Source organism: Pan paniscus, chromosome 23, assembly GCF_029289425.2.
Source record: "Pan paniscus chromosome 23, NHGRI_mPanPan1-v2.0_pri, whole genome shotgun sequence".
NCBI classification, from domain to species: Eukaryota; Metazoa; Chordata; class Mammalia; order Primates; family Hominidae; genus Pan; species Pan paniscus.
Genome location: NC_085927.1, coordinates 30907476 through 30975566, shown reverse-complemented (window position 1 = coordinate 30975566; position 68091 = coordinate 30907476). Strand labels below are relative to the sequence as shown.

The window sequence follows — 68091 nt, the reverse complement described above, 5'->3', positions numbered from 1 at the left end:
ATCTCTACTAAAAATGCAAAAATTAGCTGGGCATGGAGGCGCATGCCTGTAATCCCAGCTACTCGGGAGGCTGAGGCAGGAGAATCGCTTGAACCCAGGAGGCGGAGGTTGCAGTGAGCGAGATCGCACCACTGCACTCCAGCCTGGGCGACAGGGCAAGACTCCGTCTCAAAAAAAAAAAAAAAGAAAGAAAAAATTAAGCAGGCGTGGTGGCAGGCGCCTGTAATCCCAGCTACTCGGGGGGAGGCTGGGGTAGGAGAATCACTTGAACCCAGGAGGCAGAGGTTGCAGTGAGCGAGATCGCACCACTGCACTCCAGCCTGGGCGACAGGGAAAGACTCCGTCTCAAAAAAAAAAAAAAAAAAGAAAAAATTAACCAGGCGTGGTGGCGGGTGCCTGTAATCCCAGCTACTCGGGAGGCTGAGGCACGAGAAGGACTTGAACCCAGGAGGTAGAGGTTGCAGTGAACTGAGATTGCGCCACTGCACTCCAGCCTAGGCAACAGCGAGACTCCATCTCAAAAAAAAGCCTCATGCATCCTTCCTATTTCATCACACAGAAAAGTAAAAATATGTGTAATTAAAGGTCTAGATTTAATACTCAGTCATCTGTACTGCCTCCCCTGGACATGTGTAGAACTGGTGGGTCTCAGCCCCCAGTGCTGGCTAACAGTGGGGAACACAACTCTGGCAGTGCAAGTGTCCACCCAGGGCAGAGGCCAGTGATTTTTTTTTTTTTTTTTAGATGGAGTCTCGCTCTGTCACCCAGGCTGGAGTGCAGTGGCAAAATCTTGGCTCACTGCAACCTCCGCCTCCCAGGTTCAAGCCATTCTCCTGCCTCAGCCTCCTGAGTAGCTGGGACTACAGGTGTGCGCCACCACACCCAGCTAATTTTTGTATTTTTAGGAGAGGCGGGGTTTCACCATGTTGGCCAGGCTGATCTGGAACTCCCAACCTCAGGTGATCCGCCCGCCTTGGCTACTCCTAAAGTGCTGGGATTACAGGCGTGGGCCACCGCATCTGACCTTGTAACTTCTAAATATACTGAAAAAGGTATCGGGGACCCTCAGGGTCTGCAAACAACTTTGAGAATAGCTGACAAGCACTGTCTCAAATATTTCTAACAACTCATTTACAGGCAAGGAGAATGAGGCCTGGAGACGTTAAGAGACTGGCCCACGGAGGAAGCAGGAGTCATCTTTCCACAAAACTACACTTCCCCAAAAGCTGAACTCTTGGACAAGGAGCCCACTGCCAAACCTAAGAGTAACAAATTTCAGCAAATAAAAGGAAGTGCCATTTCCAATGGCATCCTCGAATACTCTAAGAGGCGGGGCTGGCAGAATCCATCAACAGGCCTCCAGAGGCCTGCTACTAAGAGCCAGCAACGCTGCTGAAAGCGGCACTGCCTCTGCAGGCTGTGTGACCAGGACCCGGCGGGGGCCCTGCACCTGGAAGCAGAGGGGGTCGGTGGGGGAGGGGTGCTACCAGGAAGCAAGATGTGCATGCTGCCTGCTGGGGGCATGAAGTCAAAGTCCCCTCCTGCCCAAAGTGGCTAGGCCAGCCCTAGGCTGCCTTATCAGCATCAACACATGCCTGGAATGTGGGACTTTGGCAACAACCCTCTCCCTTCCGCCAGCACGGGGCTGACGCCTGGTCCCTGGGCTCTGGTTCACAGTCAGAGGACAACCACCTTGAAGCACCAGAACCCGCACCCCCAGCCCATCTACCAGAAGACAATCTACCAAGAGTCACCGAGAGGAGCTATCCTGCCTGTGTCCCCACACCACCAAGGGCCGTGTCTGAGCACCTCGTTTGTCCACACTCAGGGAATCTCAAGAGCTCAGCTCTGGTCCCTGCAACGTCCAGACCATCCCCCACATGGCTCTCCTGGAGGTGTTCGGCAAAGGCACAGGCTGCCGTGGGGCAGAAGATTCCCACATACCAGACAGTAAGGAGCTGCGTGTGACTGGAAGGATGAGGACGACCCAGAGAATGCTCTCTGGCCCCTGGTCCTTGGGGAGGAATGGGGGACCTGCAGGGGACCACCTTCCCACTCTGGGAGCCAGACTCCCTGGCTTTGTCCAGAGCAGCCATCCCACTACCCCACTCAAAATGAACATCTCAGCTGCCCTCCAGCCCAAGCACTGCGCAGAGTAAGGAGTCCTCACTCACAAATGTGTCCGAGGCTTTCACACACTTCACCTGGAGCTTCGCCACTCACTTCTTAGATGTATGACTCTAACTTCTCTGAGCCACTTGTACAACAAGGACTGACAAAATGATGAGGACCACACCGGTGTGTTCTGACAACTGAACCGGGCATAGAATGCCCACTGCCAGGCTGAGCCCAGGAACGAGCCCAGGATGAGTGCTTACCCTCTTCACCACTACCTTCCTAGCCTTCTGTCAGAACTCCGTGGGGACCATCCTCCTCCCATCTTCTAAGCCAAGTACCCTGGTACAAGCCAGACAGAAACTATAATAGCAGCTGCTTCCATAAAGGGGAAGGGCCATGGGGTCCGGGAGAGGGCTGGGGTGAAGGGGCACAAGACCTAGGGCAGGAATCCACCCCCAGATCACTCACTCAGGACAGGACCACCTGGACCCAGCTACCAAGATGTGCACCACCCCCTTCCTTCTGAGCCCCTTTTCCCATCTCCTCTACTGCCCCTGGCCAGGTTGCTGTCCCATCTCTAAGAGGCAAGATTTCCTACCCAGGATGCTGACCAAAACCACACCCAGGGGCCTACCCGTCCCCTCACATGATAGGCTGCTCCTAGCTGGCAGGAGCCGTCTTATAGCCTCTCTCCCTCAAATACAAACAAAACCCCAGAACAACCTATTGTTCTGTTCCAGCAAAGGGGGCCAGGCCCAGCCAGGCCCTACCTGAAGCTCTGCCTCCCGTCCCCCTTCAGTCCCCTCCCACTCTTCCTTCTCTGCCCCTATTAGTGGCCTCATATACCTTGCCCAGATAACACAGCCCAAGAAACCAACCTCAGGGACAAATCTCTTCTCTTCCAGGGAGAAGAAGACAGAGGTCCCAGGAGTCCCAGGGGCCCCCATTACTGGCCACCTCCGCTCAACCCAAACTGCACTATGTGAGGTCTCGCCAGACTACATACAGGCCAACAAGAGCCCAAGAATGCAGCCAGGAAACCAGGCCAGGCAGACTCCAAAAGCCCGTGCTACGGGGTCAGTAGGACCCGCCTACAGCTGAAGGCTATAGGCAGCTCTCCAGAGGACCTCCCAGGAGAAGCCAACAGTGTACATGGGCTAGGTTCCTCCTGCTGTTCACCCTCTGTGCCCAGTAACTACCCAGGAACAGGCATGACTGATTCTGCCAACTCATTCACTGGGTAACCGCTGACCCCACCAGGCCCTCGGAGTAAAGCAGGCAGTGAGAACCGCAGGTAAAAGCGTGGGCTACTCATCCCTCCGCCTGTGGATTCTATTATCAACAAAGATGCATCACCTGCTAGAAAAGCGGTTCTCAAACTTGACTGCACATCAGGTTCACTTCAAAAGCTTCAGGAAAAGCTAGTGCCTTGGGCCCACCCCAGAGACAGGTATAGCTCAAGGTGAGAACCAGAGCACCAGCAGGCAGGCCTCTGCCAGGCAGCATGGGCAACGTGTGCTGGGTGAATGTGCGGCCTGCACTCATCACCCAGAAGAGCCCCACTGTGTCCACACAAGGACAGGCCACCGAAGTCCCAGTCCCCACTCTCCCTTCTCACTTACTTTGTGAATGAGAGCTCACCAACAGTTTACCGTCTTCCGAGTGCTGCGGCCTCACCGACCGACCCGCAGCAGGGGTGAGGGCTGCAAAGGCCATGCAACAGATCCTCCCCCTCAAAGGGGCTCAGGCCTCAGTGTGGTAATGGGAGCGGCCCCTTCCCACACTTGTCAGAGAACCCACCCACCTGGTGGAATGAAGCCGAAGCCCAAGCCGCAGGGCAACAGCCCGGGACGGCAGGGGACAAGTCTGTACAGCAGCCACACCCCTGCCAGAGCCAGGAGCTCTTCCATTTCCACAGCAGGCCAACTCTCACCTGGAAGCACCCACCTAACCAAACCCAATCCCTGCCTTCTTTTAGTCACACTGGGAACTGCCGCAGGAAGGCTGGGGACTCCACATACTCCCTCCTCACCACACCCCACGTGTGATCACCCTTAAACAGAAAACATGCACCTAAGATCCTACGATGCGCTGCCCACCTCACAAAAAACAGGTGCCTCTAGGTAAGAGGCACCTAGCTGACCCATCCCTGTTCCCTCTCACCATTCGAAGGACCCCCAAGTCCCCCTGTTCTAACACCGAGGCTGCACTCCCACTCTCCACCCACTAACATTACCATAAAAAAAATTGAATAGTTAGAAGGAGGGGCTCCCCAAAGCCTGGCCACCTTCCCGAGGGTCCCAAGCAGTTTCTTGGAGTCCCTCTCCCCACTCAGTCCCGCCACACCCCTCTCAGGCAGTCTGGCCCTTCCCTCCTGAACTCTGGCGGGCTGGAACCAGCTCCCAGCCTTTCCTCCCTTATCAAGCTCACTGGGGGGCCCACACAGAGCTCCCATCCCCACCAGCTTTTCTCGCTTTGCCACTCCCAGCTAAAACTGGGCTCAAGGCAAGCAAGCCTGCAGTCCCTCAGTCCCTCGGGGCCCAGCCCCTCCTCAGAGCCCTCCCCCAGCCCAGGTCCCTAACCCTTAGGGCAAGGCCCCTCCCAGCAGGAAGCGAACCCTGGCGGTGCCAGGCAGAGTCAAACTGGAAGGGCTGGTTCAGAAGCCCCTAAATGGGAGCCAGGACCTCTCTTAGGGAGGGGGCTTTCAGCCCCACTCCTCCCTAGTGCGATCTCAGATCTCTCCAGACACCACACTATATGGGCCTCCACAGGCGGTGGAGTCAAAGGCATTTACCCTCCAGCCCCCAGCAAGCTACTTAACTTCCAAAAGCAGCTCCTTCCCTCCTCCAGAGGAGACCGGGCCGCATGCTGAACTGCAAGCGCCTCTATCACCCCGCCCAGGCAAGTCTGTGAGCACCAGAAAGCAGGGGCCAACATGACTTGGTCTAAACCAAGGGGGCCAGGCACTGACTTTGCGCTCAGAAAATGTGGCGGAATGAATAAAAAGCTTGAAAAAGAGCCGCATACATGCCTGGCTGGCAGTGGGGTCTCCCAAGCGGGCTTCACAGCTCACACAGTACCCGTGGGTCCGCGTCCTCAGTGCTCTCCAGCTGTCTCCACTGCCACCCTCTACCCTACCACTGCCTTTTAAAACCCAGTAGCAGTCACTTCCTGGTTAAAACCCCTCCCCTCCAGGCCAACCCCAACCCACATGGCATCCAGGGTTCTCAGCCAGCCCACGGCCGGCTCCTCCCACACCACCGCTATGCCCTCTGCGCTCCGCTAGATGCCAGCCCTTATCACCCCATCTTATAATCATTTGTTGAGTGTCTGCCTTCCCTAGGCTGAGCTCCAGAAAACAGCGATACAGGAATGTAAACTCCAGTTCTGTTCCCATTGTAGAAACGAGGCAGGAGAGTCAATCACTGCTCAAGGTCATGACGGGAGTAAATGGCAGAGCCAGCAATGCACTACAGACTTTGCGACCGACCAAGTCCAGTTCCCCTCTCACTGCCCCACAGGGGTCCGTCCTAGGCCAGGCTCGGAGGAGACAAGAAGGGAGGAACCCAATGTGTTCTTTCTTCCCGCGGTGAAAGCTGCCTCCCAGGCCAGCAAGAGCAGCCCAGAAGAAGTGCCCCACTCTCCCAGGGATCAGGTACTGGGGGCAGCGGGCAGGACAAGGTATGGGGTGGGGCTGACTGCTCCAGGCCAACAGACCAAGCAATAAGGTTGGAACCACAAGTCCCCTGGGTAAACTGAACTTTATTCCTTCCTCACGGCTCTCACTCTCCAGAACTGCCCCGCCAGCTCTTCTCCAGGGGCTGGCTGCTGATTAAATGGCACTTCCCCACCCCTCAGATCTGACCCCGCAAACAATAAGGACTTGAGGAAGGCGGCAGGCTATCAGCTCAATAATGCAAAACCCTGTTGCTCCTCGTCCACAACAGCTGACTTCAAGTGGATGGGAGGCTGCGCTTATTAACAAAATGAGAAATCTGATCTACGGAAAGAAAACACTACGTGAGGATTAATCCGCGACTGCAGCTTGTGGAGAAGGCTGGGCTGCTGGCCAAGACCAAGGATCGAGGATGGGATCGTGCCTACCTGTCCCCAGAGCAGGTATCATGCAGCACAACAGGACTCATCACCCCTGCCCCACCTGCGCCTTCTCTTCTCCTTCCAGCAACTTCGACAATCATTTCGGTTTTGCCTTAATTAAAGGCCTGACTCCCTCGGGCTGCTTCTTCCTCTACACAGAGGCAGCAACCAGAGGGAGATTTTTCTTTTCAGGAATCGGTCGTAAAAACTCAGTGACTAATCTACAAGTTCCAACAACTGGCAGAAAAACACCGCAGGGAGAGGTTGCTGGGCACACAGCAGCACTCAGAGCCAACTGACCAGAGAAGCTGGGCCACAGGCACTCTACTACAACCTCCCTCCCCCAGCCCGACACTGGCCTGCCGACCCACCTGACAGCTCTGACCTCCCAAGGCAGGCAGCTGGGGAGCCTCTTCCCAGCCTTCCAAGTCTACTGCTCGTCCTGTGGGACCTAGAGATCTTCACAGTCTCAATGGCACAAGACGGAACGTTCACTTCCAGGCAACAATCCTGGGCCACAGGACTCAGTTCAGCCCCCAAGTATCAGACTCCCAGCCCTGTTCTTGGTGTTCAGAGCCCACTAAACCAGCAGTCTCGCCACACAGCTTTGTCTCCAGAGGCCAGCTCATCTGCTTTTTTTCACACTACTCCAGCAACCCTGCTCCACCAAGCACGCACACTCTCCTTGACACAGGGCTCCAGACCAACCACATGGCCTGTGCTCCTGAAAATGCCTGCCTGAAGGCCCAGGGAGTCCAGACACTGGCAGATGAGAATGGAGGAAAAGAAGCCAAGCCAGAAGCCAGGAAGCAATAAATGCTAGACCCAGAAAGGCCTTAGGTTTGAGTGACCCAGCTCCATCCCTCCATCCTGGATCCTTGGAGGACAGCCCCAAGTTCAGCCTAGGAGCTCCCAAGGCCCCTCCACTACCTGCCAGCTCTCCGACAGCACAAGAGACACAGCAATCCCACATCAGTCAACAACCCACCGCCACAGGATTCCTAGGGGCAAGGCTCTGCCCCTCCCCCCAGCACATATGTCAGAGGGGTGGCTTCCCTGGGTTACACCCCTCCTGCCGTTGGGGGAGTGGGGGGTCGGGGAACACAGCTTTCCAGATGTGCTTGGCAACTCCTACTAGAAAAGACTAGGGGTGCGGAGGACAGGAGAAGACATGGATAAATAACTTTAACACCGCTCCAACCCATCCGGCTCAGCACTGGGCTCCCTTACACAGGCAGTCCCAGGCAGTTCTGGGTGGGGCCGTTGGGAGCATTATCTGGCCTCATTCCCTCCTCTCAGCAAGTCACTGCCCCCCAGGGAGAGGCATTCCCCCCCACCACGCACACACCCAGGCCTGTGTGAATATGAACCATCTTGGAAGATAAACAGAGAGTGACAAGCTGGGGCCCCTCAGCCCCCTCCCTCAGCCAGCCGGTCCCTTCCCCCTGAAAGCCGACCCCCTCCCCCAAGCCCATCTCTCTTCCTGCCAAGCGGCTGCCTACAGGAGAGGTCTGGGGGCAGGGCAGCGAGCCCACCAGCCGCAGAGCCCGGCCCTCTGGGAGCGGCCCCTCCAGGCCCGCCCCTGCCCCTGCCGTGGCCAGTCTTCCCGCGGGGAGGAGGCAAGAGGAGAGGAGACCGCAGACGGTGCGGGACCGCAGTCCTGGAAATCGCAAAATCCTCTAGCGAGGGGGCGGCCGCGGGCGCAGGGCCGTTTGCATAATGGGAGCCCTCCCGCCTGTCAGGCAGCGCAGCTCGCCCGACGCTGTTCGGATTAGATTGCTAATGAAAAGGCACAAAGAGCCGGCGCCCGCTCGCCCGCCGACCCCCGCTCCGCAGACCCGCGCCGCCTGGGCCTGGCGCGGCCCGGTGGGCTTTGTGCCCCGGGTGCCCCACCGCCCGCGCCCCTCCGGGCATCTGGCCCACAAAGCCCGGGCCTGCCAAGGGTCCCGCGTGCGCCCCAGCCCAGGCCCGCCAGACGCTAGCGCGTCCCCCACGCGCGCAGTCCCACGTCGCCCGGGCGCGCGCGCGTCCACGCCCCTCTCCCCGGGGACGCGCCCAGCCCGCGGCCCCCGCCCGCGCCCCGCGCCCCCCGCCCCCCAAGGCCGCCCCTCACCTCGTGTGCGTCGGCTGCGGCGCTCCGCCCGCCGGCCGGCCGGCCGGCCCTACCAGCGGCCCTTGTCCTCAGCGCCCGGCTCGCGCCGCACGCGCCCGCCCCGTCCGCCTGCCGCCAGCCCGGCTCGGCTCCCCGCCTAGCGCGCCCCGAGCGCCGCTCACAGCCGCCCGCCCAGCGCCATCTTGGAAGCTTGTGACGTCGGCGCCGCCCGCTCACCCCTGACCCACATCTGAATGGGCGAGCGGCGGGGCGGGGACTGGGGGCAGCTGGGGGCGTGGTCTGTGAACAGGGGCGGGGCCTGCGGGGGCGGGGCCGGGCCGGCCAGCGGTCCCAGCACTAGGCGGGGCGGGCTGCCGGGGTCCGGCGCCGTGGGGGAGGGGTGCGCGGGAGGAGCCGGGGACCCAGACCCCGGACATCTAACCGGACTCCGACCTCAAGCGCCAGGGCAGGACCGCGACCTCGCCCCTGAAATACCCGGACCGCATACCCGCCCCCGGGACAGGGACCCTGGCACCCCCCGACAGGCTGACGCCCACCCCCTCAAACTCTGGTGGACTTACCCCCTTTTAGCCTTACCCTGACCCCTAGGAGCCCCGAATTAGGGACCTCTATCGGCCTACGCGCCCCCTCCCCGACCCCTTTGCGACCCCTGCTCGACGCTCCCCGCGGTTGCCCGAGGCTCAAAGGCGCAGCCAGCAGTGACTGCAAGCTCGGGGGTCTGGGCTCCTGGGGAAGCCCGGGCTGGTTGGGTGCAAAAGAGAAGGGGCGCCCCTCCCCTGACCCCAGCGCCCCTCGGGCCCCCGCGGGCGCACCCCCGCGCACCCTACCTGCTCCGAGGGCGCGGAGGACCCAGCGCGCTGCGCTCAGCCAGCCCCTTCCGGTGGCCGCAGCCCCTGGCAGGCCCCAGGGGTCAAGCGCCTGCCCGAGCCGGCCCACCAGGACCCCGGCTCCCGGCCGCCATGCAGATAGCCTTCCCAGGGGCTGGGCTGGCCTGAGCCGCCACTGCTTCTCTAGGGAGCTAGTTAATGGACCTCTCTCTACTTTGAACACCAAACAAAGGAACACACCACTATCGAGGTCGCCCAAGTCCAAGAGGAGCCCAGGTCTGCCTTACAGGGAAGTTGTGCCCCAGCTCCAGTCAAGATCAAAAACCAGTTTCAATAACCCTTCGCCAAGCTGATGATGCAACCTTTCTTTCCTAATCGATGTATAGGTTTAATGTCATCCTAACAACATTTCTTAGACTTCACAAAATTCTAAGTTCACCTGGAAAAATAAATAGCCGAAAACAGCTATGGTTTTCCCCCCTTGGGAACAAAAGCAGGCATGAGGGTAGACTTGCCCTAACAGATATCAAAACAAATTGTAAAGCTACCGCAGGCATTTCAGTGTGGTACAGAACAAGAAATAGAATAGAAAGCCTAGAAACATCCTAGAAATGGTAAGAACACAATAGATGAAAAAGGAAATATCAAACATCGGTGGGAAAAAAAGAGCTATCAAACATCCCTGAAGAAGAACAAGAATATTCCACAAATAGAGCCTAGCAGAGGACTCACTATTTGAAGGAACGACTGAAAAAAAAAGTCAACCATTCTACTAACCCAAGACATATAAATTAAAACTATAGGCCGGCCGCGGTGGCTCACGCCTGTAATCCCAGCACTTTGGGAGGCCAAGGCGGGCGGATCACGAGGTCAGGAGATCGAGACCATCCTGGCTAACACGGTGACACCCCGTCTGTACTAAAAATACAAAAAATTAGCCAGGCGAGGTGGCGGGCGCTTGTAGTCCCAGCTACTCGGGAGGCTGAGGCAGGAGAATGGCGTGAACCCCGGGGGGCGGAGCCTGCAGTGAGCCGAGATCGTGCCACTGCACTCCAACCTGGGCGACAGCGAGACTCCGTCTCAAAATAAATAAATAAATAAATAAAATAAAACTATAAGAAGCTGGGTTTTCTCCTAAACAAATTAAAAATCAGTTTCAAGTGATAACCTTCAAACACAAGGTCTGATAGGTAATCACTCTCATATACTTTTGGAAGCACATAAATCACCTCAAAATTCCTGGACACGAGTTTGGCGGTATGAGCCAAAAGTTGTTTTTTTGGGGTTCTTTTGCTTTTTTGTTTTTTTGAGACTCGGAGTCTCACTCTGTTGCCCAGGCTGGAGTGTAGCCTCAAACTCCTGGGATCAAGTGATCCTCCTGCCTTCCAAAGTGCTGGGATTACAGGTAAAAGCCAACGCACCTGGCCCCAAAAATATTTTAAAATAATTATACCCTCTCAGACCAGTATTCCAGGATTCTGTTCTGGGGAAATTAGCCACGTTTGCAGACCACGTACTTATTATCTGTCTCTCTACCCATAAGTAAGTTTGTACCTGTAAGTTTGGAACCCATGCCTAGGAGCACACCTGAGACAACAGGCATTCCACGGTCCCTTGTTTCATCTGCATTTGAAAACTAATGTGGCTGGCTCATGCCTGTAATCCCAACACTTTGGGAGGCCAAGGCCGGCAGATTGCCTGAGGTCAGGACTTTGAGACCACCCTGGCCAACACGGTGAAACCCCGTCTCTACTAAAAATACAAAAATTAGCCGGATATCGCGGTGCATGCCTGTAGTCCCAATTACTCGGGAGGCTGAGACATGAGAATTGCTTGAATCTGGGAGGCTGAGGTTGCAGTGAGCTGAGATCATGCCATGACACTCCAGCCTGGGCAACAGAGGGAGACTCGGTCTCAAAAAACAACAAAAAAGATAACTAATATATGATAATATTTTTTAAGTGTCATGTATAATAATGAAAGAAAGCATATACAGGCGGTGGCTCACGCCTGTAATCCCAGCACTGGGAGGCTGAGGCGGGAGGATCACCTGAGGTCAGGAGTTTGAGACCAGCCTGGCCAACATGGTAAAACCCCGTCTCTACTAAAAATACAAAATTAGCTGGGCATGGTGGCGTATGCCTGTAATCCCAGCTACTTGGGAGGCTGAGGCAGGAGAATTGCTTGAACTCCAGAGGCGGAGGTTGCAGTGAGCTGAGATCCTGCCATTGCACTCCAGCCTGGGCAACAGAGCAAGACTCCATATCAAAAAAAAAAAAAAAAGAAGAAAAAGAAAAAAAAAAAGAAGAAAAGCATATACAAATTTCTCACAATAGGGTTAAATAGTCCACATAATGGAATGTGGATTAGGCCAGGAGGAGTGGCTCATGCCTGTAATCCCAACACTTTGGGAGGCTGAGGCGGGCGGATCACCTGAGGTCAGGAGTTCGAGACCAGCCTGACCATTATGGAGAAACCCTGTCCCTACTAAAAATACGAAAAGTTAGCTGGGCGTGATTGCACATGCCTGTAATCCCAGCTATTCGGGAGGCTGAGGTAGGAGACTTGCTTGAACCCAGGAAGCAGAGATTGCGGTGAGCTGAGATCGCACCATTGCACTCCAGCCTGGGCAACAAAAGTGAAACTCCGTCTCAAAAAAAAAAATTAGCCAGGCATGGTGTCACATGCCTGTAGTCCCAGCCACTCAGCAGGCTGAGGCGCAGCACGAGAGTTGCTTGAACCTGGGAGGCAGAGGTTGCAGTGAGCCGAGGTGGTGCCACTGCACTCCAGCCTGGGCGACAGAGTGGGACTCCATTTTAAAAAAATAAATAGGCCAGGCGCGGTGGCTCACGCCTGTAATCCCAGCACTTTGGGAGGCCCAGGCAGGTGGATCACGAGGTGAGGAGTTCAACACCAGCCTGGCCAAGATGGTGAAACCCCGTCTCTACTAAAAATACAAAAATTAGCCAGGCATGGTGACGGGCACCTGTAATCCCAGCTATTCGGGAGGCTGAGGCAGAGAATCGCTTGAACTCAGGAGGCGGAGGTTGCAGTGAGCCCAGATCACACCACTGCACTCCAGTCTGGGCGACAGAGTGAGACTCGGTCTCAGAAAATAAATAAATAAATTAATTAATTAAATTAATAGGATGGGCACGGTGGCTCACTCCTGTAATCCCAGCACTTTGGGAGGCCGAGGCGGGTGGATCACCCAAGGTCAGAAGTTTGAGACCAGCCTGGCCAACATGGTAAAACCCCGTCTCTACTAAAAATATAAAATTAGCCAGGCATGGTGGCGTATGCCTGTAATCCCAGCTACTTGGGAGGCTGAGGCAGGAGAATTGCTTGAGCTCTAGAGGCGGAGGTTGCAGTGAGCTGAGATCCTGCCATTGCACTCCAGCCTGGGTGACAAGAGTGAAACTCCGTCTCCAATAATAATAATAATAATAATAATAAATAAGCAAATTTTTAATTAAAAAATAAAATTTTTATTTATTTATTTATTTATTTATTTTTTGAGACAGAGTCTCACTCTGTCATCCAGGCTGGAGTGCAGTGGCATCATCTCAGCTTGCGGCAACCTCTGCCTCCCAGGTTCAAGCAATTCTCTGCCTCAGCCTCCTGAGTAGCTGGGATTACCGGCACCCACCACCACACCCAGCTAATTTTTGTATTTTTAGTACAGACGGGGTTTCACCATCTTGGCAAGGCTGGTCTGGACCTCTTGACCTCATGATCTACCCGCGTCGGCCTCCCAAAGTGCTGGGATTACAGGCGTGAGCCACTGCGCCCAGCCAAAAATAATTTAAAAAAAAAAGAAGAAGAGGCCAGGTGCAGTGGCTCACGCCTGTAATCCCAGCACTTTGGAAGACTGAGGCAGGAGGATCACTTGAGGTCAGGAGTTCGATACCAGCCTGGCCAACATGGTGAAACCCCATCTGTACTAAAAATACACACAAAAATATTAGCCAGGCACGGTGGCACGCCCCTGTAGTCCCAGCTACTCGGGGGACTGAGGCAGGAGGATCACTTGAACCCAGGAGGTGGAAGTTTCAGTGAACCAAAATGACACCACTGCACACTCCAGCCTGGTCAACAGAGCTAGACCCTGTCTTAAAAAAAATTGTATTTTTTATACAAAAAAATTAGCTGGGCCTGGTGGCAGATGCCTGTAGTCCCAGCTACTCAGGAGGCTGAGGCAGGAGAATGGCGTGAAAACCTGGGAGGCGGAGCTTGCAGTGAGCCAAGATCACGTCACTGCACTCCAGCCTGGGCGACAGAGCGAGATTCCGCCTCAAAAAAAAAATTTTCTTTTTAATTGTATTTTTTAAATGCATCCAAAAATATTGATATATGGAAAAGCAACTGAAGAAAATAAATCAAAAATATTTACGGAGGTTCTCTCTGGAAGTTGGGAATTTTTTTTCTACACATGTATACTTTAGCGTGTGTGTTATTTTTATTTTATGAAAGTAACATTTCTAATCGGAACAATTTTAGAGATGCTGAAGCACATTTTATTTTTATTTTATTATTTATTTTTGAGACAGAGTCTAGCTCTGTTGCCCAGGCTGGAGCACAGTGGCGTGATTATGGCCCACTGCAGCCTCCACTTCCTAGGCTCAAGTGATTCTCCCAGCTGGGACTACAGGCATGCACCACCACACCCGGCTAATTTTTTATTTTCTGTAGAGACAGGGTCTCACTATGCTGCCCAGGCTGATCTCAAACTCCCAGACTCAAGCAATTCTCCCACGTCAGCCTCCCAAAGTGCTGGGATTACAAGCATGAGACACCATGCCTGGTAATTTTTTTTTTTTTTTAATGCAGATGGAGTCTCGCGCTGTCACCCAGGCTGGAGTGCAGAGGCGCGATCTCCGTTCATTGTAACCTCCAGCTCCTGGGTTCAAGCGATTCTCCTGCCTCGGCCTCCCAAGTAGCTGGGATTACAAGTGAGCACCGCCACACCAAGCTAATTTTTGTAGTTTTAGTAGAGATGGGGTTTCACCATGTTGCCAGGGTTGTCTCGATCTATTGACCTCGTGATCTGCCCACCTCGGCCTCCCAAAGTGCTGGGATTACAGGCGTGGGCCACCGTGCGCAGCCCATGCCCAGCAATTTTTTAAAGTTAAATTCTCCCTCCTCCTCCACCCTAATCAGTCCTTTCTGAAGTAACATTAACAGTTTAACTCTCTTCTCTGACATCAATATGTATCTACTCACCTTACAAAAAAGATCCTACTATTTTGAAATCATAGACATTTTTCTAGTTCATTTCCATAATTCATTCTTTTTTTTTTTTTCATGTCAGACGGGTAATGTGCCTATGTCGTAACAAGATTTGAAGGTGGCGGCCGGGCGCGGTGGCTCACGCCTGTAATCCCAGCACTTTGGGAGGCCAAGGCGGGCGGATCACGAGTTCAGGAGATTGAGACCATCCTGGCTAACACAGTGAAACCCCATCTCTACTGAAAATACGAAAAAATTAGCCGGGCGTGGTGGCGGGTGCCTGCAGTCCCAGCTACTCAGGAGGCTGAGGCAGGGGAGTGGCATGAACCCGGGAGGCGGAGCTTGCAGTGAGCCAAGATCACGCCACTGCACTCCAGCCTGGGTGACGGAGCAAGACTCCCTCTCAAAAAAAAAAAAAAAAAAAAAAAAAGATTTGAAGGTGGCACATCTTACATGGGAACGTGTGTGAACACATAATCATCATGCTTATGAACTACAAAAGGATCATAATTCATTCTTTAAGAGCTGACAAATGTTCCAGAGTATGGAGCTTCTGTAATTTATTCACACTTCGTTAACCATGGTTGTTCAGTTTATTTACAGTGTGGTGCTTTTTGTTTTCTTTTTTCTTTGTTTTCTTTTTTTTTGAGATGGAGTCTTGCTCCTGTCACCCAGGCTAGAGTGCAATGGCACAATCTTTGCTCACTGCAACCTCCACCTCCCGGGTTCAAGCAATTCTCCTGCCTCGGCCTCCTAAGTAGCTGGGATTACAGGTATCTGCCACCATGCCTGGCTAATTTTTGTATTTTTCGTAGAGACGGGGTTTCACCATGTTGGCCAGGCTGGTCTTGAACTCCTGACCTCAAGTGATCCACCCGCCTCAGCCTCCCTAAGTGCTGGGATTACAGGTGTGAGCCACCGCACCCAGCCTACAGTGTGGTGCTATTAAAAAATATTTTTAGGCTGGGCACAGTGGCTCACACCTGTAATCCCAGCACTTTGGGAGGCCGAGGCAGGTGGATCACTTGAGGCCAGGAGTTTGAGACCAGCCTGGTGATCATGAAGAAACCCTGTCTCTACTAAAATATTAGCCAGGCATGGTGTCACATACAGATAATCCCAGCTACTCGGGAGTCTGAGGTGGGAGAATCACTTGAACTAGGGAGGCAGACGTTGCAGTGAGTTGAGATCATGCCACTGCACCCCAGGCTGGACAACAGCGCGAGACCTCGTCTTAAAGTAATTAATTAATTAATTAATAGAAATAAAATAGCAGATTTCAAAAATTTGTTCTCCCTGGCAGCGACCCAGTAAAGCTAGATCTGGGCGGAAGGTAATATGGAAATATAAAAACTACAGATTAGCAGGGATGGGAAGACCCGCCAGAAATGGGTTCATTTTGTGTCCTCATTCCCTCCGGATTCTCCGTGTGTCTAGTCCAAGATCTAACCACTATGATCTGCTTTCCTCATCCATTTGGGAATCAGGGCACCACCCCCTTGGGAGGCTTGAATGACATGAGGTTGAGCAGGCAGAGCACAGAACTCAGGCTCTGGTGAGCCCTGGTACAGTGACTATGATTGTTGTGTCATGTAGGAAGGGTCTGTTATTTTACCATTACCTGTTTTCAATAAAAACAGAAAGAAAACAAATATACAAAATACCCCCAAACAGTAAATTTCAGCTTCTTACTATGACAGCTAGATTTAGCATTTAACAGTATGCCCAAATTTGAATTTTGGATAAACAACCAATAATGCTTTAGTATAAGTATGTCCCGGCCGGGCGCAGTGGCTCACACCTGTAATCCCAGCCCTTTGGGAGGCCGAGGCGGGCGGATCACGAGGTCAGCAGATCAAGACCATCCTGGCTAACACGGTGAAACCCCGTCTCTACTAAAAATACAAAAAATTAGCCGGGCGCGGTGGCGGGCGCCTGTAGTCCCAGCTACTCGGGAGTCTGAGGCAGGAGAATGGCGTGAACCCCAGGAGGCGGAGCCTGCAGTGAGCTGAGATCGTGCCACTGCACTCCAGCCTGGGTGACAGCGAGACTCCGTCTCAAAAAAAAAAAAAAAAAAAGTATGTCCCATACAATATCACTTCTCACCTTCCCATATCCCAAGCTCAAGACACCTTATATACGCCATGATTTCCCCTGCCATCTCTGGGCATTCACACCAGGGCTCCTCCTGTCCAGGCCAGCCTTCTCCCTTCTCCCACCTGTGCCTGGTGAACAACTCAGTTCAGACATCATCTCTTGTAGGAAGTCTCCTGTGATCCCAGGCTAATCACCCTGATACAGTCCTGAAATACTGCTGAGCAGTTGGCATGAGGGCAGGAAGGCTTGGTCTTGTTCACTCTTGTATCCAGCTTATACATGGCACCAAGTAGGTTCTCAATTAAAAGTCAAATGAGGGGCCAGGTGCAGTGGCTCACGCCTGTAATCCCAGCACTTTAGGAGGCCAAGGCGGGTAGATCACCTGAGGTTGGGAGTTCGAGACCAGCCTGGCCAGCATGGTGAAACCCCATCTCTACTAAAAGTACAAAAATTAGCCAGACGTGGTGGCAGGCACCTGTAATTCCAGCTACTCGGGAAGCTGAGGCAGGAGAATCACTTGAACCCGGGAGGGAGAGGTTGCAGTGAGCCAAGATTGCGCCATTGCACTCCAGCCTGGGCAACAGAGCAAGACTCCATCTCAAAAAAAAAAAAAAAGTCAAATGAAGTCGGGCACAGTGGTTCGCGCCTGTAATCCCAGCACTTTGGGAGACTGAGGCAGGAGGATCACCTGAGGTCAGGAGTTCGAGACCAGCCTGGCCAACATGTGAAATCCTGTCTCCACTAAAAATACAAAAAAAAAAAAAAAAATAGCTGGGTGTGGTAATGCACGCCTGTAATCCCAGCTATTTGGGAAGCCGAGGCAGGAGAATTGCTTGAACCCAGGAGACAGAGGTAACAGTGAGGTGAGATCATGCAACTGCACTCCAGCCTGGGCTACAGAGCAAGACTCTGTCTCAAAAAAAAAAAAAAAAGTCAAATGAGACCACTCATGGTAGCTGGCGCCTATAATCCCAGCACTCTGGGAAGCCAAGGCGGGAGGATTGCTTGAGTCCAGGAGTTTGATACCAGCCTGGGCAACACAGTGACATCTCATCTCTACAAAAAATTTTTAAAATTAGCCGGGCATGGTGGCACTCGTCTATAGTACTAGCTACTTGGGAGGCTGAGGTGGGAGGATTGCTTGAGCCCAAGAATTCGAGGTTGCAGTGAGCTATACTTGCGCCATTGTACCATAGCTGGGCAACAGCCAGACGTGGCCTCAAAAAAAAAAAAAAAATTAGCCGGGCATGGTGGCATGCACCTATAGTCCCAGCTACTCAGAAGCTAAGACAGGAGGATCATTTGAGCCCAGGAATTTGACGCTGCAGTAAGCCAAGGTCACACCACTGCACTCCAGCCTGGGAGACTGAGTGAGACCCTGAGTCTAAAAAAAATAATAATAATAATGAAAATGAAAGTCAAATGAATGAGGCCAGGGCTGGTGGCTCATGCCTGTAATCCTAGCACTTTGGAAGGCTGAGGTGGGTGGGTCAGCTGAGCCCTGGAGTTACAGACCAGCCTGGGCAACATGGCGAAACCCTGTCTCTACAAATACAAAAAAGAAAAAAGCCAGGCCCATGGTGGTGAGTGCTTGAAGTCCCAGCTACTCAGGAGGGTGAGGTGGGAGAATAGCTTGAGCTCAGGAGGTCAAGGCTGCAGTGAGCTGAGATTGCATCACTGCAGCCTAGCCATGATGACAGGGCAAGACCCAGTAGAAAACCAAGGTTAGAGAGGTTAAGTCACCTGCCCAAGGTCCGTAGCTAACCTCAGACTCCAGCCCCTCAGACTGACATGAGCTCAGTTCACCCTCTTAGGAACACCATCTGAAGAATGCATCCCCAGCAAGCATATTCCCTATAGCAAAGGCCAGGCCTGTGATGGGTGCCCCGCTCCTCACCACACAGCTCCCTGTCAAGTCACCACTCCTTCACCCCTAGCAGAGCCAGGCACCTTGAGCCCAAGGGAGGCCACTCATGGAACTGTCATTCAACCAACAGGTGCTGACAGCAATGATGAGGTGGGCACTGGGCTAGTGAACAGCACAGATGTGTTCCCTGGCCTCAGAAGCCCACAGACTAAGGAGAAGATGACAGAATACTCACAAGGGTGCTGGGGCTGGGCAAAAAGGTGCAGGCTGCTTTGTCTGGTCATAAGAGGGGAACTGACTTCCCTGGTCTGAGGAGCCAGGGAAGGGGCCGTGCCCTTGCCATGCCCTCTGCCTGCCATACCTTGCTGTTCTTCAGTGCCTGCTCTAAGGTCACTCCTAGTGTGGTTTTCTCTGGCTGCTCTTTTTTTTTTTGAGACAGAGTCTCGCTTTGTCACCCAGGCTGGAGTGCACTGGCACCATCTTGGCTCACAGCAACCTCCGCCTCCTGAGTTCAAGTAATTCTCCTGTCTCAGCCTCCTGAGTAGCTGGGACTACAGGTGTGTACCACTACGCCCAGCTAATTTGTGTATTTTTAGTAGAGACGGGGTTTCACCATATTGGTTGGCCAGGATGGTCTCAATCTCTTGACCTCCGGATCAACTCCCCTTGGCCTCCCAAAGTACTGGGATTACAGGCGTGAGCCACCGCGCCCGGCCACTTGTTTTTTGGAGTCTCGCTCTGTCCCCCAGGCTGGAGTGCAGTGGCGCGATTTCAGCTCACTGCCAGCTCCGCCTCCCGGGTTCATGCCATTCTCCTACCTCAGCCTCCCGAGTAGCTGGGACTACAGGCGCCCGCCACCACGCCTGGCTAATTTTTTGTATTTTTAGTAGAGACGGGGTTTCACCCTGTTAGCCAGGATGGTCTTGATCTCCTGACCTTGTGATCCGCCCGCCTCGGCCTTCCAAAGTGCTGGGATTACAGGCTTGAGCCACCACGCCTGGCCTCTTTTTCTTTTTTTTCGAGACAGCTTCTCACTCTGTCGCCCCCAGGCTGGAGTGCAATGGCGCAATCTTGGCTCATTGCAACCTCTGCCTCCTGGGTTCAAGCAATTCTCTGCCTCAGCCTCCCGAGTAGCTGAGATTACAGGCGCCCACCACCACACCCGGCTCATTTTTGTGTTTTTAGTAGAGACAGGGTTTCACCATCTTGGCCAGACTGGTCCTAAACTCCTGACTTCATGATCCACCAGCCTCGGCCTCCCAAAGCGCTGGGATTACAGGCTTGAGCCACCACACCTGGCCATGCTCTTTCTTTTTTATTTGTATTTTTATCTGTTTTTTAGAGACAGGGTCTCACTCTGTCATCCAGGCTGGAGTGCAGTGGTGCAATCATAACTCACTGCAGCCTCAAACTCACAGGCTCAAGGGATCCTCCTGCCTCAGTCTCCCAAGCAGTTGGGACTACAGGTGTGCAGCACTATGCCCAGCTATTTTTTTTTTTTTTGAGACAGAGTCTCGCTCTGTCGCCCAGGCTGGAGTGCAGTGGTGCCATCTCGGCTCACTGCAACCTCTGCCTCCCGGGTTCAAGTGATTCTCTGCCTCAACCTCCTCAGTAGCTGGATTACAGGTACCTACCACCATGCGAAGCTAATTTTTGGTTTTTTTTTTTTTTTTTTTTGAGATGGAGTCTTGCTCTGTCACCCAGGCTGGAGTGCAGTGGCGCAATCTCGGCTCACTGCAAGCTCCACCTCTCAGGTTCACGCCATTCTCCTGCCTCAGCCTCCCGAGTAGCTGGGACTACAGGTGTCCGCCACCATGCCCGGCTAATTTTTTGTATTTTTAGTAGAGACGGGGTTTCACCGTGTTAGCCAGGATGGTCTCAATCTCCTGACCTCGTGATCCGCGTGCCTTGGCCTCCCAAAGTGCTGAGATTACAGGCGTGAGCCACTGTGCTCGGCCTAATTTTTGTATTTTCAGTAGAGACACGGTTTCACCATCTTGGCCAGGCTGGTCCTGAACTCTTGACCTCATGATCCACCGGCCTCGGCTTCCCAAAGTGTTGGGGTTATAGACGTGAGCCACCGTGTCTGGCCTGGCTCCACTTTCTTAGGGAGCTTTGCTTGCCCTCTGCTTGGGGTAGTTTGTGAATTCAGTGCTCTGTCTCTCCCAGGTCCTGGGTCTCCTGCTCCTGATCAATCTGCCACGTGCCATTTGATCTCAGAGTTGTCTCCACCATTAGACTGGCAGGGTCTGTTTTCTGGGGTCTGTGTGTAGGATACAGTGGCCCCAGGATGGGTAAAGGAGGGGACCCAGTTGTTCTTCTGTGATAGGTGGAGACAAGGGCCAGCAGGGCTGTTTCTCGGTGAAACCCATGGGGAGATAGTCGAACCAGGAACCAAATCCGGCCGGGCGCGGTGGCTCACGCCTGTAATCCCAGCACTTTAGGAGGCCGAGGTGGGCGGGTCACCTGAGTTCGGGAGTTGGAGACCAGCCTGACCAATATGGTGAAACCCCATCTCTACTAAAAAAAAAATATACATATATAACACGGTGAAACCCCGTTTCTACTAAAAATACAAAAAATTAGCTGGGCGTGTTGGCGGGCGCCTGTAGTCCCAGCTACTTGGGAGGCTGAGGCAGGAGAATGGCATGAACCTGGGAGGCGGAGCTTGCAGTGAGCCGAGATCGCGCCACTGCACTCCAACCTGGGAGACACAGCGAGACTCCGTCTCAAAAAAAAAAAAAAAAAAAAATATATATATATATATATACATATATATACAAAATTAGCCTGGCGTGGTGGCACATGCCTGTAATCCCAGCTACTCAGGAGGCTGAGGCAAGAGAATCACTTGAAACTGGGAGGCAGAGGTTGCGGTGAGCCAAGATTGCACCATTGCACTCCAGCCTGGGTGACAGAGACTCAGTCTCCAAAAAAAAAGTCCAAAAATTAAATTAAAAAAAAAATGCCGAGCTCAGTGGCTCACGCCTATGATCCTACCACTTTCAGAGGCCGAGGCGGGCACAGTGGCGCGTACCTGTAATCCCAGCTACTCGGGAGGCTGAGGCAGAAGAATCACTTGAACCCGGGAGGCAGAGGTTGCAGTGTGCTGAGATCGTGCCACTACACTCCAGTGTGGTGACAAAGCGAGACTTGGTCTCAAAAAAAAAAAAAAAAGTCCTGGCTGTGCCACTAGGCCAGATGCCCTAGAACTGACTTCTATGGACCTCAGTTTTCATACCTGTGAAATGGAACTCAGAGCCATATCTGCTTCATTGGGTTGTGTGAATGTGAGGTAGTTACAGGATGGAGCAGGCAGAAGGTCAGCACAGCCTCAGTGGTTGGAGGAGTGGGGGTCAAGTGGACAGAGAGGGTACCCCAGGGCCAGAGGTAGAGGCAAGGTGAAGCAATGCTTCATTTCCCTGCTGAGGTTCCTCTCTAGCAGTTTGGAGGTGGGGCAGGAGTGGAGAAAACACATCCCCTCCTCAATCTGGGCTGAGGAACAGGGTTCTTGAGGCACCAAGAACCTCTTTGGGGCTCTGGCTTGCCTCCTGTAGTGAAAGGGATGGGTTGTGTGCAATGAACTCACACCTGTAATCCCAACACTTTGGGAGACAGAGTCAGGAGGTCCAGAACAGCCTAGGCAACATAGCAAGACCCTGTTTCTACAAAAAACTTTTAAAAAAATTAGCCAGGCGTGGTGGTGGCACCTGTAGTCCCAGCTACTTGGGAGGCTGAGGTGGGAGGATTGCTTGAGCCTGGAGAGGTTGAGGCTGAAGTGAGCTATGATAGCACCACTGTACTCCAACCTGGGCAACAGAGTGAAACCCTGTGTCTAAAATAAAAAGAGGGCCTGGCGTGGTGGCTCACGCCTGTAATCCCAGCACTTTAGGAGGCCGAGGCAGGCAGATCACTCGAGGTCAGGAGTTCGAGACCAGCCTGGCCAACATGGTGAAACTCTGTCTCTACAGAAGTACAAAAATTATTCGGGCGTGGTGGCAGGCGCCTGTAATCCCAGCTGCTTGGGAGGCTGACCTGGGAGAATCTCTCAAACCTGGGAGGCAGAGGTTGCAGTGAGCTGAGATCACACCATTGCACTGCAGCCTGGGCAACAAGAGCGAAACTCCGTCTCAAAAAAAAAAAAAATAATAAAATAATAATAATAATAATAATAATAAAAAGAGGATGGGAGTGGACCAAGGCCTAATGGCATGGAATTTGCAAACTCTTCTCTCCCTAGTTTTCTTTGGGGAGCCTTCCTCCATCACCAGGGCCCAGCAGGGCCTCAGATGGCAGGGGGTGGGGGGGGCTACCCATATCCCTCATGGCCAAGATGCTAGGAAGCCCCTGAGCTGGGGCAACAGCCTCTGGTCACAGTCATGAGGGAGGCTGGGTGCAGTAGCGCTTATCTCGCCTGACCTTGTGGAGACTGACCACTCCCTCCTTCTGGAAAACGTTGCCCCCTGCCCTCTCCAAGGCCTCCTCCTTCTTACATCCCCTGGTCCTGGCTAGGGCCTCAGCACCCAGTTCTACTCCTTGACCCATCACCCTGTGGTGCTTTTGCCAGGCCCCAGCCCACAGCCATCTGCCAAACACCTCCCCCTGGAGTCCCTGCGGCGTCTCTGACTCAGCAGGTCTGTGCCTGCCCCTGCTGTTCCCCCCACCCAGTGGCTCTGCAGAGCACCCTGTTGCCCAAGCCCTGAGTGCTGGCCACTCCCAGGGCCTCGCCTTCCCCCACCACCAGCACCACCAATTTGAATTCCTATCTCTCCCTCTGGCCTCCTCCCTAGACCCAGGCCCTGCCCCAGGGTGGGGGAAGGAATCCTATAGATAAGGGCATTGGTCAAAGGGACACACCTGGGTTCAGGCCCCCAGCTCTGCCCCCAACCTGCTAAATGACCACACCCCTCTCCAAATCTGAGTTATTCCCTATGTAAAAGGGGGAAATAATTAAACTAGCTGGGTATGCTGTGCTGAGCAATATGTGAGCTCAGGAAAGGTCAGTTTTCCAGGGGAACTATGGCCGCTGAGAGCCTCAGTCTAGTGCTTCTCATTCACGAGCTGGTTGGTGCCTTTCCTAAGTTGGAAATGGGTTAATCCACAAATCCCGTTGCCTGGTCCATGCCAGGTCCAGGTACCTGCATTCAGGGTGCAGGGTGGAGTAAGACAGTCTGAAGGGAGAGGTAGCAGGATGAATGAGTAATTCCTGGGTGCGTTTTGGGATTATGCCTAAGGGCTGTCCGAGCACGTGGGAGGGGTAGCTAAATCCTGTAAGGGAGGGGAGAATGGGGAAGGCTGCCTGCAGGAGGTGGTGGAGGGTGCTTTCAAAGGATACCTGGGAGTGAGCTGGCTGTAGGCACAGGGCAGCTGGAAGGCCAATTTTAGGGAAGAGGAAATTGAGGCTGAAAGTCAAAAAACAAAGGAACGGCCTGAGGTCTCTCAACGGAGAAGTGAGTGGGCCAGGGTTCACATTCAGCCCCCACTCCATTCTCAGGCTGGGCAGGAAGGTACTTTGCCCTCAGGAGGGCACCTTCGACCCAAAGCACCCTGACCAAGAGGCTGTGCACCGTGGCAACCCTAAGACTGAGGCCCAGATCCTGGAGTTCCACCAAGGTAGGTACAACCAGCCAGGCCGTCAGTGACAGGAGGATTTACTGGGGCTTCTAGGGACCCCGTGAAAGGGCAAAAAGACGGCACAGAAGCCTGTGGATATCAGATATAGATAGTGAGGGCTAGGGCTTTATGGGGAGGGTGGATGGGCCCTGTGGGCGGGGGATGTTTAGGAGATCTTCCAAACAGAGCATTCCAGCCTGGGGGAACAACCCATTATAGACCCCACCCAGCACCGAAGACAGGGACAGGTGGGGCTGAGCCTGGAGGCTGGCAGGACCTGTGCGGCCGGCTGCGGTGTCAGCAATGCCACCATGTGTGGAACCCTCTGTGCCTAGGTTCCTGGAGCCAGCTCCACCTGGCAATGTGCTTTGTTTCACAAGACTAGAGTTGGCCCATCTTGTTCCGCCTCAGTGGAACACCTGACCTCCTGCACACCCCACCCAGCCTCCAAATTCAACTACCCCAGTAGTGAGACAGGGAGAGTAGGGTGTGACCAGAAGGTGGAATGAGATTAAAATAGGCTGCAGAGATATCTCCGAGCTTTTAAAAAGTCATTTCTTTCATATCGTGTTCTTGTGAAATCTTCTCCAGATTTTTTACAATGACTCTGAAATTGATCAGTTAGCCTCATCCTTTCAAAATCCATAGCCGCAGTGAGGGAGAGGGGGCAGGTCAGCTAGAGGTGGAGGGGGCAGATGGGCCAGAGGCGCCTGGGCAGGGGTGGATGGGGCCTGGACAGGCTTAGTGACCCTTGCACCAGAACTCTCCGGACACCGCCCCTTCGCCCACTCGTTAGGCTCCTCTGCCTTCGGGCCGGCTGGGCTGCCCATCCCCCCTCGTTCCCCTCCTGGGCAGGTCTGGACTGGACAGGTTTTGGGCCTCCAGGTCGTGCAGTCAGTCAGGGAAGGGGCCTGGTGCAGGCCACAGCCAGGCATCCACCTCCTTCCCAGCCCACCCCTACCCCCCAGCAGCCTGCCAACTTGCTAGACCTGTGCGGCCTTCCCTTCTGCTGAAAGTCTCCAGATTCTCAGGGCTCTGCACGGGGAGCCAAGCTGGGGCTTAGAACTGTGCTCCCTTGCCCCCACCCCCGACCTGTGCCCTCATCAGCTTTCTTTTTTTTTCTTTTTTCTTTTTTTTTTTGAGACACAGTCTCGCTCTGTTGCCCAGGCTGGAGTGCAGTGGTGCAATCTCAGCTCACTGCAACCTCTGCTTCCCGGGTTCAAGCAATTCTCCTGCCTCAGCCTCCTGAGTAGCTGGGAGTATAGGTGCGTGCCACCACACCCCGCTAATTTTTTGTATTTTTAGTAGAGACGGGGTTTCACCATGTTGGCCAGGATGGTCTCAATCTCCTGACTTCGTGATCCACCCGCCTCGGCCTCCCAAAGTGCCGGGATTACAGGCGTGAGCCACCGCGCCCGGCCTATTTTAAATTTTTTTTGTAGAGACAGACTCTCACCATGTTGCCTAGGCTTGTCTCGAACTCCTGGTCTCAAGTGATCCTCCCCCCTCTGCCTCCGCCGTAGCTGGGATTGCAGGCACAAGCCATGACGCCCCCCTTCTCATCAGCTGTCTGGGTCTTTCTCGGGGTCCTGACACCAGGCCAAGTGTTCTGCACGCCTGACCTGCTCAAAACAAAACCAGTTCTGCCACAGTCTGGGAAAATGAGGCTCAGAGAGGCCTTGCAGCTGTCTGTGAGCAGGCTGGCATTTGGATCCAGTGACTGGGTTCTGGAGCCCAGTGGCTCTGTGGCCCTGCCTCTCCAGCCTTATGCTTCTTTAAAACTGCCCATGGCCTCTGAAGTTGAGGATTTAGGGGAGCAGGGCTGCCAGAGGGGTGAAGAAGGAGATCTTTCTGTGGGTGGGTGTCAGAATGACCGGGCCTGACACTGGTCCCTGCTCCCCTGGAAGGACAGCCCCTCTCGGTTATGTGGGGGGTGGGCTGCCTAGGGTGCTCTGGGGAGAAGGGAGGGAGAGAATGGGGCTGGTCGGGTGGGGTGTGGATTCCAGGCCTGCTTGGTCAAAAAGATACAGTATTTCCTATTCCCCCTTACACTGGGCAGGCAGGTGTGGCCCAGGCAGCTCTGCCAGGTGTGCAGTCCCTGGAGAATGACCCTTAAGTGCACCTAGGCTGCCCCCTGGCGGCAGCATGAGGTCCTCCTCCCAGGACTTGTAACCGTCCCAGGGGGAGGAGGTCCACACCAGCTGATGGGTTGGCACCTGTCCCCAGTCCCTTTCTTCTTTCCTGTGCCACTGCTCCCAGAGTTGCCCAAAACACACGATCAGGTGCAGCGGCTTGAACGAAACCCTGTCTCTACGGAAAATACAAAAATTAGTCAGGCATGTTGGCTCATGCCTACAGTCCCAGCTACTTGGGAGGTTTAGGTGGGAGGATCAACAGCCCAGGAAGTCAAGGCCGCAGTGAGCAGTGAGCTGTGGTTGGGCCACTGTACTCCATACTGTAGCCTGGGTGACAGAGTGAGACCTTGTCTTTTTTTTTTTTTTTTTTGAGACGGAGTCTCACTGTGTCATCCAGGCTGGAGTGCAGTGGCGCGATCGGCTCACTGCAAGCTCCGCCTCCCGGGTTCATGCTATTCTTCTGCCTCAGCCTCCCGAGTAGCTGGGACTACAGGCGCCCCTCAGCCTCCTGAGTAGCTGGGACTACAGGCGCCCGCCACCACGCCCAGCTAATTTTTTTGTATTTTTAGTAGAGATGGGGTTTCACCATGTTAGCCAGGATGGTCTCGATCTCCTGACCTCGTGATCTGCCCACCTTGGCCTCCCAAAGTGCTGGGATTACAGGCGTGAGCCACCACGCCCGGCCTCTTGCAGTCATTTCTGATGACACCGGAGAAGGCAGTGTCCTTTCCTTATTGTCTCTTTTTTTTTTACCTGGGTATTCTGGAAGTGTCTTTCCTCTGACAGTGTTGTTGGACGTGGGGAAACAAAAGGGTATCAAAGAGAAGGAGAGAAGGATAAAGACCACCCCTCATTCCCGCCCTCCCAGAGGGGCAGCCTGGGGAGTCTATGGAGGAGGTGACTTTGAGCCATGATGTGACCTTAGATGAGGGGCCTCTCTGAGCCTCAGAAAGCTCTTCTGCAAAATGGGGCAAATAAAGAAATGCCCTCTGTGTGCAGTGGCTCAGGCCTGTAATCCCAGCACTTCGGGAGGCCAAGGCAGGAGAATCACTTGAGCGCAGGAGTTCCAGACCAGCCTGGGCAACATAGTGGGACCCCATCTCTACCAAAACATTTAAAAATTAGCCAGGCATCAGGTGTGGTGGCTCAGGCCTGTAATCCCAGCACTTTGGGAGGTTGAGGCAGACGGATTCCTTGAGCCCAGGAGTTTGAGACCAGCCTGGGCAACACAGTGAGACCCCTGCTTCTACACACACACCAAATTAGCCAGGTGTGGTGGTGCACATCTGTAGTCCCAGCTACTTGGGAGGCTGAGGTGAGAGAATCATTTGAGCCCTGAAGCTCAAGACTACAGTGAGCTGTGATTGTGCCACTGCCCTCCAGCCTGGGCAACAGACCAAGACTCTGTCTCAAAAAAAGGAAAGGGCCGGGCGCGGTGGCTCATGCTTGTAATCCCAGCACTTTGGGAGGCTGAGGCGGGCGGATCATGAGGTCAGGAGATTGAGACCATCCTAGCTAACACAGTGAAACCCCGTCTCTACTAAAAATACAAAAAAGTAGCCAGGCGTGGTGGCGGGCGCCTGTAGTCCCAGCTACTCAGGAGGCTGATGCAGGAGAATGGCGTGAACCCGGGAGGCAGAGTTTGCAGTGAACTGACATTGCACCACTGCACTCCAGCCTGGGCAACAGAGCAAGACTCCATCTCAAAAAAAAAACAAAAACAAAAAAAACGGAAAAGAAGGCCGGACGCAGTGGCTCACGCCTGTAATCCCAGCACTTTGGGAGGCTGAGGCGGGCGGATCATGAGGTCAGGAGTTTGAGACTAGTCTGGCCAACATAGTGAAACACTGTCTCTACTAAAAATACAAAAAATTAGCCAGGTGTAGTGGTGTGCACCTGTAATCCCAGCTACTCGGGAGGCTAGGGCAGGATAATTGTGTGAACCCAGGAGACGGAGGTTGCGGTGAGCCGAGATTGTGCCATTGCACTCCAGCCTGGGTGACAGTGCGAGACTCTGTCTCCAAAGAAAAAAAAAAAAAAGGAAAAGAAATGCCATCCCGAGGTGATCCCTCACAGGAAGTGACTCAGAAAAGCAGTGAGCTACGAAAGCTATCTGAATGAAGCAAGATCGTCATCTGGGAGACACTGACTACCCACTCCTAGCAAAGGGCTCAGCAGCACATGGCCTCCCTGCGGGGATGCCCTCGGGGAAGATGTGGCCCAGAGGAGTTTTTTGGGCCTTGCTCCTCAGTCCTGGCTCTTAGTAGGACCCTCTGCAGCCAAACTAGCATATCCTGAGCCAGGCTGACCTTAAAAAGTAAGCATTCAGGGCCTAGGGACCTTGGGCAAAGCAGAGAAGCTGGTGTCAGATGAGGTGCAGCAGGTACAGTAGGATAAGGTGTTCTCAGGTCCCCAGTGCAGCCCCAAGATGAGCCTGCAGTATTTTCCTTATATGATCTGGTCCTACTGTGGGCAGCGCTGCTGCCGAGAGCCTGAGAGGATTATGAAAACATGGCAACGGAAGTGAGGCCAGGGGACACAGCATGGGGGCATGAGGAGCAGGGGACAGCGGGTGGGGCTAGAGGACAGGGAGGTTTAGGGAGGCCTCTGCTGCTGTGATTGTGAGCCCCAGCCAATGATGACGTGGCCACCGCACAATCTGGGTTCTGGGAACCATGTGATGGAATGTGTTCTGGGAATAGACTGCAGCCAGGAAACAAAAAGCAGAAGGGTGCACCCTCCCTTCCTCAGCCAGGAAAACATTTCTGTAGCCCTTGCGGACCCAATGCGCAGAAGCGAGAGGGAGGAAAGCCAGGCTCATGTTTCCTTGGTTGTGCTTCAACTTCTAAAATATGTTTTTTCTATGAACATTTTAATGAGGGGTTGGACATAAGACAGAAAAATAACATTCTGAGAGCTCGTTTGGTGGCTCTAGCAGGGGAGCGCAGCTACTCTTATCCTCTTGACTGAAGACCGATCGTCCTCTATCGGGGATGGTCATCCTCTTCCATTGAGTGCACAGCTTCTGGAGGGACGCACATGGAGTGGTGAGGGAGGAAGGGGATACCCGCCTAGTCAGCCAGATCAGCCGAATCAACCCTGATGATCAATGGGGTGACACATGTCGCAGCCAGATCACCCTCACATCCCAAAAATAACATTCAGATTGCTTTTTTTTTTTTTTTAAGATGTAGACTTTTCTTGAGACTTTCGTATAAGGCAATGGACAGATACCCTTAACCTCCCAGAGAAAACACACATTGGCCACAGAAAAAGGCGCTTCTCCGTATACCTGCCATAGTTATCAGCAACTTTGAAATGGCTTCTCAGACTCTCAGGGGTTGGCTTGTTGTGTTTGCTTTTGCAAATAACTCAGGCTTAAGTCCTGCTACTTTCAGAGCCTAGGGGACGCTTAAGGACTACCATCAGTTTAACACAGTGGCACTTGGAGCACATGCTACTTATGGTGGTGAGGAGGGGTGCTGGTGTGAGGGTCTGAACGCTTGCTTCTCCTCTGGCAGGGTGTGAGCAGCCAGAGGCCACTACCTGGGCAAGGATGCTTGCTCAGTGTCCATGGAGGGACATGTGATCCAGCAGGTGGGCAGGAACCAGGCCCCTGTGGCCGCCCAACTCTCCATAATAGAATCCTTGGTCATCCATGGGCCCGTAAACCATGACCACGTCTCCTGCCCTCAGCGCCAGCCTGCCCTTCCCCTGGCCCCCCATTTGCCCATCCCCAGGATCATAGTCCAGAGCTGCTATCATGATCTTTGGAGTCCACAGTGGGAGTCTCTTGGAGTTCCCCTGGAGCACCAGGGTGGAACCCTGGGGGATGGTGAGCCCCTGAAAGTCCTCGAGGTGGGCCACAGAAGGCAGGTGCCCTTGGGCCGGAGAACGCCACCTCCTATCAGTCTGCTCTGTCCCCACCTCCATCTCAGCCACTAGGCGCCCAGGGATATTGCCCACTTGCCTGTTGCACGCGCTGAGGTAGAAATCATGGGTGTCCTGAGAGCCCCACACTCTTAGCAACTGCCTTTTCTGGAAGACCAGCTCCTCCTCTGCAGCCTTGAGGTTGGCAGACATCACCAGGGGGTTGTAATCAGAGAGGGCCACAAAGACCCTGGCTGGAGTGTTGGTCCCCGTCCCCAGCTGTTGGGGGCCACCCCTGGGCATCTTGATGACTTTGGCGGATGGAGCTGGACACAGTGCCGAGCTGGGCTCATGGAGCTGGCACCCTCTCTTGACCCCCAGAGCTTGTCCTTGCCTGCTGTGGGGCTCAGGCTCCCTCCTCTCCTCTCGCCTCTCTGTGCCCCACAGATCCAAGCACAGTGCCTCCTGCTCCTCCTTCAAAATGTTATGGAAGTCAGATGCATACTGTTGGCTGGCGCCCAGCTGGGGAGGTGTGAACCCTTGGGCATCTTGCTTTTGCCGAAGTACCCTCTCAAGGGCAGGCTTTTCCTGACACGGTTCTTTCCTGGGCCCACACTCGGTGCGTAGATGGATGAATCCTGGAGCAGGGCTTTTGCTGGTGCCCATGTGCTGGTAGCAATTTTCCTTCTCCCCAGGCTGCTCACTGACCGAAGGTGGCCTGTGGTTCTGGGGACTCTTCTGAAAGAGCAGGTCCTTTCTACAGCCCTCCCAGGCCTCTGCAAGCTCCTGGGCTTGGCTGCCAGCCCCTGAACTCGGACATTCTCCTTCCGAGCCCAGGTTGGACACTGGGGATTGCCTCCTTGGGGGTTCTTCAAAGAATGCTTCTAGGAACTTGGCCTGGGGCTCCCCGCAGCTTCCAGGGTTGTGGGGGCTGGCCTTGGCACTCAGAGGAGCCAGTGCCAGCTTCTGGGGGCAGACGGGGAAGGTGACTCTGTAGGTGGATGGGTCGCCACAAGTGTAGCTAAAGGGTGGAGTCTCTGGCCATCGGTGACACATGAAGAAGTCCTCGGGGATCTGAGCCGGCACTGAATCCAGGGACTCACCACAGAGTGACATGGTTCTCACTGAGACCTTCTGCCACATGAGGGGCACTTGTAGCTGGGAGAATTCCAATAGGGTGCTCCCAGCAGTGGCATTGGCGACCTCACAAACCTTAAGCCCATCTGCATACACAGCATAACCGGTGACCTGGACTCCATTGGAGGACCCAGCTGAGTCAATGGTCACAGGGAGCCAGCTGACCACCAGGACACCTGGCGAGGCATGGCGCTCCACCAGCACATCCAGCGGTGGGTGGGGAGGTCCTGCCAAGAGTGTGTCGAAGGTGACGGTGGAGGACATAGTTCCCCAATACACCTGCAGCAAGTCCCATGGCAGCCGCACCTCCACCCGCGCCCGGTAGTGCGTGCCGGGGCACAGGCCCTGGAAGGTGTAGCAGCTCACGCCCGCTGGGGTCAGGGCATGCTCTCGGTCATCAAGATATACCACATGGGGGTGGCGGTGGCTGCTGTAGACCCAGGTGATGTTGGCTGATGTGGCTGTGACATTCTGCAGGTGTAGCTGCATGGGAGCCATACAGAGCACCCCTTTGGTCCCCAGAAGGGGTCTGGAGAGGCTCTGCTTCCCCATGCTCTGCAGCAAGCCCAGCTGGCAGGCTTCCATCTTGGTATCCAGGATCTCTGTTGCTACTTCTGTCTTGGAGCCCACCCTGACCATCTGGCACAGCCCTCTGTCCACCACTCCCTGGGCTTTCCCAGATAATAAGCTGTCTTCCTCCAGAGCTTCATCCTGCCCCGCTGGGAGTTGATTGGGGCCAAGATCAGGGGATTTGGCAGGCAGGCAGCCTGGGATGTAGCTGTCCGGAATCTGCTGCACGAAGTTGGAGGGCACCAGCCCCCGCCGGCCATCCTCAAGCTCCCCCTCATAGAAGCCATCCTCATCCATGTCCCCGAAGATATATATGTAGTCCCCAGCTGTGAGGGGCAGCTCACCCTCAGGGTGATCATTGGGCCCCTCAAATGGGTTGTAGTTATACTGAGCCATGAAGATCTTGAGCTTGGGGGCAGCAGGAGCCGCCGAGCCCCCCATTTCCAGGGCCAGGGACACGCTGTCAGGCTCCAGGTCATCCACCTCACTGGCTGTGTCCCTGTCCAGAGTAGGGGAGGACGGCACGGTGGCCCACATCGACCCCTCAGAGGAGGAGTTTGACTGGGAGCTGGTTTTCTTGGACAGAGGTTGGCTGGCAGGGACTGTCTCTGAAACTTGGGGGACACTGGCTGACTCCCCAAGGGCAACTGGGCTCTCCTCGAGGGAGGCTTCCCTTTTCTCCTGTATGTCTCTGTTGGGCTGTGACACTGCGTAGTCTTCAGGCCGTGCCTGGAACTTGGGCCTTCTGCTACCTTTAACTTGGGACTCCGGCATTTGACTGGTCTCCCAGGGCTGTTCAGGAGGGTGACCAGGCCGACACTGGGGCGCCTGTATCTCCTTCCAGGAAGCATGGAGGTCACACAGGGCCTTCTGCGGGTCGCGTTGCAGCTGCTGCTGCCTGTCCTGCCCGCGCGCCGCCTGCTGCAGCAGCTGTTCGGCGATCAAGCCGGAGGCATCGCGCTCTTGACACGCGCGGCCCAGGTGGCCGCGCACTTCGCTATTCTCAGCCTCCACCTTCCGCACCCAGTCGGTCTTGGCCTGCAGCCGCCCATTCTCCTCCGCCAGCCAGGCGTTTTTGAGCAGCGCCGCCTGCAGCTGTGTCTCGGCCTCCTGGCCACGTCGCCGCGCCGGGGCCGCCTGCGCGCCCAGCTCCTGGCACTCGCCCCGCCGCTGGTCCAGCTCGTGCTCCAGCGCCAGCATCTGCCGTCGCACCTCCTCGCAGGTTGCGCTCTGGCCGCCCGCCTCGGGCCAAGCGCCACCGTTGCCCTGCTGAAGCATCAGCTGCCTCTGCAGGCGCAGCACTTCCCGCTGGGACTCGCGCTGCAGGCGGTCTAAGTCTCTGACGTTGAGCCACTGGGTGCAGGGGCCGCCCCTTCCAGTATGCAGGTCGCTGCAGGGACCCGAGGCGACACGCGCCTGCAGGAGGTGGCACTCCTGCCGCAGCTCTTCGATCTGCTTGTCCTTGGCCAGCGGCGCGCTCGCCTGCTCCGACAGGTCCCGAGCGCGCTGGCGGGCAAAGACTTGGCATAGCTCCAGGCCGGCGCAACTCTCGCCGGGTATAGGCGCGCTCACGGCCCGGAGGTTGGTCTCCTGCAGCTTGCGGGCGCGGTCAGCTAGGCGCCACGCGAGCTCGGTCAGCTCCGCGCGCTTTACCTTGAGCCGCTTCACCTTCTCGTCTGCCTGGTAGGGGCAGCCTGCACGCCGCAGCTGCTTGTTCTCCTCTTGCAGGGTATAACAACGGCGCGCCAGCACCCACAACGCCTTGGCCAGCAGCCAGTCCAGCTTTATCAGCTCTTGGTGGCCCAGGCCAGGGGGTGAGGGAGTCAGGACTTCGCAGGGCTGGCTCTCAGAGCCTTCTCCTCCCTGGGGGTTGCTGAGTTTCCTGTGGGCTGATGGTGGTGGTGGCGGCGGGAGTGGCGATGGTGGCGGCGAGAGCCTCCGGGAGCCAGGGGTGGAGGTGTCTGGTGAGGAGGGCCGCTCCTCGGATTTGGAGGCCTTGGGGAGGCTCCGGGTGCTGTCAAGCGAGCGGGAACACGCAGGTGCGAAGCAATCAAGGGAGCTGGCGTGCGTGGAGAGCAGGCCGTCTGGGGAGCTGGAGCACGCAGAGGACACCAGGTCTAGCGAGCGGGAGCGCACACCGACTTCAGCACTCAGGCTGTCTGGAGATCCGAGTTGACAGGCGGGTTTGGGGGCGTGGCAAGAGCCGCTGGAGGTCTGGGGCAGCGGTTCTTCCAAGGAATGCACAGCTTGGGGGTCCGGTGATCCCGACAAAGCCGGGTGCCCGCGGAAGTGCGCCAGGATGTACTTGAGGAAGAGCTGGCGCTCCACCTCCAGCGCCGCCTGCAGATAGCGGATGCGTGCCGCCTGCTCGCCGTCTGTCTGCCAGCGAAGCTGCGCCAACACTTCCTGTAGGCGACAGCGGCACTGCGCCGCGGAAACCTCGGACGCCCCCGGGCGGCTACAGTGGCCGCGGTTCACCAGCTCCTCGGCCAGCTGACGCTGCAGCTCCCGGGCTTGGCGCACCACGCCATCGCGCTCCCTGTGCAGCAGCTGCTGCAGCTGCCGCTGCTCGGCCTCCTTCCAGCGCAGCAGCTGCCGGATCTCGGCCTCACGTTCCCGCTGCATCTCCTCTTGCAGCTGCCGCAACTCCCGGCTGCGCTGTGCCTCCCACTTGGAGCGCAGATGGTCAGCCAGCTGCCGCCGCTCCCGCTCGGCCTCCTCACGCAGCTGGCGCTCCCGGGCAGCGAAGCGCCGCCGTTCCGCCCGCCAGCCTGCCCGCTCCGCCTCCAGCTCCCCCCGTAGCTTCTCCAGCTCCCGCCTCTGGTTCTCCAGCACTGCCGCCGCCGGGCTGGACCAGCCCGGCTTCTTGGGCGACGCGCCCAAGGGGCTGGGCGAGTCCTTGGCCATTGCGGCCGCGGCCCGGCTGGTCTCCAGACTTCGCCTGGCAGGCCTCAGCTCGCCAACGGCCGCCGCCGACCGCCCGGCGCGCCCCTTCCGGCGCCCCCTGGGGGTCTCCGCGTGCCCCTTCCGCCTCTTGGCATGTTCCCCCGCCTCGTGCCGCGGGATGTCTGGTCCAGGCGCCTCTCCACCTGGCAAGGCCAGGGCTGGACTCCCACACCCCTGCTCAAACTGGCCCATGTCCCTTCCAGGATGCACGGGGGCTTTTCCGGTTCCTACACTTTTCCTGCTTCTAGCACCAAGTCCCTTGTGACCCTCCCCAGGCACCCTCCCAGGCACTGTGCAGTCCCAAGCAGGCCGCGGTGCCCTGAGGGAAGTCTGGGCTGCTGCTCCTGTACTTGGAGAAAGGGGCAGGGTGTGTGTGTTAAGGCCACCCATGGGGTGTGGGCATACCTGGTCGTGGGTTCAGGTGGTGTATTTGGGTCAGGTGGCTGGAAAATGCAGCAGGATAGGCCTCAACTTGGCTAGACCTGGACTCCCCAGGACCCTTCAGCCCCCTAACAGCCCTGATCACCCAGCTGGTCATCCACCTTTTGGGGAAAGGATGTACCTGATACACATTTGTGTTACTGGGCAGAGTCGGCTCAGAGGAGGTGTAAGCGAAAAGACCCTCCCCAGCAAGGTGGCATAGGGACCCAGGGCCAGATAGGCATGAGGGGCACTGCCCAAACTGGCCATCTGGCCTGTCTACCTCCCACATCCAGGTACCACCTGGTGACAAACGCTGGAGCCCCAGTGTCTGGGCTACTCATTGGCATCTTAGGTAGAGGCCTCAGGATGGGCCAGGAGTGAGGGTGAGGGTGAGGCTTCAGCAGAAATGTTGGAGGCATCCTGAGCTGCAGAAGAAACACACACACACACACACACACACACACACACACACAGAGCTGCAGAAGAAACATACACACACACACACACACACTGAGCTGAAGGAATACACACATACACTGAGCTGCAGAAGAAACATACATACACACACTGAACTAAAGAAATACACACACACACACACACACACACACACACACAGCCTCTCTGACTGGTGGCCACCTGTGTGGCTTGGGAGCTAAGAAGCCCTGCTTCAGTCTGGCTCCTCTTTGCCCTTCCTGTCTGCTCCTGGTGCCAAGTGGCTTTTGGGAGACATGGATGGACACCTGATACCTGGCAGTCTGCATCGAGACATTGATTTTTTTTTTTTTTTTTGAGATGGGGCCTCACTCTGTCGCCAGGCTGGAGTGCAGTGGCGCAATCTTGGCTCATTGCAACCTCTACCTTCCACATTCAAGAGATTCTCCTGCCTCAGCCTCCCAAGTAGCTGGGATTACAGGCTTGAGCCACCATGCCCAGCTAATTTTTTGTACTTTTTAGTAGAGACAGGGTTTCAGTATGTTGGCCAGGATGGTCTTGAACTTCTGACCTCAAGTGATCCACTCGCCTCGGCCTCTTAAAGTGCTGCGATTACAGGCATGAGCCACTGTGCCCGACAAGACCTTGATATTGAAGTCACATCAGAGGCCCCTTTGCTTCTTGGTCTGTCGTGTCTCCCTGTCCCCAGGAAGCACCTGGGACCTCTCACAACTGCTGTGTTCACTCAGCTTATGGCCCTCCTTTACAACACTCAAGTTTTTCAAATCAGTTTCCCCAGAACCCACAGAACATGCCTTTAGGCAGTGTCAAGTAACAAGAACATCGGGAATTATGGCTGCAGATGTTCTTTTTTTTTTTTTTTTTTTTTTTTTTTTTTTTGAGATGGAGTCTCGCTCTGTTGCCCAGGCTGGAGTGCAGTGGCGCAATCTCTGCTCACTGCAAGCTCCGCCTCCTGAGTTCACGCCATTCTCCTGCCTCAGCCTCTCAAGTAGCTGGGACTACAGGCGCCCGCCACCACGCCTGGCTAATTTTTTTGTATTTTCAGTAGAGATGGGGTTTCACCATGTTAACCAGGATGGTCTCGATCTCCTGACCTTGTGATCTGCCCGCCTCGGCCTCACAAAGTGCTGGGATTACAGGCGTGAGCCACCGCGCATGGCCCTTTATTTTATTTTATTTTTGAGACAGAGTTTTGCTCTGTCACCAGGCTGGCATGCAGTGGCACGATTTCGGCTCACTGCAACCTCCGACTCCCTCGTTCAAGTGATTCTCCTGCCTCAGCCTCCTGAGTAGCTGGGATTACAGGCATGCACCACCACGCCCAGCTAATTTTTGTATTTTTAATAGAGACGGGGTTTCATCATGTTGGCCAGGATGATTTCGATCTCCTGACCTTGTGATCCTGCCACTTTGGCCTCCCAAAATGGTGGGATTACAGGCATGAGCCACCGTGCCCAGCCCAGATGTTCTTTATGAGAGGTGAGGCAGATGTAGTGTGTATGTGAGAGGAAGGGGAGGTGAGATGCAGGGATGGCCTTAGCCTTGAACTGGTGCTGGGCTCCTGGACATGGTAGCCACAGGGAGGACTATCTTGAGAGAATCTTCATCACAGCCCTGTTTTATGGAAGAGAACCTGAGGCTCTGTGAGAGCCACTGGCTTGCCAGGGCACATGGGCAACTGAGGCAGAGCTGGTGGGTGGGGTTTCACAGCCTGGATGCCCTGCTGCAGTCTCCAGTAGGGCCTCAACTGTCAGGTCAGGAGGGCAGGCTGGGCCGGGCATGGTGGCACAGACCTGTAATCCCAGCCCTTTGGGTGACCAGGGTGGGAGGATCACTTGAGCCCAGGAACTCAAGACCTGCCTGAGCATCATAGAGAGACCCTGTCTCTACAAAAAAAATTTTAGCTGGGCGTGCTGGTGCATGCCTGTAGTGCCAGCTACCCAGGAGGCTGAGATGGGAGGGTCACTTAAGCCCGGGAGTTTGAGACTAGCCTGGGCAACAGAGTGAGCGAGACCCAGTCTGCATTTCCAGCTGAGATGAAATGATTGCTTGAGCCTGCAAGGTGAGGTCAAAGTCGCAATGAGCTGTGATGGCACCACTGCACTCCAGCCTGGGCAACAGAGCAAGACTGTCTCAAAAAAAAAAAAAAGCCGGGTGCGGTGGCTCACTCCTGTAATCCCAGCACTTTGGGAGGCCAAGGCAGGCGGATCACGAGGTCAGGAGATAGAGACCATCCTGGCTAACATGGTGAAACCCCGTCTCTACTAAAAATACAAAAAATTAGCCATTAGCCAGGCGTGGTGGCGGGCACCTGTAGTCTCACTTATTTGGGAGGCCGAGGCAGGAGAATGACATGAACTCAGGAGATGGAGCTTGCAGTGGGCCGAGATCCCGCCACTGCACTCCAGCCTGGGCGACAGAGCGAGACTCCATCTCAAAAATAAAAATAAAAATAAAGAGAGTAGGCTGTCACCAAGAAAAAGGACACTGGGGTGGATGGGTCTCTGGGAACCCCACAGTTACCATCCAGCAGCTGCCCCAAAGTATGTCAAAAGCATTCGGGAATGTTGGTTGAGTGGATGAGCAAAGCCAGGCTTCCCCAGGGCTGGGTTTCTGCCATCCTTGTTCTCATCATGTTGTGCAGTGATTGTCCAGTGACCTGCCTGTCACCCCCATCAACTCTGATCTTGGGGAGAGCAGAAGCCATGTTTTCCCTTGTCCCTATTGCATCCCTGCATGTGACTTAGCACATCACTGGTGCCCAAGACATATGAGAATGAGTTGCAGGGAGGCAGGAGTCCCTGCATGAGCTCACCATGCTGCTGCCTTCTCCAGGTTCAACTTTCTCACCTATTAAATGAAAGAGATGGTTTCTTTTTTTTTCCTTTGAGATGGAGTCTCACTCTGTCACCCAGGCTGGAGTGCAGTGGCATGATCTCAGCTCACTGCAATCTTCACCTCCTGGGTTCACGTGATTCTCCTGCCTCAGCCTCTCAAATAGCTGGGATTACAAACACTTGCCACCATGCCTAGCTGATTTTCATAGTTTTAGTAGAGACGAGGTTTCGCCATGTTGGCCAGGCTGGTCTTGAACTCCTGACCTCAAGTGATCCACAGGCCTCAGCCTCCCAAAGTGCTGGGATTACAGGCATGAGCCACCATGCCCAGCCTGAAAGTGGTGGTTTCAAACTGGGTTCTTTAGGGCTCCAGGGTTCCTTGGAAATATAGAACTGCTGGGCACACACCTATACTCCCAGCTACTTGGGAGGTTGAGGCAGGAGGCTTGCTTGGATCCAGGACTTCTGGATTGTAATGTACTATACTGATGGGGTGTCTGCACTAAATTTGGCATAAATTGGTGACTTCCTGGGAGCAGGAAACCACCAGCTTGTCTAAGGAGAGGTGAACTGGCCCAGGTTAGAAAAGGAGCAGGTTGGCCAGGCTCGGTGGCTCATGCCTGTAATCCCAGCACTTTGGGAGGCCAAGGCGGGCAGGTCACCTGAGGTCAGGAGTTCGGGACCCACCTGGCTAACATGGTGAAAACCCGTCTCTACTAAAAATGCAAAAATTAGCTAGGCATTGTGGCGCACGCACGCCTAATCCCAGTTACTCGGCAGGCTGAGGCAGGAGAATTGCTTGAATCTGGGAGGCGGAGGTTGCAGCAAGCTGAGATTGCACCACTGCACTCCAGCCTGGGCGATAGAGTGAGATTCCATCTCAAAAAAAAAAAAAAAAAAAAAAAAAAAAAAAAAAAAAAACCAAAAGAAAGAAAGAAAAAGGAAAACGAAAAGGAGCAGGTCAAAACTCCTGTGCTGGCTGGGCGCAGTGGCTCACGCCTGTAATCCCAGCACTTTGGGCAGTTCAAGACCAGCCTGACCAATATAGTGAAACCCCATCTCTACTAAAAATACAAAAAATTAGCTGGGTGTGGTGGCGGGCGCCTGTAGTCTCAGCTTCTCGGGAGGCTGAGGCAGGAGAATCGCTTGAACCCGCGAGGCAGAGGTTGCAGTGAGCCGAGATCATGCCATTGCACTCTAGCCTGGGTGACAGTGCAAGACTCCACCTCAAAAAAAAAAAAAATTTTTTTTTTTGTAGGCTGGGCACCGTGACTCATGCCTGTAATCCCAGCACTTTAGGAGGCCAAGGTGGGTGGATCACTTGAGATCAGGAGTTCAAGACCAGCCTGGCCAACATGGTGAAACCCTGTCTCTATTAAAAATACAAAAATTAGCCAGGCATGGTGGCACGCGCCTGTAATCTCAGCTACTCGGGAGGCTGAGGCAGGAGAATGGCTTGAACCCAGGAGGTGGAGGTTACAGTGGGCTGAGATCGTGCCATTGCACTCCAGCCTGGGCAACAGAGACTCCATCTCAAAGAGAAATAAAAAAATTGTGGCCCAGAATGGTGTCTTAAGCCTGTATTCCCAGCCCTTTGGGAGGCAGGGATGGGTGGATTACTTGAGCTCTGAAGTTTGAGACCAGCCTGGGCAACATGACACCCACCTCTACAAAAAACACAAAAATTAACTGGGCATGGTGGTGCATGCCTGTACTCCTAGAGACTTGGGAGGCTGAGGTGGGAAGATTGCTTGAGCCTGGGACGTCAAGACTGAAGTGAGCCATGAGTGAGTCACCGCACTCCTGCCTGGGAGACATAGTGACACCCTGTTTCTAAAACAAACAAAAAAAGGCCAGGCATAGTGGCGTGTGCCTGTAGCCCCAGCTACTTGGGAGGCTGAAGTGGGAGAATAGTTTGAGCCCAAGAATTCAAAGCTGCAGTGAGCAATGATCATGCCACTGCACTCCAGCCTGGGCTACAAAGAGAGACTCCACCTCTAAAAAAAAGTAAAATAAAATAAATTTTAAAATTGTTTTATTATTTATTTTTTGGAGACAGGGTCTTGCTCTGTCATCCAGGCTGGAGTGCAGTGGCGTGATCTCGGCATACTGCAATGTTCGCCTCCTGGACTTAAGCAATCCTCTCACTTCAGCCTCCCGAGTAGCTGTGACTACAGGCTAGCACCACCATGCCCGGCTAATTTTTCTTTTCTTTTTTCTTTTTTTTTTTTTTGTATTTTTTTTTTTTTTGTAGAGATAGGGTCTTACCATGTTGTCCAGGCTGGTCTTAAACTCCTGACCTCGAGCAATCCACCTGCCTCGGCCTCCCAAAGTACTGAGATTACAGGCATGAGCCACCACACCTGGCCAATAAAAAAATTAATAGGCTGGGCGCAGTGGCTTATGCCTGTAATCCCAGTAAGGAGGCTGAGGTGGGCGGATCACGAGGTCAGGATTTCGAGACCAGCCTGGCCAATATGGTGAAACCCTGTCTCTACTAAAAATACAAAAATTAGCTGGGCATGGTGGCAGGTGCCTGTAATCCCAGCTACTCGGGAGGCTGAGGCAGGAGAATTGCTTGAACCCAGGAGGTGGAGGTTGCAGTGAGCTGAGATCACGCCATTGCACTCCAGCCTGGGCAACAGAGCGAGAGTCTGAGTCAAAAAAAAAAAGAAAAAAAAATTAAGAACAGGCTAGATGTGACGGCTCATGCCTGTAATCCCACCACTATGGGAGGCTGAGACGGGCAGATCACTTGAGCTCAGGAGTTCAAGACCAGCCTAGACAACATGGCAAGGCTGCATCTGTATAAAAAAATTACAAAATTTAGCCTGGCATGGTGGTGCACGCCTGTAGTCCCAGCTATTTGGGAGGCTGAGATGGAAGGATACCTTGAGCCTGGGAGGCAGAGGTTACAGTGGACTGAGATTGTGCCACTCCACTTCCACCTGGACGAAAGAGCCAGACCCTGTTTCAAACAACCAAAAAAAACAAAAAACCCAACCCCCCAAAATAAAAACAATAATAATAAATAAAAATAAATAAAACAGAAATACCATAGGCCTGTTGGGAGGAGGTATGCAGGAAGCGGATGGGGAGAGACACTGCCCCTACTTGCTTCAATGGGCAGATCTACTCTTTGTTTTTTGAGACGGAGTCTCGCTCTGTCACCCAGGCTGGAGTGCAGTGGTGCAATCTCGGCTCACTGCAACCTCCGCCTCACAGGTTTATGCCATTCTCCTGCCTCAGCCTCCCGAGTAGCTGGGACTACAGGCGCCCGCCACCGAGCCCGGCTAATTTTTGTATTTTTAGTAGAGATGGGGTTTCACCGTGCCAGCCAAGATGGTCTCGATCTCCTGACCTCGTGATCCACCCTCTTCGGCCTTCCAAAGTGCTGGGATTACAGGTGTGAGCCACAGCACCCGGTCGGCAGATCTACTCTTAAGTGTCATTTATCAGATTCGAAGAAGTGTTTTGGTTTAATAAAGCGTTATGCTCCTTGAAACAAGTCTGAGAACCCCTGGGTTAGAGGACCTCTTGCCCATTGTGTGCTCACACACACACGACACACACATACCCCATCCCAGTACGTAATGACTTCCCTGACCCAGAGAGAAGGCGATATGTCCCCCTTACATCTCAGTTGGCTCCACATCGCCAGTTCTGTATTCCACTTTCCCTCTCTCTACAACCCCAGTCTATGACTTTTGGGCCATGGAGTCTGGGTTCCTGGGCAACCTGGTTCACATCCTTCTCCTGCCGGCATGGCCTGGCTCCATTTCTGTTCAGCTACCAAAGCCCCAAGCTTTGTAGAGCCTGCCTGGCCTTGAGGAGGGGAATGGGCTCCATCCTGAGAGCCTGCAGGAGGGTTTAAGCTTCCCATCCCCCATTGCTACAGTAGCTCCCCCAGCTTTTCATTCCATATCCTTTATTTTTATTTATTAAAAACTTAATTTTTGGCCGGGTGCGGTGGCTTACGCCTGTAATCCCAGCACTTTGGGAGGCCGAGGCAGGAGGATCACGAGGTCAGGAGATCGAGACCATCCTGGCTAACATGGTGAAACCCCATCTCTACTAAAAATACAAAAAAATTAGCTGGGCGTGGTGGCGGGCGCCTGTAGTCCCACCTACTTGGGAGGCTGAGGGAGGAGAATGGTGTGAACCCGGGAGGCAGAGCTTGCAGTGAGCCGAGATAGCACCACCGCACTCCAACCTGGCGACAAAGTGAGACTCTGTCTCAAAAAAAAAAAACACAAAAAAACACTTAATTTTTTTTTTTTTTGTAGAGACAGGGTCTCCCTATGTTGCCTGGGCTGGTCTCAAACTCTTAATCTTGAGTGATCCTCCCACCTCAGCCTCCCAGAGGGCTGGGATTACAGGCATGAGCCACCACACCCAGCCGCATATTTTTTATTTTTGTTTCTATGTGTTTTCTGTCTGTTCTTTGCTGTCTCCTCCATGTCTAGAACAGTGCCTGCCACATGATAGGTGCTCAGTAAATACAGGACTGAAGAAGACAGAGGCAGACAGGCCAGATGTGGCTGCTGTCCTTAGGGAATTGACAGTCCATGATCTATGAGAATGAGCTGCAGACTGGGAGGCAGGTGTCCCAACACGGGCTCACCAAGCTCCTACCCTCTCCCGGTCCAGCTTTCTCACCTATGAAATAAAAGTGAAGCTGGACATGGTGGCCCACGCCTCTAATCTCAGCAGTTTGGGAGGCCAAGGTGGGTGGATCACCTGAGATCAGGAGATTGAGACCAGCCTGGCTAACATGGTGAAACCCCATCTCTACTAAAAAACACAAAAATTAGCCGGGCGTGGTGGCAGGTGCCTGTAATCCCAGCTACTTGGGAGGCTGAGGCAGGAGAATTGCTTTAACCTAGGAAGTGGAGGTTACAGTGAGCTGAGGTTGTGCCACTGCACTCCAGCCTGGGTGACGGAGCAAGACTCTGTCGCAAAATAAACAAACAAACAAACAAACAAACAATAAATGAAAGTGATGGATTACATGAATGGTTTTCAAACTGGGTTCCTCAGGGCTCAGTTTGGGGGAGAATGCAAAGGTCAAATACAAATAACAATGGAATGTAGTAACATTGGCGCTTGGGCGAGTGCTCTGTGTGAGGAATGTGGTGCTCATGGGGAGAAGAGCCACATCAGAGCAGGCTTCCTGGATGAGGCAAGGAGGAAACACAAGAGCTGAGAGCTGAAGGAGAGGGAGTGAGGGCTGCCAGAGGAGCTGGGAGGCGATTTCAGGCAGTGGGAACTGGAGCTGCAAACCCCCAGCCTCCTGCACTCTGGCTATCTGTACCAGCCCTCACCCATGCCCACCACCCTCAGGGCACGCACATCCCTTCTTGCACTGATATTTTCCCGTTCTATCATGACCCTCGTTTGAGGGTGCAGGGAGGACTGGAGCTCAGAGAGGGAGGGTCACCTGGCCAGACCCTAACCAGCTGAGTTCCAGTGGAGTTCCTTCCATCCCCCAGCACTGGATGGGGCTGGATACCTGGAGAGGGACCGTGCTGCTCTTCCTGGGCCCTGCAGCCTGCCTGGCTGGTCCACATCTTCCTGGGCCAGGAGGGCAGTATTGTGCGAGCTTCTAGCTCTCTGGCTGGGGCCCCCTGGCCTACTGGGCTGGCTTCCTGCCCTGGTGGCCCTGGCCCAGCTCCCCAGCTCATGTGCCTCTGCAGCGAGTGGTTCAGCCCCTTCCCATCTGCACTTTACAAGCCTCATCGTTGAATCCTCCCCATAGCCAGGGAGCCTGGCACTCTCCTCTCCAGAGAAGGAAACTGTCCAGGGTCACACAGGGACTTATGTGCAGGTCTGTGTGACCTGAGTCTGGGCTCTGAACTGGTGCTTGCAGGGTCTTGCCCTCTGGCTCTGGCAGCCTGAGTGTTACTGTAATCCCTGAGCCTTTGAACAAGCAGGCACTGCTTCCTGAGATCCCCATTGCTGCTGTCAGCGTCTCTGTTTCCCAGCTCCACACTGCTGCCAGGACAGACTTATCTTCTGTCTTGTAGCATCTCCATTTCTCTTCCCTTTAGATCTTTTTTTTTTTTTTTTTTTTGAGATGGAGTCTCGTTCTATCATCCAGGCTGGAGTGCAGTGGCGCAATCTTGGCTCACTGTAACTTCTGTCTCCTGGATTCAAGCGATTCTTCTGCCTCAGCCTCCCAAGTAGCTGGGATTACAGGCGCATGCCACCACGCCTGGCTAATTTTTGTATTTTTAGCAGAGACGAGGTTTCACCACGTTGGCCAGGCTGGTCTCAAACTCCTGACCTCAGGTGATCTGCCCACCTCAGCCTCCCAAAGTGCTGAGATTACAGGCATGAGCCACCGCTCCCAGGCTGGATCTATTTCAATCACCCTCCTTCCTCTGCAGCCTGAAACTTGAGGCTTTGCCCACTTCCCAAAGGCACGAGTAGCAATGACCATTTGTTCTGTCATTTGGCCATAGCTCTAGGTCAGAGGACAGTCCTTCATCAAATGTTTGTTAAGCATCCAATCTAGCCAGGGGATGACAAGGGCCAAGTAATGTGTTAATTTCTTCATTCACTAAGCACAGAGAATGGAGTAGAAGGAAGGTGGAAAGGAGAAGGAAGGAAAAGAGAGAAGACGGAGGATACAAAGGAAGGAAGGTGGGAGGGAGAAAGGAAAGAAAGAGGGAGTCCTTTAGGTTATCTAAGCCCCCTCAGGACTTGGTCTGGCCCTCACAGTCCAAGAACAGACTTGGGCTTGAGCCTCTGACCAGCCAGATGACTGAGAAGCTGAGGAACAGCTTGAGCCTCAGTTTTTTCCTCTGTAAATGGGGTTGATAGCAGTTCTGACCCAGCGGGCTGTTGGGGGAGTCACAGAGATGCTGGGTGCTGCCTTTGCACTCAAAAGGGTCCAGGCTAGGTGTGGTGGCTAACACCTGTAATCCCAGTACTTTGGGAGGCTGAGGTGGGAGAATCTCTTGAGTCCATGAGTTACAGACCAGCCTGGGTAATATAGAGACAAACTGTCTCTATAAATTTTTTTTCCAAAAATTAGCCAGGCATGGAGGGGTGCACCTGTAGTTCTAGCTGCTTGAGAGTCTGAAGTGGGAGGATAACTTGAGTACAGGAGGTTGAGGCTGCACTGAGCCATGATCACACCACTATACTCCAGCCTGCGTGACAGAGCCAGACCCTATCTCAAAAAAAAAAAAAAAAAAAATCAAAGGGGTCCAGCATGCATCTTACCGTCAGCTTACCTAAGGGAGAATGATAAATTGAGTCCCTGCCACAATGGACATGGGGAGTGTAGTGGGAGGGAATGGCAAAGGCACCACAGGCAGAGGGAACAGCCTGGTCACAGTGGGGGGTGTGATGTGGCACAGCACTGATTGTGGGAAGCGAGGGATGTGGGAGATGAGGCTTCAGGTAGTCAGAGGGAGGTTGAGGCAAAGCCTCACCTGCATGCTCTAGATGAGGTCCAATTCCTGGTACCCAGCTTCCTAGCCCAGTGATGGGCCACTTCTCCCAGGGCCACAGTTTTCTCTCCTATCAAATAGAACATGTTAGCACTGCTCTATGGTGCCAATGAAGGGTATAAGTGTCCAGTGCCCATTTCCTGCCCCAGCAGAGGCACTTTCTTTTCCTTGTCCTCTTGCCTACCGGGGAACTCCTTCCATCCCTGGTTCCTCCCCCAGCTTCTGCGAGGCCCCTCCTCTGAGCCCCCACACCTCATCAAACCCTCAGCACCCTCTGGTGTTTTCCTTGGTGCCTCTTCAAGATGCTGTGAGCTCCTTGGGGGCAGGTGGTGCCTGTGTACCTCTTTTTTTTTTTTTTTTTTTTTTTTTTGAGACGGAGTCTCGCTCTGTCACCCAGGCTGGAATGCAGTGGCACGATCTCGGCTCACTGCAAGCTCCACCTCCCGGGTTCACGCCATTCTCCTGCCTCAGTCTCCTGAGTAGCTAGTACTACCGGGGCCCAACACTGCGCCCAGCTAATTTTTTCTTTTTTTCTTTTTTTTTTTTTTTCAGACGGAGTCTCACTCTGTCTCCCAGGCTGGAGTGCAGTGGCACAATCTCCACTCACTGCAAACTCTGCCTCCCGGGTTCACGCCATTCTCCTGCCTCAGCCTCCCGAGTAGCTGGGACCACAAGCACCCGCCACCACGCCCAGCTAATTTTTTGTGTTTTTAGTAGAGACGAGGTTTCACCGTGTTAGCCAGGATGGTCTCGATCTCCTGACCTCATGATCTGCCTGCCTCGGCCTCCCAAAGTGCTAGGATTACAGGCGTGAGCCACCGCGCCTGGCCTTTTTTTTTTTTTTTTTTTTTGTATTTTTAGTAGAGATGGGCTTTCCCTGTGGTCTTGATCTCCTGACCTCTTGATCCACCTGCCTCGGCCTCCCAAGGTGCTGGGATTACAGGCGTGAGCCACCGCGCCTGGCCCTGTGTATCTCTTTTTCTGGACCTGGGCCCAAGGCCTAATAGGTGAGTGCCCAGGACTCCATGCTGACTGGAGGAAGGAACAGCATGTGGTCAATGTGAGCAGAAGGGCCTGGTAGTCCAGGAGAAGGAAGAAGCCACTTCTTTTCAAAAAAATTTATTGCCAGGCATGGCGGCTCACGCCTGTAATCCCAGCACTTTGGGAGGCTGAAGCGGGCGGATCAGGAGGTCAGAAGTTCGAGATCAGCCTGACCAACATGGTGAAACCCCGTCTCTACTAAAAATGCAAAAATTAGCTGGGCATAGAGGCGCGCACGTGTAATCCCAGCTACTCGGGAGGCTGGGGCAGGAAAATCGCTCGAACCCAGGAGGCGGAGGTTGCAGTGAGCCGAGATTGCACCACTGCACTCCAGCCTGGGCGACAGGGCAAGACTCCGTCTCAAAAAAAAAAAAAATTTATTACTGGCCGGGCGTGGTTGCTCACGCCTATAATCCCAGCACTTTGGGAGGCCAAGGCGGGCGGATCACAAGGTCAGGAGATCGAGACCATCCAGCCTAACACAGTGAAACACCATCTCTACTAAAAATACCAAAAAAAAAAAAAAAAAAAATTAGCCGGGCGTGGTGGCGGGCTCCTGTAGTCCCAGCCACTCAGGAGGCTGAGGCAGGAGAATGGTGTGAACCCGGGAGGCGGAGGTTGCAGTGAGCGGAGATCGCGCCACAGCACTCCAGCCTGGGCGAAGAGCGAGACTCTGTCTCAAAAAAAAAAAAATTATTAATTATTTATTTTATTTTGAGAGGGACTCTCACTCTGTCACACAGGTTGGAGTGCAATGGCGTGATCTCGGCTCACTGCAACCTCCACCTCCCGGGTTCGAGCGATTCTCCCGCCTCAGCCTCCCAAGTAGCTGGGACTATAGGCGCCCTCCACCACACCCAGCTAATTTTTGTATTTTTAGTAGAGACGGTGTTTCACTATGTTGGCCAGGCTGGTCTCGAACTCCTGACCTTGTGATCCGCCTGCCTCAGCTTCCCAAAGTGCTGGGATTACAGGTGTGAACCACTGCACCTGGCCTATTTATTTTTGTAGATATGGTGGTCTTTCTATGTTGCCCAGGCCGGTCTTGAACTCCGGGCCTCAAGTAATTCTCCCGCCTCAGCCTCCTAAAGTGCTGGGATTATAGGTGTGAGACTGTGCCCAGCCAAAAAAGTCTACTTCTTTTTTTCTTTTCTTTTCTTTTCTTTCTTTCTTTTTTTTTTTTTTTTTTTGAGACATGGTCTCACTCTTTCACACAGGCTTGAGTGCAGCGGCACGATCACGGCTCACTGTAGTGTCAATCTCCCGGGCCCAAGTGATCCTCTCACTTCAGCCTCCCAAGTAGCTAGAATTACTTGGCCATCACACCTGGCTAATTCTTTTTTTATTTTTTGTTGAGACGGGGTCTCCCTATGTTGCCCAGGATGGTCTCAAACTCTTGGGCTCAAGCAGTTCTCCTGCCTTGGCCTCCCCAAGTGCTAGGATTACAGGCATGAGTCACCACAAGGTTACTTCTGATGGGAGGCTTGGGGAGATGGCACAGAAAGGATAGGTCTGTATGAACAAGGTTTGGCTGAGTGGAAGGGATCGGGTTTGACTAGAAGCCAGGCCTGCTAGAGGGAGCAATGAAGGTTTTAGAGCAGGAGAGGGGCCCCAAAGGCCAGGCAGCCCTTCCACTGGGACTGGGTACGTTTCCTGAGTGCTTGTTTAGTAAAAGCACTTTGTAGCTCAGCGGCTTGACTCCCCACCTGCAAAGTGCAAGGGAGTCATCTTGCAGGCAGCGGTGAGGATGTAAGAAGATGCCATGGCAAAGGCTAGCTAGTCCTTGACATTGAGCCTCTGACGATCCCACTCTGTATTCTCAGCTTAGCACATCCGGGTCAAAGGTATGAATTATGCTTCCTCAACTGGCTTGGAATTTCTCAGCGTAAGGGTCCCTTTCCTCCGTAATTCTCCACAGAGGAAAGCAGTTCCCAATACAGCTATGTTTTTTCTTTGTCCTGGGCCCAGTAAGGGCAGGTTCTGTGCTCACAGTAGACCCCAGAGTCAGTCCCAGGCTTCTAAGTCCCACCATGACCCTAGAGATCTGATGGGGTCACTCCTACATATGCTGAATGTGTATTGAACACCCAGTGTACTGGCCTTGGGGGAGGTAAAAGGCAGGCAGAATCGCTGATCACATGAGGCTTGTCATCTAGTTTCTCCCTCCTTTACTGTGTCAAGCCTGGGCTCCCAAGATGAGTGTGAGGCCAGCCTTATTCCAGGATATATATATCTATATATATATATATTTTTGAGACGGAGTCTTGCTGTGTTACCCAGGCTGGAGTGCTGTGGCGTGATCTCCGCTCACTGCAAGCTCCGCCTCCCGGGTTCACGCCATTCTCCTGCCTCAGCCTCCCGAGTAGGTGGGACTACAGGCTTCCGCCACCACGCCCGGCTAATTTTTTGTATTTTTAGTAGAGATGGGGTTTCACCGTGTTAGCCAGGATGGTCTCGATCTTCTGACCTCGTGATCCGCCCACCTCGGCCTCCCAAAGTGCTGGGATTACAGGTGTGAGCCACCGCACCCGGCCCCAGGATATATTATTTCCAGTTCCCTTTCCTTCTCTCCTTTCAGGAGAAACCCACTGTTCTTAGAAATGGAGAAAAATGTCCAGGCCCAGTGACTCACACCTATAATCCCAGCACTTTGGGAGGCCAAGGTGGGTGGATCACTTGAGGTCAGGAGTTCAAGACCATCCTGGCCAAAAATGCTAAAACCCTGTCTCTACTAAAAATACAAAAATTAGCTGGGCATGGTGGCAGGTGCCTGTAATCTGGGCCAACAAGAGTTGACCAGCTGGGGCCAGTGATGGCCTTTTATTGACTTTCCACTCATGAGAGATACTCCTCTACTGGGGGAGCTCCTGCTCTTTCTCCGGCCAGTACTCCAGCTGGCTATGGGTCATCAAGGCCAGCATTCATTTAGAAATGAGCCCAGAATTCCACAGTGCTTCAGTGAGTTACCTTTACTGCTAATGAGCATTGTGCTCAGCTTGAACATGGCCTGCGTGTAGTGCTGAGGATGACTGTGGTCTAAAGCTGAATGTAGATCCTGGACCATCATTTTGTTCAGGTCAGACATCTGGCCTGTGGTGCCTGAGAACCGAATCATTCCATACACCTGCAAAAACATTCTCATCAGCAACTAAGCATATAATCCAGGCAATGTGGGTGAGGTTCTGGAAGCCACCAGACCACACTTGTGGTGGCACTGGTGGGTGCCTCGCTGCCCCAAAGTGGAACTCATGCATGCAGAGAGACAGGCTCATTTCAATGATGCTACTACTGATCACAGCTTTTTTTTTTTTTTTTAAAGAACAGCTCCTCTAGAAATGCATGTTGGCAGTGCCACCACTGCAGATGTTCCCCAAGGGTGGGAACCTTGTCCCTCATCATTGTACCTAGCAGTGAGCCCGGGGTCTGACCCATGGTGGGACTGCATGAATGTGAGCTGGATAAATACATTTCCTCAAACTCAATTAATGACTCAAACAACAATATCAGCCTCATTATTATTTTCTGAGAGAGGGAGTCTCGCTCTGATGCTCAGGTTGGAGTGCAGTGGCGTGATCTCGACTCAGTGCAACCTCCGCCTCCTGGGTTCAAGTGATCCTCCCACCTCAGCCTCCCAAGTAGCTGGATTACAGGCATGTGCCACCACGCCCGGCTAATTTTTGTATTTTAGTAGAGACAGGGTTTCACCATGTTGGCCAGGCTGGTCTTGAACTCCTGACCTCAAATAATCTGCCCGCATTGGCCTCCCTAAGTGCTGGGCTTACAGGTGTGAGCGGCCACACCCAGCCCTCCTTACTATTATTAATAATTTTTTCTTTGAGACAGAGTCTTGCTCTGTTGCCCAGGCTGGAGTGCAGTGGTGCCATCATAGTTCACTGCATCCTCGAACTCCTGGGCTCAGGTGATCCTCCTGTCTTGGCCTCCCAAAGTGCTGGGATTACCGGCGTGAGTCACTGTGCTTGGCCAACCTGTCTATTTTTAAAGACAAATATAACTTTTTTTTCCAGAGAGAAGAACATACAAGTGACAGAGTGCTAAGAAGGAGTGAACTCCCACTCGGACCAGGCCACTGATAGACTTTCAGAGTCACCAGGGAGCTTAGAAATGGCATAGACTAGGCCAGGCATGGTGGCTCACGCCTGTAATCCCAGCAGTTTGGGAGGCCGAGGCGGGCAGATCATGAGGTCAGGAGATCAAGACCGTCCTGGCTAACACAGTGAAACCCCGTCTCCATTAAAAATACAAAAAATTAGCCGGGCATGGTGGTGGGTGCCTGTAGTCCCAGCTACTCGGGAGGCTGAGGCAGGAGAATGGCGTGAACCCAGGAGGCAGAGCTTGCAGTGAGCCAAGATTGTGCCACTGCACTCCAGCCTGGGCAACAGAACGAGACTCCGTCTCAAAAACAAAAACAAAAACAAACAAACAAAAAGAAATGGTATAGATTAGCTTCTGAGTTTATGGAGCAGGAAATGGAGGCCCACAGATGTGATGGCACTGGTCAGGCTGGAATAAACTGTGGTGTGGTGGGTGAAAGCCCATGATGTGGAGTTGGAAGATGTGGTTCCAGACCCCACTCCACTTGTGCGACTTTGGCAAGTTACTTAATCTTGGGAACCTCTGTTTATCTATAAAACTGGAATAATAATACATACATCTTACCGAGTGCCCAAGAGCCTATGGCATGTAAGTGTTTGTTACTGCTGTAAAAAAAAGCCAAAAAAATTAAAAACCTTCATTCAGTGTAGCCAAAGTGTACAGAGAGTTACCCTCTTGTGGAAAAAACAAGTAACTGTCATTAACACTCTGGAATGTGCCAAGAATCCTCCTAAAATGTGCTCTTTAAATCCTCCTAAAATATGTTAATTCCACATCACCCGGACGCTTTGTTCATTTTCCACTAGGAAGCAGCCAACAGGCCTCAAAACAAGAGGACACTTTAAAGGACCTAGGGTGCAAGGACAAGAGAGGTACCTCGCCTGCGTAGCGGTTGCGCAAATTCAGGGATGCCATGAAGTTGGAGTAGTCCTTCTTCACACAGGCCGGGCGCTCGGTCAGCTGAGTTGCCTACAGACAGATAACCATTATTTTAGACTATGGCAGCACTATCCTTTTCTCGTGTTTACCATGGCTAAGCCTAAACCCAATTAAGAAGTCACACTCGGATCTGGGGGTTACTATTAATAAAAATCTTCACTGCTGGCAAGTTAATAAAGCAAAATATTTTAGAATACCCAGCAGTTTGATATGTTCCATAAGAAATTAAAAAAAAAAAGTCTCTGGAAGGCAGTTTCTGCTACTGGTAAATAGGCCTTTGCAAGAAAAAGAATCACTAGATTGTGAGAGCAATTGTCACCTGTGATGGAAACGCCATGAAAGCATTCACAGCCGTCTCCTTGAGAGTTGCGTGTGCAGCTTATAAATGTCACTTACAGACCGTAAAGGGGCTGAAGGGGAGAGCCAAGGCCAGCAGGCTCTTAAACATCTGCTGGCTGCTCTTCAGTCTAATGGGAAGAGACAGAAAAGGGTACATCTTGAATACAAAGGCAACCCACAGAATGGGAGAAAAATATTTGAAAACTACCGCCCACCCACTCCACCCCTCCAGCCACTCTCTCTGCTTCAGCCTCAGCCTCCCAGCCCCAGGGCCCCAGTGACCTGGCTTCCTAACCCAGGCTGGCTGCTGTGCCACACCTTTCAGTTCCTGTTCACCCACGGTCACTGCAGAGTACAGCATGCATTGAAAAGGACCTCCTTTCGCATTTCCCTTTAGCATCAGTACTAATGGGGAAAGGGAGCTTCTCAACTGTTTTGAGTTTAGAGGGATTTTTTTTGAGGGGACATGGTGTGGAGAAAGAGGACCAGGAGAAGAAAATACAGATGTTGGGGAACATCAAAATATAAACAAGAACAAAAATACATGATTTTTCTCATGAAATTATTAAACTGGTTTATTTAAAAAAATAGATCATGTAAAACTGCTTTACATTTTCTGGAAACAGTGCGGTCTTTGGCACCAAGCAGGACTGAGTTAGAGCTTGGCTCTGATACTAATCAGCTGTGAGACCTTGGGAAGTCAATGTCTCTGAGCCTCAATGTGCTCATCTGTAAAGTGGGCATAACCCTCTCACAATGTTGTTACACGTTCAATGTAATGACACACACAATGTCCTGGCATGGCAAACAGCACCTGATGGGCAGTGCAGGCCAGCTCCCTCCCTTCCACCATCACTCCTCACTGCCCAGTGCGATCTCAGCTCACTGCAGCCTCCGCCTCCCTGGTTCAAGTGATTCTCCTGCCTCAGCCTCCCGAGTAGCTGGGATTACAGGTGCGTGTCACCACGCCTGGCTAATTTTTGTATTTTTACTAGAGATAGGGTTTCATAAAAAAAATAATAATAATAATTAATTTTTTTTTTGAGATGGAGTCTCACTCTGTTGCCCAGGCTGGAGTGCAGTGGCGGGATCTCGGCTCACTGCAAGCTCCGCCTCCCGGGTTCACACCATTCTCCTGCCTCAGCCTCCCGAGTAGCTGGGACTACAGGCGCCTGCCACCATGCCCGGCTAATTTTTTGTAGTTTTAGTAGAGACGGGGTTTCACCATGTTGGCCAGGATGGTTTCGATCTCCTGACCTTGTGATCCGCCCGCCTTGGCCTCCCAAAGTGCTGGGATTACAGGCATGAGCCACCGTGCCCGGCCCCAGAATTAATCTTTAAAAATTAAAAAAAATAAGTTAGAGAAAACCTAACTTACATCGAATTTTCTGGGGAAAAAGAACAAAATATTTTAGGCAAAACAGATCTTTCACAAGTCAGCTGGCTAGAGTCTAGAAAAGGCTTACAAATGGGAACACATATTCTATTTTATGTAATAAAGCTTTGCTCCTACCACCCCCAAAAAGGAAAAGGCTTATGACTGTCATAAACTCTTACAGTCTATGAGTTCCGCCTCTGGCCTCTGTGGCCACCCAGTGGCAGAGACATCCAGGTCAGGGCACTGATACCTGGTGCCCCGTCAGAGTAGGAGGCCCGGGGCGGGTGGCCCTGCAGGTGCAGGCTGGACCCAGCTCAACCATGTCTGCTAGACTGGTGTCTTTAGAGATAGTGCAGTGACCTCGAGGGAAGTGCCCTGATAGCAAAATGAGGCGAGAAGACACCAGCCTTCTCTGGCACAGCCTCAGGCCCCACAAAAGCCAGAGGGCACTCAGGCCCCTCTCTCCCGCCAGTATCCCAAGGGAGGCCTGTCACCCTTCCTCCTGGGTGCTCAGCCTCTGCACCTCCACATATCCCATCCCATGCTCCATTTGGAAAGAGTTGGGAAGCACACATGGCCAGGCTCTAGATTCACATTAACCAACAAAATCTCTGTGACCAGCCCCAGTCACATGGCCAGGTGGAACTGCCTGCTTTAATCCTATTTAACTCTTAGCTCTAATTTAACTCAGAAAGTATTGCTGTGTGAACCCTCTGTCCTCTAGATTAATCTCTAGCAGAACAAGAAGCTGAAGGCATTCATGTGCAGTTCAGCACCTGCAGAAAACAGAACTGTTCAGGAGTCCAGTATACGCTCCAGGTAAGTGCAACTGTGGCATCGCGCTGCCCGTGTCAGGCGGAGCTCTGTTTCCATCCTCTCAGATGGGGACATTCAAATCAAAATCTGATCACTGACATATCAAGCACTGATCCCCATAAATCCATAAATTTAAAAAAAAAAGCACAATAAGGAAACACTCATTTCAATGGCTACCTCTTCTTTGGGCCAAGGTGCGGCTTGCACCACTACCATTGTCAACAGACATCCACAGCACCCTGCATGTACTCATGTGCGTCATGAAAAGCGACAGCCGAGCTCTAAGCCTTCCCCTGCACTGTGGCTCCTATGGTCTAAGGGGTCACTGCTCTTCAGAAGGCTCGCACATACCCCGAGAGTTGTGTTCTGCTTGTTGTAGCCAGCAAAGTGAAGGATGCTCTCAGTGGCCATGGCCAGCCCCGTGTGCTGGGACAGTCCCGATACCCAGTTCTGATGTTTGTTCAGATATTCCTGAAATAGGAAAAACACATGGGGTTTCAGTTATTTATCTGATTTTTTTAGAGGCAGGGTCTCGCTCTGTCACCCAGGCTGAAGTGTGGTGGCACGATCATGGCTCATTGCAGCCTCGACCTCTTAGACTCAAGCCATCCTCCCACCTCAGCTTCCCAAGTAGCTGGGACTATAGGGGCACGCCACTATGCCTGGCTAATTTTGTAATTTTTTTTGTAGAGATGGTGTCTCACTATATTGCTCAGGTTGGCTTGAATTCCTGGGCTCAAGTGATCCTCCTGCCTCAGCATCCCAAAATGTCAGGATTACAGGCATGAGCCACTGTGCCTGGCCTTGTTATTTCATTTAAAGGGGAAAATAAAACTTTATAAATTAAGGTGTGGGCAAATGGACCAAACACTGGGTTTCTGTCCTGGGTCTGCCCCTCCCTAACTAGCTGTGGGACTGTCAGTAAGTCAAAGCCCCTCTATGACCAGCTACTGCTCATCTGACTGAGGACGAGGCCAATTCCCCGAGCGGCTGTCATGCAGTCACTGCGGTGTTGCACCGTCAACGGGGGAGGGCCATTTATTCTTTCAGCACATCCTTGCTGAGCATCTGCTGTGGTAGCCACCAGGCAAATAAGCTACAAAGCCTTGGCCTTGCGGTCAACAGGCAGGCTGTGTGGCGTGGAGCCTCGGTTCTTTACTGCAGCATACCAGCAGCCTGGTGTGGGTGAACTGGACAGCAGGAACGAAGAACAACACCTGTGTCCACCTGGCCACCCAGTGGGAGAAGGGTGCTGGGCAATGGGATACCTGGCAGAGCCCAGAGGTGTGAGGGAGGCCTCCTCTTTTGGGGACCACAGGGGGCTCAGCCTGCAGGAGTACCAAGGACAAGGGTCTTGAGGGTGGGGGTGAGCCTGGGCCAGATGCAGGCCAGGCGAGAATGGCCTCCAGGGTCACGCAAAGGTGTTTACAGGCGTGAACCAACTAATTCCCTTAAGAAGAAATGTACAGGAGTATGTACATGCAGAATTGTCTCAATGGTTTTGAGGGACTCCTGGGGCTCCAGAAACCCATCCTTGGACACCACGGTGATGAAGAGTGACTAATGATCAAGTTTAAAAGGGAAGTACATTGACCAGATATCCTATTAAAACCAGACTACTCTGGTGGGTGGAGGAGAGGGCAGATTCGGGGAAGGCTGAGGCTGGGCACGGAGGGTGGGGAATAAGCGCACTGCAGGGGAAGTGAAAGGGCAGGCCTGGGGCACGCCAAGGGGACACCTGGTGGAAAAATCAAGACCGCTTCAAGCCTTTTCATTTTCCATTTCCTTCTTAGGCCAGACCTGCGTGAGAAAGTAAAAAGCTCTATCAGCTGCTTTTTTTGTCCACTTAAACTTTCTAGGCATTAGAGGGGGCCTCCCCTCTTCAGACGACAGACAGCCTTGGGACCTGAGGCCCTTTTGCTGTAAATGAACAAAGGGAAATAGTTTCTTGCCACTGCGTTTCCACACAGCTCTCAGGGCTCTTGGAGCTGGCTGCTCTATCCTTCCTGGACTCCACAACCAGAAACACTTTTGAACCTGTTTCATCTTTAAAGTGCTGCCAAGGTAAACCTCACAAGAGTTCCTCTCAGCACACCCACTCTCTGCTAACACAGATTCCTTCCAGAGGTATTTTTCTCATCTTTCATTCCTTTTAAGGCGATTCTTTCCTCTCACACCCTGTGGCATTACATGGTTTACTTCGTGGCCATCTGAGTTTCCAAACCAGTGTTTTTGTCTGAAAGACTCCCATGCACCTACATGTGCAGCTTATGTGAAGTTTTAATGGGACACAAGTCCCCAACTCTGCCTCTGCTCCACCAGCCTTGGTCAGGCCCCCGCCTTTGGGCATAGGTGCCAACAATGCACTTGGCCCTTAGAGATGCTGCCATCTGGCAGCCTCCCACATCCACCACACAAGCCCTTGCTCTCGTGAGCAGGCCCCAAGTCTTGCCACAGACCTGGCACCTCACCTGGTGTGAGCCGTCAGATGCCCTCCTTGTGCCCTGGCCAGCACTGGCCCCACAGGTGCTCCTAACACACAGAGCAGCCTCTGAGGCATCTATTATTCTCAGGCCCTAGACTGATGCTTCCAGTCTCCATTCACACTAATGCTATTTGGATTTTGAGTTCTTCATGTCTCTGTAAAGCTTTTTGGGGAGATTGAAGGAGCTTATGGCGATCGCCTTTTGATGGTTTCAAGTACCTGCAGGTGGGACTTGGTGACGGTAGGCGCCCACTTCATGGCCTCCTGCAGGATCATCGCACAGCGTGCAGCGAAGTCCTTCACAATGCTCTGGAAGAGGGTGAAGCTGCTTCTCAACAACCCGAGGTCGGTTCATCTGAGCTGCCGTAGTGACTGTCATGGGCTGAACTGTGTCTCCCCAAATCCCTATCTGCGCCTTAACTGGTACCAGTACCTCAGAGTGGAACTCATTTGGAGACAGGGCTTTAAAGAGGTGATTCAATTAAAAGGCTGATAGGGTAGGTCCTGATCCAATCTGGCCAGTATCCTTCCTTACGTGTGTGGAGAGGAAATCTGGACACACAGAAATACTGGGGCAGGGAGGAGGGTGTGCACAGAGGGAAGAACACATAAAGACACAGGGAGAAGGCTGCCATTCACAAGCCAAGGAGAGAGGTCTCCACAAAAACCAGCTCTGCCAACACTTTGATTTTACACTTCGGCCCTCAGAACTGTAAGACAATCAATGTCTGTCAAGACATTTCAAGCTGCCCAGTCTGTTGTCTTTTGCTACAGAAGCCCAAGAGACTAGCACAGCCACTAAGTTTGAACCTCAAGGCCCCTGGGGCCAGGAAGCCCACACACACTATGATCTGTAATTCCTGGACAAGGTTTGTGGCAGAATCTACATGAATAATATGTCACAGGGACACTGTGCAACTTGTGTCCTGGGTCTGGGACTGGATGGGAGGGCAGGGTCTGTGTGGCAAAATCCTCTTCGGTGCCACACCACTCTGTGGGAAACTCCCCATTGACAGCTGGTCTGGCAGGGAGGTCCAGAGGTAGGACATGACTCAGCCCAGGCTGAAGGAGCTGTGAGCTGAGTTGCAGTCTTGCCACAGTGAGGGCTCTGAGACCGAGTTGGGGAGAGGAGAGACCCAGTACATCCTCCTCTTTTGGAGTGATTTATTCTGCCAGTTTCCCCATTGGATAGCACAAGTCAAAGGCATGATCCCCTATTACCACAATAACAAAATGTCAGTGCACCTCAGAGAAGTGAAGTCCACCTGAAAATCATGCTTGTGCGACGCAGACTTGAGAGGCTATAAACTGGCTGGTAGCTGAAGACCTCTTTGGCAGCTAAACCGAGAATACAGCTGAGTCAACATGGCTGAGGTGGGAGAGCTGGGCTTGGAAGACAGAGCGACCTGGGGGCAGCCGGCTCCCCTTGCACACGGTGGGGCCTGGCAATGGCTTGGTCTCCTCACTGGGGGACGGGGCCAGCACCACCCACACCTCGAATTGCTGGGGACTGGGTGAGCTCATGCAGGTTGACCATCTCGTGGACATACTCAGGGAACTGTGGTAAAGATGGCCCTTAGTGCAGGGGATCGTGTCGGGCCTACCTCACGGGCTTCGTACGTGTCAGGAACCGTGATCCGGTAGGGGGCGTCGGGGATGTCATAGTAAGGCTGATCCTTGTGAATATCCTGCAAGCACAGCAAGACTCCCTCTTCCAAACTGCCTTCCCCAAGTTGCCACTAGCAACCACATGGGCCACCCCTACCCACCACCTGTCTGTCTGTGACAGGCCTCCATACTTGATGCAACTTACTGCAAAACACCAGGTGGATTTGGGCCCCCTCACCCCCAACTCGACACCTGTAGCATTAATTATGTTCAGGCTTATTGTCAGAGAAGCATGCCACAACACAGGGCGGACAGGGCCGGCGGGGTAGTGGTAGAGCAAGTGGTGTTTGGGCCCTAGGTCTCCTGGGGATACTCACAGCGCTCAGTGACAGAGACAGGGTCTGCAGGATGTCCAGCATGGTCTTCAGCACAGTCCCGCTCCAGAGCAAGTGGGGAAACCTGCACCAAGAGCCGGCTCTCAGGACCAAGAGCCAAACCTCCAAGGAAGGTCTGCTTCTAGGAGCCCCCTCAGCTGCCAGCCCGAGCTCATATCTGCTTCAGGCCAGCTGAAGGAGGAGGTCGGGAGGCCTTTGCAGCAGGATGCCTGGCCTCCTCAGGCTCACTGCAGTAAGGTGAGCAACGCCTGGTCAGAAAGGCTCCCCAGGCCCCTGCCAGACCCACTTCTTAGGGCCAGACATGTCCCAAGTGACCTGCTATAAACCTGACACCAACTGCCTTGGTTATGCACTGGCCAGGACACCCCTCACTTCCCAAAGCAATCCTCTTGGTTTCTGACCAGAGTTCTCCATTATTTCTCACATAATGGAGAAAACAACAGTATCTACCTGACACCCTGGGGTAAGACAGGCCATGGGCTCCGATGGCCCCAGGGCTGAAGGAGAGGTGTCTCTGCACAGCTGTGACCCACCAGTGGCCCACTACTCAGGAAGCCCAGCTCAGACACACGCCACGTGTGTGCTGGACTCGTTCTCGTGACCCCTGGCTGGCTCCTGACCACCTTTGGTGGCGCTGCTGCCTGGACCAGGCACACAGTATCTGCAACAGACTCCAGAACCACTGGATACCTCTGGGGAGCTGCAGGCAGCCTCCATGTGGGTGTTTTGCTGCCTCTGGCCTTCTCACCTTGGAGAAGCTGGTCCAGCCCACCTGTGAGAGTTCTCATCAGTGTAAGGACATGTCCCAACAGGGTCTGCTTTGGCTCCCAGAACGAAGAGTGTACAGCACAGAAGGGTCTGTGTGGGCTTTTGTTCCTGAGAAGCTCAAAGATACTGATTCTACCAGGGGACCTCTGGCTGGGCCCTGGGCTAGAAGATGGTGCACCAGGTCATGCCAGAGTGGGTGGGATTGAGAGACACAGGGATGTGGCACCCAGCAAACGTGCTGTAAGTAACATCGATAGCTCAGAATGAACAGAAGTTTCTGCACCAAAATTCAGACTCTGCAGGAAACTCACGGACATTGGAGGGAGGCTGCATCACCCTTAGGAGTTTTCATTCTGACTCCATTTTTTCCTAGACTAATAATATAAGGATGATTTTTCCCAGCATTTGAAATCACAGAAGTTTATACACATACACACAAAACATTAGCAGGAAAATGAGCTTACTTATCCACCAGACCAGATAGATACTCGTCTGCCACCCTCCTTATCCTCTTGTGGATGTGGTTGAAGTTCACCAACAGGAACTGAGCGTGCCGCTCCAGCTCCTCCTCGTTCTCCTTGGTCTTGGCCTAGAGATGCAAAAGAAACAGGTACCGCAGTGCCCCAGATGCCTCCAGCAGACAGACATGCATTCATGCTGGAGAGGCTTACTTTATCCGCCATCATGTTCAGGAAGGCATCGAATACTTTGTCCGCGACTGCAATCACACACTGCATCATCCCTGAAACGAGAAGGTTTCCACGGATAAGGTGCAGCAACAGAGAGAGAATCCTAGCAACTTTCAATCATTTTCTTTTGAAATGGTTTTAGACTTACAGAGAGTGGCAAAGACAGCACAGAGCTCCCATATACCCTTCACCTAGCTTCCCTGGATTTTAACATCTGCAATAACCAGGCTGATGTGTCAAAACTGAGTCAGATATTGATATAATCCTATTACCTAAACTTCAGACTTCGTCTGGATTTCCCAGGTCTCCCACACATGCCCCGCTTCTGTTCTAGCATCCAATCCAGGACACCAGGTGGCATTTAATCTCCGTGTCTCCTACTCCCCTCCAATATGTGGTGACTCCTCAGTCTGTCAATGTCTTTTGTGACTTTGACGCTTTTGAAGAACAGTTATTTTGTTGAATGTCCCCTAATTTAGGTTTGTCTGATGCTTGCCCATGATAAGACTAGGGTTACAGGATTTGAGGGAGAACTCCATAGAGTGGATATGCCCTTTCTTTTTCTCTTTATCTTTTTTTTGAGATTGAATCTCGCTCTGTCGCCCAGGCTGGAGTGCGGTGGCACGATCTTGGCTCACTGCAACCTCTGCCTCCTGGGTTCACGCCATTCTCCTGCCTCAGCCTCCTGAGCAGCTGAGACTACAGGCGCCCGCCACCACGCCCGGCTAATTTTTTGTATTTTTAGTAGAGACGGGGTTTCACCACATTGGCCAGGATGGTCTTGATCTCCTGACATCGTGATCCGCCTGCCTTGGCCTCCCAAAGTGCTGGGATTACAGGCGTGAGCCACCGTAACCAGCCTGCCCCGCGTAATTTTTGCTGTCGATGATCCAAAGTGCACCCACTCGCCATCTCTGGTAGCTGGGAGGAGCAGGTTTTGGGGTGAAGGTGAAAGAGCCGGAGTTGGGGATGTGTGTGGCTGGGGGGTACAGGTGCGACCACTTTGCAGTCCACTCCTGTGAGTAGGGCATTCCTGAGGGAGAGAAGGCCTGGTTAGCCCTGGGGCTCCTTTGATGACTGGCCCCAGGCCTTGACACCTAGAGCAGCCTGACACATGTGTGGATGGACTGCCAGGCGGTCCCCTTAGGAGGGGCTGTTCTAGCAGGGACCCTGGCTTGGGTGATCACCACCTCCTGCCACACTCCAGGATCCCTGTCCCTGCTGGAAGCCGGGCCCAGGGCCATGCCAGCCGTGAGGGGTTCCTCATGAGCCTCCTCCCCGGGACCCAGGCCCCATGCAGCTGCCCCCTCCCACCTGCCTGACCCCCCTGGCCTGCACTTCCCTCCATCCGAATCCTCAATCTGCGCCTGGAATTCCCTTCCCTCCTCAACCCCACCTGGAAACTCCCCTCCTCCTCCCACACAGCTGGGACTCCCTTTCTCCCACCTCTGGGGGCCCAAAGCTCTGGATGCCACCCCAGCCCTCAGCTGGCCTCACCTGTCTCCTCATAGCCCCACAGCTTGATGGTGTCTGTGTGGGCAGCGCCTCGACGTGCCAGGTCAGGCTGAGGTTGCCTGAGGTGTTGGCGGTGCCGTAGTATTGCCAATGCATCTCGTTCATCAACTCGCTCTTCTCCTTCATCAACACTTTGTTGGGGTGCACTGGGCAGGGGAGGTGAGGGGTGAGTGAGGGCCTGGGCCCAGGGAAGCAGGGAGGAGGCCCTGAGGCTTCAAGGGCTGTGGGAGCCTCCAGGGCCATTGCATGGCAGCAGCTGGGTGATGGTCTCTCCAGCCCTCACGGCAGAAAAGGACGCTGAGGCCGGAGAGGCAGGGGCCTGCCCTCCCTCCACTGCCCACGCCTCTACCCTCCACCCGGCTTCTCCCCTGCCCTGGCATGGCGGAGCTCAGTGGATAGGCACTGGCCCACCTCTCTAGGGACTCCTGCAGCTCCCACTCACTCTGGGCTGGGACTGCGGTCTGGATGCCAGGGAGTGGAAAGGAGCTGAAGGAACTCTCGCAGGCGGACAGGTCTCCCAAGGGATTGGTTCAGCCAGAGAGGCAGGGCACGGACGGGCCAAGTCTCGGTGTGCATAGATTAGCGCTGGGGAAAGTCCCCGTGGGGGCAGGCTGTGGGCAGGGAGGAGGGCTCACCAGCCAGCCAAGTGCCCGCACAAGGGAAGGAGTGGCCATCGTCCAGTGAGATGGTGAAGGGGACGTGGCCGCTCTCATAGAGCAGGGGCGACACGAAGTGCACTTGCCCGGAGGAGTCCACATGGCTGAGGGTCTGGATGCTCTCCTGTGGCATGCAAACCTGTGGGCGTGGTGGTGGTAGGAGGGGCTGGGCCACTGCAGGCTGAGCCTCTCGACAGTCTGGGTCCCCAACCTCCCTGGGGAACCCATCCAGCCAGCTGTCCCTGTGCCCTCCTGCCTGTCCTGGGTTCAAGGGGCTCCACTCAGCCCACCAGTGGGTCTGAGCCCTCAGCATGCACAGGGATGGGGGCGTGGGGCCCCAGTGCCCGGCCTCCTGGGCCTCCCAACCTGCAGATCACACTGGTGTCTGTGGGGCTGGACATCTTGAAGTGCCGCACCACAAAGTCCTTGCCGCCCATCATGGAGCCTGAGTAGGGCAATATCTCCAGGCAGAAGTCCTGGAAATCCAAGCAGCAGCAGGTACCAAGGCTGGAGCACGTCGGGTGGCACGAACACGGCCCGTCCAGGGCGCCACAGCGCATGGAGCAGCTCTCTTGGGCATCTGGAGGAGAGGATGCTGAGGGCCTGGCCCGGTGGGTGCTGGACTGGCTGCCCCATGTGCAGGGCCTGTCTCTGTTTCTCCCGCAGCCCATTAGACAGCAGCATCCCCAGGAAAATGCTGGCCGGGAACTGCACAGGCCACCACGTTGACATGGTAGAAAGTCACAGGGCCCGTGGGGATGGGATGAATCTTAGCACAGACAATCTGTCTGTTGCCCTGACTGACGGGCTAGAATGCAGCGAGAAGAGGCAAAAGGCTGCATCTGCTCAGTCCTGCAGGGTCAGGAGAAGCCCCCTGGGCATGACTGCCCTTCAGCCACCAAGTCCTCTATCCCACAGGCGGGGGTCCTCAGAGGGCCACGGTAGCTGGAGCCCTCGACCTCTCTTGGCTCCCCAGGGTGTCTGTGAACAGTGCGCCTTCTGGGGGCCCTGAAGACTGCAGAAGAACCCCTCTTGCTTGCCTGGACTGGGGTGGGGGATACAGCTGCCAAGAGTCCCATTCGAGGCCTGGTAGGGAATGGTGCAGGGGCTGAACTTGACCCTTCTCACTCTCCCAGGGGCTGCAATTGAGACCCCAAAGAGAGCTCCGCCCTCAGGGCAGAAGGCCAGGGCTGCTCCCCTCCTTTCTGGGGGGAGGAGGGACATTTCAAGCAGGTGTCCCAGCAGTGAGGAAAGGGAAGTGGAGGTGCACACTGCGAGGGGTTGTGGGTGCTGGGCCCAAAGCATCTCCTATGGGCCATGAGACTCACGGCAGGGCCACATTTCCAGGGACTGGCATGGAGGAAGAGTTGCAGGGAGGGACTGGGGCAGGTGCGTGCCCAGCTGGGGGCCCGGAAGGGAGACAGGTCCCATCCCCGGGCTCCAGAGATGCCACCACCCAGGGAAGCCTTGGCTGTCCCAGCCACACCTAATCCTGCCGCTCAGAGTTTGCATAATTTAATCAGCGTTCACCTCCCTTCTTGAGCAGATGAGGAAACTGAAGCTCAGATGCAGACAGGCAAGGCCAAGCCAGGCCCTTGGTGGCTTCTGGGAGCTCCTGCAGCCAGGGCGGATGGTAAGGGCTGCGGCCTGGGACTGGTCATTTGGGCCCTGCCACCTGGGCTGGACATCCAGACAGGCGGGTGGTCCTCTCCCAGCTGCAGCTTCTCAAGGTGTCCAAAAGGGACCCTTGCCACACTTGCGGGGAGTCAGAGCTGGCCCCAGGGCATGAGCTTAGGCCATCTGGTCTGTGATCTGCCCCAGCGCTTGCGGCCAGGCCAGCCCATTGTTCCCCGGCCTGTTCTCTCTCTTGCCTGGGTGGTGCCTGCTGGGAACCACAGGGTGTTGGCAGTCACCTGTGGCTCCAGAGAGGTGGCCCCTACTGAAAGTGTTAGAGGCGTGTGCTGGGGGACTTGGCTCCTGAGTCCCCACACAGAGCTGTTCCAGGGAAGCCACACCCGCATTTGATGTCTTCCCACCTCCCAAAGACATTTGATGAGAGACCCCCAAGACCTTCACCTTCTCAGGACTGTTTCCAGAGGGGAGAAAGTCCCTTAACCCACAACGGCACTCAGGGCACCTCTGCAGGTGAGTGTCCTGTAAGTGGATGCTCAGGCGCTGAGCCAGGGAGAGCCTGTCTCCTGGCCCCAGGCTGGCGAGGGCATTCATCCCAGGCACAGGGCTGAGGTTGCTCCCTACAGCACTGGGTGCAGGTGTCCATCCTCCTGTAGGTGAGGCTCCGGGGAAGGGTGCTGGGGGTTCGGCTGAGACAGTTCCCAGGAACTGGAGGAGGGAGAGCTGCTGCTTCCTGTTTCTGGCCTGGGAACCCTTGCTGCGCATGTCTAGAGACGATGGAAGTCCTGTAGGGGCTAGGTGTGCAGTCTGGGAAGCTCCATACCACAGGCCCTGCCGTCAGCTGAGTAACTGCGGCTGGTTCATCTCAGCCCCCCGAAGGTGGGTTCAGCCAGACCCATATGGGGCCGCCAAGCCTCTGGTTCCAAAAGGGCAGTGCCCAGCCCTTTAGGCCTTTCTTCTTGGGTGGTGGGTGTGTCCAGCCCATGAGGGGCACAGGGCAGTGAGGAGGGTCCCCATCTCCATCCTGGACAGAGAGCCTGCTCCATGGGAGGTCCCAGGGGCCAGGAGGGCCCCTGTGGTGCTGGGAGGGGAAGAAAGTTGTGAAGGGTGGGTTTGGGTCCCTGGAACCTGTGCATCCCCAAGACAGATGGGCCTGGAGCCTTCGGGGGCGGGGCCAGCTCTAGGGGCTTGTTTAATGCTCTGTGGTGGCTGCCTTAAAATACTTAATCATTTTTGGTCAGGCACGGTGGCTCAGGCCTGTAATCCCAGCACTTCGGGAGGCCTAGGTGGGCGGATCACTTGAGGTCAGGAGTTCGAGACCAGCCTGGCTAACATGGTGAAACTCCGTCTCTACTAAAAATACAAAAATTAGCTGGGCATGGGGACATGTCCCTGCCCCCTGCCCCTTGTGCACACCCTCTCCCTGCCCCTGCCCCTTGTGCACACCCTCTCCCTCCCCCGGTCCCATGTGCACACCCTTTCCCTCCCCTGGTCCCATGTGCACACCCTCTCCCTGCCCCCCCGCCCCTTGTGCACACCCTCTCCCTCCTCTGGTCCCTCGTCCACACCGTCTCCCTGCCCCCTGCCCCTTGTGCACACCCTCTCCCTCCCCCTGCCCCTTGTGCACACCCTCTCCCTGCCCCCTGCCCCTTGTGCACACCCTCTCCCTGCCCCCTGCCCCTTGTGCACACCCTCTCCCTCCCCCGGTCCCATGTGCACACCCTCTCCCTCCCCCTGCCCCTTGTGCACACCCTCTCCCTGCCCCCTGCCCCTTGTGCACACCCTCTACCTGCCCCCTGCCCCCTGCCCCTTGTGCACACCCTCTCCCTGCCCCCTGCCCCTTGTGCACACCCTCTGTACCCCCTTCCCGCCCCAGCCTGTGTTCGCAGTGCTACAGGGTGGCTGCAGCCTTCGCCTCCCACAGCTCCTCAAGGTCAGAGGGCTGGGAACCCCTGGGATGTGGCTGGGATGAGGAACCTGCCCCTCGTCAGGCATTTCCAGGCAAGGGGCACAGAGACACAGCCAGCCCAGCAGCTAAGCCCCTCCTATCAGGCCAGGTGGGAAACTGAGGCATGAACACAACCCCAGACTGGAAATAACAAAGCCGTCATGTACTGTGTGCCTACTGAATGCCAAGCCCTATGCCCTATTTTTTAATGTCATCTTTAATGAGATGTCTTCACTCAGTTCACCACATGATAGTAGACAGGTATTTATGATGCGCCTACTGCATGCTGGGCACTTTTCTGGGCCATGAGGACTCAGGGAGGTCCCTGCTCTGGTAGAAGTCAAACCCGACAGGAGACAGAGACCAGGGCCCCACACACCAGGAGGAAGAACCCAGTGCAGAGAGTGCCAGCAGGAAGTCACAGGGGCAGGGAAGGCGCTCCTGGGAGGGTGGGTGGCTGTGTCCTGAGGCTGAGCAGGGGGAGCTGGCCTCGGGACAGGATGTGCGCAGGCGTGGAGCAGGAAGTTCCTGGAATGATGGGCAAGAGTGAGCAGGTCACTGGGGGCGGGTCTAAATACTGGGGGCTGCATTGGGATAGCAGAGGCCTCGGGCAGGCCCGCTCAGCATGTAGACTCCCCTTCCTGGCCCCTTCCCTAGGATGACAGTGGAGGTCCATCCCCAGGTGGTGGTGAGGACACTCCTGACACAGAGACCTCAGCCCAGCTGGCAGGGGAAGGGGAGCCCCCAAGGACCCCTGTATGTTGGGGCGTGTCCCGCCAGGCGGCCCTCCATGGTGCCCAGCAGCAGCCCTGCTTGCGGACCCTCTTTAGTCCCCACTGTTAAAAAAATAACTCAGTGAAAAGTGACACTAGCTGGGCATGGTGGTAGGTGCCTATAATCTCAGCTACTCGGGAGGCTGAGACGGGAGAATCGCTTGAACCAGGGAGTCGGAGGTTGCAGTGAGTCGAGATGGCGCCACTGCACTCCAGCCTGGGTGACAGAGTGAGACTCCGTCTCAAAAAAAAAAAAAAAAAAAAAGAAAAGAAAAGAAAGAAAAATGACACTTGCTAAAGCTCTGTAGGGAAGACTATCCAGGACCGTGTCACTAGGTATAAGGGACCATGGCGATGAGATTCTGCAGTGGGTAAGAGACTGGGCTCAGCCTCGAAGACAGCATGGGCAAGTGGGATCGGACAGTCAAGGAGCAGGGTGGGGGGCAGCGCATGGAAAGTGACTAAGAGGAAGCATCAGCAGCCAGGGATTCTGGCGTAACTCCCCTAACAGAATTCTTGCTGAAGGCCGGCCAGGATGGCCAGACCGCACCTGGAGGACAGAGGGGGAACCCGATCAGATGTCAAGGACGGGGGGCTTCTTGCTAAACTGACTTTGCAGAATTCTTGCTAAAACTAGAGTTTATAAGGAAGTGCTCAGATGTGCCTAGGAGAAGGCTCAGGAGCCTAAATAAAGCTTGACCAAGCAGAGAATCTTTGTCACCAGCTTGGTGAGAGTAAGGCCCAGAGTGGGTCAGGGCTTACCTGCTTAGGTTGTGCAACTGGGAGGGGTCTGTCAGGAGCCTGGAGTCTTCCCACTGGGGGCTGAGTCTGGGCCCTCAGGGCACATATAGGTAGATGCTGGCAGGCTCAACACCCCATGCAGTGCAGACTGGGATGCTGGTGCACGTGGCACAGACTGGTCAGACCCACCCCAGGCTAGACATTCCTTGCAGGGAGAGCTGAGGCTGTTGATGCCAGGAACAGACAAACAAGGTCATCACCAGGTAATGAGCTCATTACCCACATCAGGCAAGGCCATTGCTGGGTAATCATTTGGCCTCCTGCAGAGCCACCTGCCCTGGGACGGTTCCCAGAGATCTGGCTAGCCAGTGCCACAGGAGGCCGGGGCACAGTTCCAGGGCCTAGTGGGCAAGGCAGGGGTATTCAGGGACAAGGTGTACCTGAGTCCCCACAGGAAGCCCC

General features: G+C 54.1%; 3 protein-coding genes, 2 non-coding genes and 1 pseudogene across 7 annotated transcripts in view; 3 read left to right on the top strand and 3 right to left on the bottom strand.

Moving 5' to 3' along the window:
- Window positions 1-14807: 14807 nt before the first annotated feature.
- Window positions 14808-14890, bottom strand: LOC112438775 (small nucleolar RNA U13; annotated as a pseudogene).
- Window positions 14891-24079: 9189 nt separating this feature from the next.
- On the bottom strand, window positions 24080-35067 carry LOC117977433 (RIMS-binding protein 3A). 3 transcript variants are annotated; one of them, XM_055105835.2, is made up of 2 exons: window positions 30068-34681; window positions 24080-29122 (listed from the first exon to the last, which is right to left on the bottom strand). In XM_055105835.2, the coding sequence occupies exons 1-2, from the start codon at window positions 34579-34581 to the stop codon at window positions 29095-29097; spliced, it is 4542 nt and encodes a 1513-aa protein (XP_054961810.2). In that variant the 5' UTR covers window positions 34582-34681; the 3' UTR covers window positions 24080-29094. The 3 variants fall into 3 exon arrangements, with proteins under 3 accessions (XP_054961810.2, XP_054961811.2, XP_034804638.4); XM_055105836.2 differs by having other exon boundaries at window positions 24080-29196; window positions 30068-34667; XM_034948747.4 differs by having other exon boundaries at window positions 24080-35067.
- LOC117977527 (small Cajal body-specific RNA 17) lies at window positions 28499-28641 on the top strand. The gene has a single exon (XR_004668708.2). It is a non-coding gene; the product is annotated as a small Cajal body-specific RNA 17 (non-coding RNA).
- LOC117977526 (small Cajal body-specific RNA 18) lies at window positions 28727-28809 on the top strand. Its single transcript, XR_004668707.1, has one exon. It is a non-coding gene; the product is annotated as a small Cajal body-specific RNA 18 (non-coding RNA).
- A 14660-nt stretch (window positions 35068-49727) lies between the features above and the next one.
- LOC103782809 (phosphatidylinositol 4-kinase alpha-like) lies at window positions 49728-60560 on the bottom strand. The gene is made up of 8 exons (XM_034948793.3): window positions 60347-60560; window positions 60140-60264; window positions 58890-58971; window positions 58509-58592; window positions 57124-57213; window positions 54771-54890; window positions 51824-51916; window positions 49728-49958 (listed from the first exon to the last, which is right to left on the bottom strand). The coding sequence occupies exons 1-8, from the start codon at window positions 60413-60415 to the stop codon at window positions 49743-49745; spliced, it is 879 nt and encodes a 292-aa protein (XP_034804684.3). The 5' UTR covers window positions 60416-60560; the 3' UTR covers window positions 49728-49742.
- A 5271-nt stretch (window positions 60561-65831) lies between these two features.
- Window positions 65832-68091, top strand: part of FAM246A (family with sequence similarity 246 member A) — an 8057-nt gene continuing 5797 nt past the window's right edge. The window contains 1 exon segment of the mRNA XM_055105834.2: window positions 65832-68091. This exon segment is cut by the window's right edge and continues 4193 nt beyond it. The gene's annotated coding sequence lies outside the window, so the exon portion shown is untranslated.

Excerpts from the sequence above, each read along its gene's own strand:
- LOC117977433 (XM_034948747.4), bottom strand. The coding sequence starts at position 35,010 with ATGGGTGGCCTTAACACACACACCCTGCCCCTTTCTCCAAGTACAGGA.
- LOC103782809 (XM_034948793.3), bottom strand. The coding sequence starts at position 60,415 with ATGATGCAGTGTGTGATTGCAGTCGCGGACAAAGTATTCGATGCCTTC. Across the intron at positions 60,265-60,346 it reads TGAACATGATGGCGGATAAA|GCCAAGACCAAGGAGAACGA; the intron begins GTAAGCCTCTCC and ends TTGCATCTCTAG. Across the intron at positions 51,917-54,770 it reads AGCAGAACACAACTCTCGGG|GCAACTCAGCTGACCGAGCG; the intron begins GTATGTGCGAGC and ends ATCTGTCTGTAG.